This window comes from Notamacropus eugenii, chromosome X (genome assembly GCF_028372415.1).
Source record: "Notamacropus eugenii isolate mMacEug1 chromosome X, mMacEug1.pri_v2, whole genome shotgun sequence".
In the NCBI taxonomy this organism is placed as follows: domain Eukaryota; kingdom Metazoa; phylum Chordata; class Mammalia; order Diprotodontia; family Macropodidae; genus Notamacropus; species Notamacropus eugenii.
In genome coordinates, this window is record NC_092879.1 from 45975146 (window position 1) to 46047234 (window position 72089).

Here is a 72089-nt window from a genome sequence, read left to right on the forward strand (position 1 = left end):
CCTTGTGAGCAGAACAGCACACCTGCAAGGAAGCTAGCTAAGGAGACTGCTGAGTCTTATGATTAAGAGGTTTCTGAGGTAAGAGCATTGGGTAGTTTGTCATCCTGCCATCAAATGACAACTCTGATAGACAGAATCACAGATTATCTAGAGCCAGATATGATCTCTGGGACTATCTAGTCCAATCCTTTCATTTGACAGAGGAAGAAACTGAGGCTAAGGGAGGGGAAGGGACTTGGCCAAAGTCACACTTAGGCTCCTATATCTAGAGTTAGAAGGGACCACCTTGACAGAGAAGGAAGCTGTGACCTACCCAAGGTCACATGGATAATAAATAGCAGAGCTAGCCTTTTCTTCCAGCAATGGGGTCAGCTAGGGGGTGCTGCAATGGATAGGGCACTGGACCTGGAGTCAGCTAGACTCCTGTTCCTGTCACACTTACTAGCTGTGTGACTCTAGGCAAGTCACTTAACCCTGTTTGCCTCAGTTTCCCAGTTGTAAAATGAGTCAGAGAAGGAAATGGCAAACCACTCTAGTATCTTTACCAAGAAAACTTCAAATGGGGTCATGAAGAGTCAGAAACAACTCAAATGACTGAACGACAACCACTCCTGTCTCTAAATATAGAGCTCCATTTGTCTCGGTTCCTCTGTAGCTGGTTAGCATTTACTTGAAAGGAGCCCCAAAGAAAGAAACTACAGGTTTCATGCTAAACATTACATTTTCAATGAATTGTATTTCTTTTTTATTGAAAATAATAATAGCTAGAATAATAATATTTAAATTATTTATTTGAAGTAATAATAGCTAGAACTTTATGGTTACAGAGTGATTTTATAAATATTAACTCATTTTATTCTGAACACAAATCTTTTTTATTATTATTATTATCCCCATTTTTTACAGATGGAGAAACTGAGGTAGATAGAAGTTAAGTGACTTACCCCAGGATCATCTAGTTAGTGTTTAAGATAAGATATGACCTCAGATCTGCCTGACTCCAGGCCCAGTGCTCAAGCCACTGGGCCACCTAACTGTCTCTAAAGAGTTGATGAGTTAGTATTTAAATAACAATTCCTTAGTATCACATGATCCTAGATCTACAGCCGAAAGGGACCTCAGAGTTCATTTAGTCCAGCCCCCTCATTTTACATATGAGGAAACTAAGGCCCAGAGAGAAGTGATTCACCCATGGTCACACAGGTAGTGAGCATCAGAAGTGGGATGTGCATTCAAGTCCTCTGATCACAAAGCACCCTATTACATCCTGAGGGAAAGGAGGGCTTATAAGGGAACCCAAAGAGACAGTCTTTCCTCTGAGAAGATGACAGTCCTGAGAATGAAGTATCAGTCACTTCAGACCCAAGTTAACACATAACCAGTGGATGAGTAACCCAGGTAACCTGATCCAGCAAACATGGTCACCCAAGGTCAGTCCAACCAATGGTTACCTACACAAGATTGCCCAAGGAAATCTCAATTCATCCACCACTGAACTTGGACAAAGAGGAAGATTTAGGACAGAGAGGTGGGTGTCTGTGTAGAAATTCACCTGGAAATATTCCATTTTCTCTGGGCTTTGGGACACAAATAGCTTTGGGAGGCAGGGGAAGCAACTGTGCTTCTCCTCCTAAATCTGCTCTAATGGATGCTTGGATCATGCTAGCCAGATGAATTTTCTATAATGGTGGTAATTTCCACAAGACCAGCAAATCCTGATTTTCAGGAGCCACCATGTCTGTTTCCTAGAGTGTTCTGGTTATAACTTCTTCAAGTACAGGAACTGCACCATTGTTGTGTTTGTAGACCTAGGACCTCTTTCATTTTGGTCTTCTTTACCATGCCCCGCTGGACCTGGGTTCAAATCTTTGCCTGCCTTTTATGGCCTATGTGACCTAGGGCAAATAACTTAATCTCTATGAGCCTCTACTGTGAAATGGGGAAGGTAGGTGATCTCTATAATCCACCCCCATTCCCTTGGCCAGTTCCATCATCTGAAAAATGAGGGGTTGGACTTAATGGCCTCTTAGGTTCCTATCAGCTCCAGATCTAGGATCCCATGGGTGAACATGGCCAAATGACTTCACTTCCCTGGGCCTCAGTTTCCTTGTCTGAAAAACAAAGGGGATTGGATTCAGTTACCCTATCAGCTCTAGATTAATGATCCTTTCCCTTATCTATACACTGTAGGTGATTATAAATGCTTCTTGAAGAAAATAGAGAGTAATTTGATTCTATCCAAGCTAATTAGGACAAACAGGTAGATTATGACCAAATTCTTAAAGGAAAACGGAGGGAAGAGGAGACCTGTCCTGTACATACATATGTGTATATGCGCACACACACATGCACACATACATCCCAGATTGGGACTGAACACTGATATCCTAAATTAATGTAAAAGAAAATCTGTCATATGGGCAAAACCAGCACTTGCTTTCGGATGCATTGACCTGGAGTTTAAGGCAAAAGACATGGCTCACTCCTCACCCTTGAGCCAATCTGATGGAAGGGAATATTTGTGCCTCAGCAATACTTTGAAAGAAATTGCAGCGAATGCTTTCACCACATTAACAGTTCGCTAGTGTTTTGGAATACTTCCACTGCAGCGTGATATCCAGCTGCTGAGAAAGTTAATTAGCAATTACAGTGTCTGCCAGGTTGTTGTGTCAATACATTATTGCCATTCTTTCAATCCCCGAAGTTCAGCAGCCTCAGGGTGGGGAGGTGGTAGCAGAAGACCATTGAAAGAGCTAATGAAGAAAATGTCAGCCCTTGCTGGCCCCCTGGCATTAGAGTGGATTCTGCCAATGGCTTCATCACTCATGCTACAGGGAGTCCATTGATCGAAGCCATGAAGTCCATGCTGCCAAGATGAATGACCACTGACCCCGTCACTTACATCTGACAAAAGACATTTCTGAGGAAGCACATTTGTCTCTTTGAACATTGTTAATAGCTGAAAATAGATGGAGCAGAGCCAAAGTTGCACCGCCATTAGCATGTGACAGAAAGTTGTTGGGCAAACTCTGCCTTCCCTTTCCAGTGGTGTTAAACATATGGATGTGCTGGCAGGCTGAATGAGTAAGGATGTTTGGGGCCTATGCAGCCTTTGAGGTCTGAATCTCCTGTTTCTTACTGATGTGACCTCCCTGAGTCATGGGTAAAATGGAAATAGCCATCAGACAGTTCCTGATTAGATGAGCCACTGGGTAGAGCTAGGCACAGGGTCTCAGGGAACATTCCAGGCTCATCTAGGTCAATGGCATTTGGTGTGGTACTTTGCATACAGAAGGCACTTAATGATTTTTGGAAACTGATACACAGTTCCCATGGGACTAGAAAGAACAAAAATCAAATATTGCATGTTGTTTTGAGAGATCATGAGAATTCAAGTAGGGGACAGATGGATATGTACATGTGGAAGTTTTGTCTAAGGGTAGAAAGAGTACTGGACTCAGTCAACAGCTATCGACTCAAGTAGCAAATCTAGCACTTACTCAATCAACTTGTCTTATGAAGTAGTGAGTTTCCTGCCACTGTAAGTATCAAATCAGATGACCTGCCATGCATGCAATAGAAAGTAATCACACTTGGTAGAAGTTAGAGTAAATGACTTCTGAGGTTCATTCCAACTCTGAGATTTGATGATTTAACTATAAGATGACCATGGTTCATCTAGAAGTGGAAGGGAACTCTGAATCCATCTCACAATGACTTCCCCGTTTATAGAAGAGATGTTGTTGTTTGTTCTTCATTCTAGAAGAGGACCATAACATTAGCCAGGTGATACCATGCGCAAGTGAATTGGACTTAAGTGAGGAGGGCTGTGCAAAGTCATCAGCCTTACTCTCTCCTCCAGAGCCATATGGGCCCAGTGGTAAGATATAGATCAGCATGACTGGAGATGACCCTGGATGCAGTGAGAGACCTTGGCCTCTATGGAAGAGCAAAATGAGACTCATGGAGGGGAAGTGACCTGCCAAAGATCACCACAAGTATCATATCTCTAAAGCTGGAGGGGGCCTTAGGGGCCGGTTAGTCCATCACCTCTAATTTTACACAGAAGGAAACTGAGGGCTGGAGTAGGGAAATGATTTTGCAAAGCTAATACATAGGATCATACAGTGACAAATTTGGAACTAGGAGGAGCCTTAGGGGTCATCTGGTCTAACCCACTCACTTTATAGAAGAAACTGAGGTTCCTGGAGGTAAAGGTCACACAGGTACTATGAATCAGGTAGGTTTTAAGGCCAAATTCTCAGATTCTAGAGGCAGTGTTCTTTCCACTCCACCATTCCCTGGAAGTGTTTTGGCATTGCCCACTGTAATTAGGATCACTCATTTGAGTATGCTCATTTGAATGCCACCAAGAAGCTTATATTATCCTGGTGCCTGGGATACCAATGCAATTATCAGTTTCTCTCTATTTTCAAACTATCCATCTCTAAATAACAAGAATAGAAGGTCATGGAATCAGGAATGCAAGAGACCTTAAAGATCATGTAGTCCAACCCTCTCAGTTTACAGTTGAGAAACTGAGGCCCAAGGTGGGGTAGTAACCCATAGAAGTTGTAGGACTGAGATAGAAACGCATTTCTTCAGACTTTTTTCATAACATAGGGATTGGTTTGAAGGACAATTTTCTCTTTTATAAACCAAACCAACAAGCTGAATTATTTTCATTTCCTTCTCTCAAGGAGGATGAGCCATTGCTAGCACAAGGCTCCCTCTCTTGAAAGACAAATGGGCTGGCCCAGTGGACATATATTTCTTATTTCTTATCACACTAACTGACAGGCACCCAAACATGAATTTGTGTTTTTTCCTTTGTCCGTTTACACATTGAAACAAGAGAGGGGATCTTTACTGCTCTCTAGAAGAGGCAACTAAATATAGCACCAAATCACCAACATAAAAGAGAAGTAGGCTGAAACCAACTTGCCTTTTTCTTCTCTAAAAGAAAAAAAAACCCAAAGAATGAAACCCCATCTTTGCCAGGACAGAAATGATGTCATGATTTCATTCCAAAATCCAAGAAGAATTCTTTAATCCTGCACTGTATCTAAAGTCTCACTGGTGTGCTTACTCCTTCTAACCTTACTCATTACAACTGATCCCTATCTTCCCTGCCTGGGCAAAGCTTGTCTATGACTGTTCATAGACACTCCAGAGAAGATCCCTGAGGTGTTCCTGGAGGTCTATATTATTTCATTGTCATCACTACCAGTAGAACCTAATAGTAGGCTTCCCCTCTCTCTCAACATGTGGCTACCTCACCTCTTGGATGATCTCTGTTACTCCATTTCTCCAAGAAATCATATCCCTGGTGATATACCATAGTAAGCTTGTGTTTACCATAGATAGAGAAGTCATTGTTAAAAAAAAATAATCACTCAAGAATTGAGTGAAAATCTGTGTGGGTAGAAAGTCAACTAGAGCTCCCTATCTCATATCCTTCAGTTCCAAAGAAAATGGAGGATGTGATGGAAGTCAAGAAGTACCTGTGACCTCCCCAAATCTCTGGTTGGCTTTTGCAAATTCTTGGCTTCTCATTGTTCCCTATTCTTTCATTCGTGTCTCCCTTCTTCATTGTTATTCGTTGTTCTTTAACAAAAACATCTCTGAAATCATATGGTCTTAAATCTAGAGCTTGACATAACCATCAAGTCTAATGCCCACATTTTACAGATGAGAAAACTGAGGCTCAGAGGTATGAAGTGACCTCTTCAAGGTCATAAAATATCATAGATCCAGAGCTGAAAGGGACTTCAGTAGCCCTCTATGTCAACTTATTTTACAGAGAGGGTAGGTGACTTGCCCAATGTCCAATAAGGGCAGAAGCCAAGACTTCTGACTTCAGAGCCTATGTGCATGCCACTGTACAACATTCAAAGTGGGCTAGAGGTCATTTATGGGACAATTGGTGTTTCTCACTGAGATTCTCTCAGTCTTTCTCTGCCAAGGTACATGCTCCCCCAGAACTGTCTGCCACAATCCAGTTAGGAGGCACACGTCCTAGAACAGTAGGTTCCATATTCTCAGTGCTCGAGGTTCTTGGGCAATTTGCTGGGAATAGAGATGATTTGAATACAGGTCCCCAAGGACCCTCTGGAAAGAAATTCCAAGCCTTGATGACAAAGCAGCAGCCCACTCTATGTTAGCCAAGAATGGGGCACTGCCGACAACCCAAATGTGCTTTCAATATTCATCCACAGGGGAAAATAATCACTGTATGACTGAAACCTTTGCCTTTTTCTAGACATCCTCCAACCTGAGCAACATCACAGACCATAATTTGTAAAAACAGCATCTAGTCCAGCAAATTTCATTTGCTCAATTCTCCTGTAAAGCCTGGGGGTAATGGACAACTTCCATTTCCCATAAAGCTGCTTTGTAAACTAGGGGGAAAAGCCACAAAAATGTTATGAAAACAGCTGGTACATCCCCTCCCTCAACGCTGCCCTAGTCTTCACTCTTCTTCCTTCCCAGTGGTCTCCATATCCTATTTTTAATTATAATATTATATTAATGTCTTTTGTTTTTATTTCACCCCTTTCCCTTATTCTTTCCTGAGGGCCAACCTTTATAACCAAGAATACATTAGTGAGAACCAAAGCAGTTCTGTTAAATGGACCGACATATCAGCTGAATACTGTCTGTTCAATGTCACAGAGCCTCCCTCCTCAGCAAACCATGAATTTTTGCATCTTTTCTTCTGGGTCAGGTTTGTTCATTATAATTACACAGTGGTCAGGTTGTTGCTGTTGTTTTCCTGGTTCTGTTTACTTCACTCTGCATGAATTCACATGACTCTTCTCAGGCTTCTCTGAATTCTCCATATTCATTATTGCTTATGGTGTCATGATAGGCCATTACATTCATGTATCTCTATAAAATATTTTCAAAGAGCTACTGAGCTCCCAAAGAATTCCATTTTAAGGATGAGTGTCACATAATACAAAATATTGCTCCAATCCCTGAATGTCTGGATAGTTTCATTTTTAGAGAATGGTGCCAAATGGCATGGCCACCCTGGCCAACCATAATTCCCAAGACCACCTGCCTCTACATACAGTCTCTTATGAACACCCACTGGTTGGATTGACCTAGGGAGGAGGGTGAATCAACTCAACATTTTTAATACACATGATACTACAGAGAACCCAGCAGATGGTTCTCTCCCCCTACCTCTGCAGCCAAGGATTCTGATATACTTCAGGTTTAGTATTTGGCACTGTTCTCTTCACTGTCACCCTAACTTGACTAAAGGCTCCCTCCAATTCCTCTCCAGGATGTGAAAATGAAGCTGGGATCTCAAAGACTGTGCTGGCACACTACAAGCTCTAGCAGGTACAACCCAGGTATAAAGGCTCCTGGGATGGGCTCTACTATCTTCTGAAGATGGGCTAAGTCCAGAGAGGCTCATCTATCAGCTTGTCTTTTTCAAAATTTGTAATTCAGCTTATGTTTGTACATCACCTTCATTTCCCAGTATACTCCTTCCCCTTCTACTCCACAGTAAGTCATCCCTTGTAATGAGTGACAAAAAAAGAGGAAAAGAAGAATTCTGTAAAACTAGCCTGTATACCAACTGAATCTGAGCCTGACATTGTAAGCAATGTTCCACATTCATAGTTTCCCACCTGCCTGTCTTCAGGATGATTAAGATAACCAATACTGATATAGCAATTTTCAAAGCACTTTCCAAATATTTCATATCATTTGAATGACTACTCTAGGAAGTAGGTGCCATTATTACCCCCATTTTGCAGATGAAGAAACTGAGATTAAGAGGGCAAAGCAATTTGCCTAGGGCCATATAGCTAAGTAGCATCTGGGGAACAATTTAAACATGGGCCCTCTTGATACCATATTCATCCCTCTATACATTATACTACACTGCCCCTGAAATTGATGAGCCTCAATCCTTCCAGAAGACCTTGTAGGGGATCATACCTTAGAGTAGTTGACATGTGCATTGGTGACAGGAGTACTCACACCTCATGAAATGGCAAACGCTTGAAATATCTCCTCCCAACCTTACTGCTTTCAAGGCTAAGTCAGTAGGGTTCAAGACAAAGCCTGTTCTTTGATGAGCAAAGAACTATGTACCCACAAGCTACTGGATGGCATAGTGGATAGGACCTTGGACTTGCAATCAGGAACCTTGGTTCAGATAGTGCCTTAGACACTTGCTAGCCATATGACGCTGGGAAAGTCACTTAACCTCTGTTTCCTCATGTGTAAAGTAATAGCATCAACCATGCAGAATTGTTGCAGGGATGAAATGAAGTAACTTATGTATAGCACTTTACAAGCCTTGATATAAAAATTATTAGTATTACTATCAATGCATGAGGCATACAATTTCAGACATGGCCAACATGTTGATATTGTCACTAAACAGAATATGAGCTTCTTGAGGGCAGGAAGAGAATGCCTTGGGGTGTAGAAGAAAGAGCACTAATTCTGGAGTCAGAGGCCTCAGTTTTACATCCAACACCTGAGGCTTAATAGCTGTATGACCTGGAGGAAGTTGTTTCATTTCATGTCTCTGTAAAACAAAGATCTGGGACTAGATTGTCTTCTGAGATCCATTCTAGACCTTGAGCCTTGAAGATTCTTTGAAGAGCGGTGCTATATTTTCTTTGAATACCAATGGGCACAGGGTAGTCACTTAATGACTGTTTATGGATTAGTAGACTGGTATACAAAGGAGGCACTTAATGATTGTGTATGGCTTGGTGAACTGGTACACAAAGTAGGCACTTAATGATTGCTTATGGATTGGTGGACTGGTACACAAAGTAGGAAAGATCCCATTAACAGCTTTATTAAGTGAACATATACCGTGGCACTTTGTCTTACGGCTGTCATTTACTGCAACTATACTTGTGCATATTAGTAACTCCATTTCTGCTTTAAAGCTTCCATTTCCACCATAATATGAGGCAAGTAGAATGAGTGTCATTATCCCCAGTTTATTGATGAGAAAACTGAGGCTCAGAGATGTAACACAGCTTTCTCACAGCCAACAGTGTGATAGTCAGGACTTGAACCCAGAATCTAATACTCTTTCTACAATACCCTCCCTACTGGGGTAGAGAAGGGTTTGTTTATTTTCTCTCCTCTTGGCTTTATATCATAAACACAAACCTACTGTCTTCCCACCAGCACAATCCAAACCAACTGTCTTGTGGCAGAAATGCATTTGCTAATTTATTGCAAGGACTGCCCCAATCATAGAATCATAGCTTCTGAGGTAGAAGGGATCTTAGAAGTCATTGAGTCCAGTCCCTTCATTTTGCAGATGAGGAAACTGAAACACAGAGAGATTTAGCAGTTTGGCTAAGGACACACAACTAGTGTCTGAAGCTGGATTTAAATTAAGGTCTTCCTGACTCTAAATCCAGAGCTCTCTACTATACCACATTACCTCTTGGCAATCCAACCACTGGATTTTCTTCAGAGCTTCTAAACTGGTCTAGCATAGGCATTTGAGAGTGTTTAGTCTCTTGGAGGAATGACTGTCTTGGGACCTAGAGGAAGGAGTGGACAGGATGTAGGACTCCTAAAAACAGTATTCCTTACAGTTTGGCCTTTGACCTGATCTTACAGATCCTTTTGTATCAAGTCATTTGGGCGTTAAATGGGACTCTAGATCACTGATAGCCTACAGGAAGAGGGGACTATAGGTGGGTGGAAGAGGGCCTCACTAGTGGGGTATAAAGTACCTGAGCAAAAGCCAGGAAACAAGCTCACTGATGATGCTCCCTAATGACTAAAATCCTCTGCCAATATCCTCCTCCCATGCCTCATCCTGGTGTGGAGGTGACCTCTGCCAGCAGAGCCCAAGTACTGGCAGCTCCTATGAAGTTGGAAGGGCTCCCAGGACAAGGCCCAGTGATGGACAGATGGAGTCTGTCATCCAAAGACCAGCCTGGTGAAGCCTGCACAAGTTCCTCGCTGGGGCTGAGGGTGGTGGGGTTTTTCGGGTTTGGCTTGTTTTTCTAGCCACAGCAACTTAGGAAAAGCAGCTGCAAAGCATAGAGGAATTGTAATCTGTGTCAATGAAATTGCGGATCCTTGCAGTATTATGAAAATAAGAGGAAGCAAGAAAAAAAAATGAAAAGGACTTTATGCTCTTGGGGCTTGCACATTACATTTCATATGTAATCTCTTGTTGGGGAAGGTAAAATCTTCCTTTCCCTAATCAAGAGAAATAGCTTGTGTCCTATGCTTGGCAGTGGAGATGAACCCCACAGGAGATTGGTCCTGAGATGCTCAACTTCCTGTCCCTCTGAAGGTGGAGGCTCATCCCATTAAGGCACAATGCTTCTGAGGACATCTGAGGGCATTAGCTTGTTGCTTGAACACAATAATTCTTTGATGTGTGTACTATCCCCTGGCTATGGTTACATCTGCTACACTTATCACAAGGCTCAGCCTGACATGGGCTCAGGGAAACAAGGCAAGGTAGGAGGCAGAAGGAATTGAAATGCCATAACCTTAAATGAAGAATGAAGATTTGGTGGCTTCCAAGGGCAGAACCATATGGGGTGCAAACTTTGTACTGGAACAAACTTAAATGATCAGCACTGTCTCATTGAGAATTCCAAGTGGATGACTTTTCCTTCTTCTGTGGAGATGCGTGACAAGCTATATTACATTACAGGCTGATTGTGACTGCAGCAAATCCATTACAGCTCCTGATTCTCCAAATTTGTTGAGTGGTGTCATGTTTGAGGCCATAAAATATTCTGTTTCACAAAAAAATAATCATATACTAAACTACATTTGCAACAGAATAGCATTTGAAATTTCTTTAATGATTCACAAGTTTGGTAGCACTTTGTGGTCATTGTTATAATAATGAGAATTTTTACTGACCCCAAGGGGTGATTCCAAAGACCAGCCAGGAACAAGCCAGGTCATTAAGACAAACGTGTGAGGAGGGGAACTCTTGGGAGTTTTGGCTTGGCAACACAAAGGAAGGTGTTTTCCCCATTCCCACCCCAGAAACAAGTGCTTGGGCTGATCTCTACCACAGCCTAGCTACTGGAAGGCTATGATGATCAATCTAGAGGGATACTTCCTAGTTATGTGAGTGATGGAGATGTTTGGATTCTGGATAGAGAGGTTTCTATACACCATCCCCTCCAAATGGGCATCCAGCCTCTCCCTGAAGGCCACCAACAAAGAGTTCACCACCTCCAGAGGCAGCACATTCTGTTTTAGGCCAGTTAGGACTGTGAGTAGATTCTTCCTGATATGTCTAAATCTTTATCTCTGCTACTTGGTTCTGCCCTCTGGGACCAGGCAGAACCAGTCTAACCACCCTCCCATGTGACAGTCCTTAAGCACAACTATCACATTTCCCTTGAATCTTTTCTTCTCTAGATTCAACATCTCCAGTGCATTCAACTTATGCCCTTATCTTATGACATTTACTCAAGGTCCTTCGCCATCTTAGTTGCCCATGTCTGGATGTTTTTGACTATATCTATATCCTGTTGAAAATGTGGCGTCTAGAACTGAACACAATACTTCAGATATGTCTTGAGCAGGACCAAGGACAGCAGGACAAGTACCTCATTACTCCTCAATGCTATGCCTCATTTAGTGCAACTTGGCTTTTTTAAAAATTAATTTCTTCAATCAATGAAAATCCTGCTCCTCTCACTCCCACTTCCCAACCTCTCATGACTGGGAAAGAAAAAAAAACACTCTCTTACAAATTCATATAGTGAAACAAAACAAATGTCCACACTGGCCATGTCCAAAAAAAAAAAAGAAATAAATAAAATAAAAACCTCAGTTTCTACCCTGAGCCCTTCATTTTTCTATCAGGAGGTAGGTAGCATGTTTCATTGTGAATCCTCTGAAATCATGGTTTGACCATTTTGTTGATCAGAGTTTCTAAATCTTTCAAAGTTGTTTGTCTTTATTTGTGTGTGTGTGTGTACATGTGCACATATATAAATTGTTCTGATTCTGCTTACCTCTCTCTGCATCATTTCATGTAACTTTTCTCAGGCTTATGTAAAATCTTCTGTTTCATCATTTCTTGTAGCAAAATAGTATTCTATCACATTCATACACCCTAACTTGTTTAGCCATTCCCCAATTGATGAGCACTCCTCAGTTTCCAATTCTCTGCCACCACCAAAACATGTTATAAGTAACTATAAATATATATATATATATATATATCCACACATATATACGTATGTATATATGTATGTACATGCACACATATATCTCCTTTGCCTCTTTCTTTGATCCCTTTGTGAGTATAAAACTAGTTGTAACACTGGATCAAGTTGAATAACTTTTCAGGCATAGTTCCAAATTGCTTTCTAGAATGACTGGACCAATTCATAGTCAACCTCACGAGCCTATAGTTTTCAAACTCCATTATCTTCCCTTTTGTGAAAATCAGAGCAGTAATACTTCTCCAATCTCATGGTACCTTTCCCATCTCCTTGATCATTTGAAGATCGCTGAAAGTGGCTCAACAAATCACAACTGCTGTACTGGTAGGACACATAGATTGTAATTTGTGTGGTCCACATGATTTGAACTCCTCAAAGACCACTGAATGTTCTCTTGCAATCTCACTACTTATCCTGAGGACTCAACATTTTTGAGTAGTAGCATGTGGATGGAGCAGACTTGGAGTCAGAAAGATATGGGTTCTAATTTCACCTCTGACACTTTCCAGATGTGCAATCATGAATAAGGCACTTAATGTCTCTGAACCTCAGTTTCCTCATCCACAAAATAGAAAGATGCTAATGCCTGGAGATCTACATACTAGGGCTTGTGTGAGTCTAAAATGAGAAAATATTTATGGAGTACTTTGCAAATTTTGAAGAGCTGTACATATGTCAGTTACAATTTGTTTTGTTCTGTTTTCTCCATTCAAAGTATTCTCCTTGGCATAGAAAAACAAATGCAAAGTAAGAATCCAACAGCCCTTCCTTCTCTCTCAGTCTTCTTTTATCACATTCTTATTGCACCTGATTGGGGGTAGCTAGGTGGTGTAGTGGATAGAGTACCAGTGCAGGAGTCAGGAGGACCTGGGTTCAAATGTGACCTCAGACACTTGACACTCATTAGCTGTGTGACTTTGGGCAAGTCACTTAACCCCAATTGCCTCATCCTGGGTCATCTCCAGTCATCCTGATGAATATCTGGTCACTGGATTCAGATGGCTCTGGAGGAGAAGTGAGGCTGGTGACCTGCACAGCCCTCCCTCACTCCAAACAAAGTCAAGTGCAAGTCATGTCATCATTTCTCTGATGGCATGGTCTTCTTCAACAACAAAGGACAAACACACAAATGCCACCTGGTTAGAATTCCTTTATGGAACCTCCTTAGTTTTCCAAATATAGGTTCCAAAATCATTTTTTGTTTTCCTTAAGTTTTCTTATTAGCTTCAGTGCATTCATTTTTTAAAATTTAATTTAAATTTTATCTATAGATAGAATTTTATTTGGATTATTTATTAATTTTCATTTTCCACTCCAAATTCTATCTTTCTCTCAACTCTTCCCCCAACTACTGAGAAGGGAAGAAATATGAAACTTGTTATACATATGAAATCATGCAGAATATGTTTCCACATAGCTATGTTGCAGGGGGGGAAAGAAACAAGAAACATAAAAGAAAAGAAAAAAAATAAGCTTCAATCTGCACTCTGAGTCAATCAGTTCTCTATTTGAATTCTCTATTTTTATTCGTGAATCCTTTGGAACTGTCAAGGATCATGCTTATTCTATTATTTTTATTATTATATTGATTGAAAATAATTACTCCATTTTAAAATATTTTTATGTATCATTTATTTACTCTTAACATTCTTTTTAAATTTTGAGCTCCAAATTCTGTCCCTTCCTCCCCTCCTATGAGAAGGCAAGCAATTTATCAATTATACATGTGAAATAACACAAAACTTATTTCCATATTTGCCATATTTCAAAACAAGCGAGAAAAAAGTCAGAAAATTATACTTCAATTTGTACTCAGAGTTCATCAGTTCTCTCTCTAGAAGTAGACAGCATTTTTTCATCATGAGTCCTTTGAAATTGTCTTGGATTATCATATTGATCAGAGTAGCTAAGTCTTTCACAGTAGATCATCATTACAACATTGCTGTTACTGAGCACAATGATATCCTGGTTCTTCTCACTTCACTTTGCATCAGTTCATATAGGTCTTGGCATGTTTTTTTTTTCAAAACCTCCCCATAATTACTTTTCACAGCACAGTAGTACTCCATCATTCTATCACAATCATATGCATCCATTCCCCAATTGGTCAACATCTCCACAATTTCCAATTCTTTGCCACCAGAAAAAGAACTATCATAAATATTTTTGTATGCATAGGTCTTTTTCCTTTTTCTTTGATCTCTAAGAGATACATACCCACTAGTGGTATTGCTGGGTTAAAGAGTGTATACAGTTTTATAGCCCTTTAGGCCTAGTTCCAAATTTTTCTCTCAAATGACTGGAACAGTTCACTATTTCACCAAGAGTGCATTAGTACACCTATTTTCCCCTCTACTATATGTCATTTCTGATATTTTTTAATGATACCTTGGAGTCATTTTCATTGTCTTTCTCTAATCTTTAGAGACTTCAAACATTTTTTTGTATGACTATGGATAGCTTTGATTTCTTCTGAAAACTGCCTGTTAATATCCTTTGACCATTTATCTATTGAGGAATGTCTCTTATTCTTAAAAATTTGACCTAATTCTATACTCAGTGTATATTTGATAAATGAGGCTTTTGATTGTCAATATTTGCTGGAAAAGTTTTGATATTGTTCCATTTCTATAGTACCTTTTAGCAAAATGTAGTTTCCCTGATTTGTTGTTTCCTTTTCAGTTGTGTCTCACTCTTCCTAACCCCATTTGGAGTTTACTTGGCAAAGATACTGGAGGGGTTTACAATTTTCTTCTCCAGCTCATTTTACAGATCAGGAAACTGAGGCAAACAGGGTGAAGTGACTTGCCCAGTGTCACACAACTAGTAAATGTTTTAAGCCAGATTTGAACTTACAAAGATGAGTCTTTCTGACTTCAGACCCAGCATTCTATCCACTCTGTCACCTACCTGTCCTAATTATCCCTTTTAATTAGGTCTATTTTGGCATTGTCTGAGATCATGATTGCTAGCTCTGCCTTTTTTTTAGTTCAGCTACAGCATATTAGATTTTATTCATTTATTTTAACTCTATGTGTATCTGTTTCAAGTGTGTCTCTTGTAAACAACATATTGTTGGATTCTGGTTTCTAATCCATTATGCTAGCTGCTTCTCCTTTATGGCCAAGCTAATGCCATTCACATTCACAGTTATGATTACTGTGCATTTCCCTTCATCCCATTTTTTTCTGTTTCTTCCCCTCCTTTTCTTTTTCTTTTCTCTCCTCAAAAGTCTATTTTGCTTCTAACTGCTGCCTCTCTTAATCTGTCCTCCATTTTATCAGACACATGCACACACACACACACACACACACACATACACACACACACACTTTCTCTTATCCTTTCCTCTTCTATTTCCTTATTGGGTAAGTTACATTTCTATACACAGCTGAGTGTGTCTATAACTTCTTCCCTCTTTGAACCAATTCCAATGAGAGTTCAAACATTGCCTACCACCACCAACACCAACATCATTTACCTCTCTACAGTAAAAGCTCTTCCTTGCATGCCTCTTTTATGTAAGGAAAGTTTTCTTGTTGTCCTTTACCTCTTCCATTGCATCCCTATTTCTCAACCCTTAATTTTTTTGAGATCATTCCAACATAATTGACTCACATCTATGCCCTCTGTCTATGTAAACTCCCTATGTAAACTGCTCTGAAAATGATAAAATTTTTAGAAGTTACATGTATCATCTCCCCATATAAGAATGTAAACAGTTTACTGAGTCCCTAATGATTACTCTTTAATATTTACTTTTTTATGCTTCTCTTGAGTCTTGTGTTTGAATGTCAAATTTTCTATTCAGTTCTGGCTTTTTCATCAGGAATGCTTGAAAGTCCTCAATTTCATTAAATATTCATATTTTCTCTTGAAGGATTATACTCAGTTTTGCTAGTAGGTGATTTGTAGTTGTAATCCTAGCTCCTTTGCCTCCAGAATGTCACATTCTAAGCCCTCTGTTCCTTTAACATTTAAGCTCCTAAATTTTGTGTGATCTTGATTGTGGCTCCATGACAGGTGAATATTTTTTTTTTGGCCTACCAGCAATGTTTTCTCCTTAACCTAAGAGTTCTGGGATTTGACTATAATATTTCTGGGATTTTTCATTTTGAGATCTATCTCAGGAGGTGATTACTGAATTCTTTCCATTTCTTTTTTAATATCTGATTCTAGGATGTCAGGGCAATTTTCCTTTATAATTTCTTGAAATATGATATCGAGGCTCTTTTGTTGATTATGATTTTCTGGTAGTCCAATAATTCTTAAATTATCTCTCCTTGATCTATTTTTTAAGATCAGTTATTTTTTCTAGAGACATTTCACATTTTATTCAATTTTTAATTTAATTGAGTTTGGTTTATTGTTTCTCGATGTTTCATGGAGTCATTAGCTTCCACTTGCCCAATTCTAATTTTTAATGATTTTCTTCAGTTATATTTTGTACCTCTTTTTCTGTTTGTTCTATTCTTCTCTTTAAGATATTCTTTTCTTCAATTAATTTTTGTGCTTCTTTTTTATAATTTTTTTCAATTAACAAAAATTAAAAGCAAATTATAGCATTGGTCATGTCTAATAAATGCTTATTTTACCATTAAGTCAATTCTGTTTTTAAGGTGTTATTTTCTTCAATATTTTTGTGCCTCTTTTATCAAACCATTAATTCTCTTTTTATAATTTTCTTGCTTCACTCTCATTCTTTTTCCCAGTTTTTCCTCTACCACCCTTCTTCTTTCTTTAAGTCTTCTAGGAATTCTTGTTGGGCTTGGATCCAATTAGCACTTTTTTTGTTTTGTTTTTCAAACCATATGGTATACTTTATTTTTTTTTCAGTTTTCTGTGTTTTATTTTTTCAAATAGCAGTTTTATTTTTTAGTTTAGTAGTATTTTATTTTTTCCCCAGTTACATGTCAAGAAAATTTTTAGCATTCATTTTTGCACGTTGATGAGCTCCAAATTTTTTCCCTCTCTCCCTTCCCTCTACATTCTGAAAATGGTAGGCAGTTTGATATAGTTTATACATGTGCTATCATGTAAAAAAATCACATTAGTCACAGTTGTGAAAGAAGTAACAGACCAAAAGAAAAAAAACATGAAAAAGTGAAAAAATATGCTTCAATCTGCATTCATAGTCCATCAGTTCTTTATCTGGATATGAATAGCATTTTCCTTCATGAATCCTTTGTACTTGTCTTGGATCATTGTGTTGCTGAGAAGAGCTGAGTCATTCATAGTTTATCATCAAACAATGCTGCTGATTCTATGAAGGATGTTTACCTGGTTCTGCAAATCTCACTTTGCATCAGTTCATGTAAGTTTTTCTAGGATTCTCTGACATTTTCCTGTTAGTAACTTACCATTTCACAATAGCGTTCTATTACATTCTTATACCACAGTTTGTTCAACCATTCCTCAACTGATAGGCATTCCCTCAATTTCCAATATTTTGCTACCATGAAAAGGGCTGCTATAAATATTTTTGCACACATAGGTCTTTTCGCCTTTTTATGATCTTTTTGGGATACAGACATAGCAGTGATGTTGCTGGATCACAGAGTATGGTAGCCCTTTGGACATAGTTCCAAACTGCTCTCCAGAATGGCTGGATCAGTTCACCAACAATGCATCAGTGTCCCAAATTTCCCACATACTCTCCAACATTTATCATTTTCCTTTTTTGTCGTATTAACCAACCTGATAGGTATGAGGTGGTAGCTCAGAGTTGTTTTAATTTGTATTTCTCTAATTAAGAGTGATTTATAGCATTTCTTCATATGCCTAAAGATAGTTTTGATTTCTTTATCTGAAAATTTCTTTATCTGCCTGTTCATATCCTTTGACCATTTATCAATTGGGGAATCCAATGAGCATTTTTGAAGCTTTGTTTGTAGCTGTTTTCACATTGTTGTCTTCTTCTGAGTGTATATCTTCTTCTTTCCTACTACCGTAGTAGCTTTTTATGGTAAAATCGTTTTGTCATTGTTTGTTCATTTTTCTGACCTATTTCTTTCCTTTAACTTTATATTAAAATTGGGTTCTGCTGGGAATGGGGAGGCAATATGTCAAGTTTCATGCTTTTTTGTGCTGCTGTTTTTGGAGCTAGTCCTAGAGGTCAGAAAGTTTTTGGTCCTTCCAAGGTGGTATGATCCATTGAGAAGCATGGTCACTGCTCTCCTGGTCTGTGCTCTGGTCTTTACCCAGGAAGAGCCCCTGGTTCTCTAAAGCCACAAGGATCAGCACTCTTTTTGCCTTGGAACTGTGATCAGGGTCCCTGCTCCCTTGTAACCAACCCCCAGTGTCCTTCTCTGCTCTGAAACAGTGACCCAAAACTGCATATGAGCAGTAGAATTGCCAGAACTCTCAAAGGTGCTGCTGCTTCTGTGACCACTGTTGCTGCCACCATATGTGTGTGCTCCAGACAGGCTTTCACACTGATGTCACAAACTTCTCCTGCTGACCTCCTAAGTCTTCTTAGGCCAGAAAAATGTCTCACACTGACTTTATGTTGGTTTTGCCACTCCAAAATTTAATTTGAGGTGTTATTTTAAAGTTGTTTGGTGGGGAATATTGAGAGAATTCACCTAGGTTGCCTCTAATCCATTATCTTGTCTTAAGAATTGAAAGAATGATTTTTAAAAGGGGAAAATAGGAGTCAAAATGAGCATACATCCAAGGACTAAACCTTGGAGTCAGTTCTGCTCATGCATTGATTTTTAAAAGTTTTCTTTTTTATCATGAATTTAATGATTATCACTAACCACCAACATTTCCATATATTTGCCATATCCTCTATGAGGTTCATACTGACCTCAATCTCCACCTTCCCACTTCTAGTTCCTGATTCCCTTTCTCTGCCATGAAATTACCTTACATTTACTTTGTATATATTTTGTTTCATAACCTGTTGCTTTGTTCTTTCTCTACAATATAATATAAGTTTCTTGAAAGCAGAAACTGTATCATTTTTATCTTTTCATGCCTAGGTCCTAGCACAATTCTAACAGGCATTTAATAGATTTGGGGTGAATGAATATTATTCATCCCTCATTTTTGAAGAAGACCAATGAAATCATAGAGTGATGTTTTGGCTCTTGCATGAATTGGATTTAAGTGAGGCAGAGCTGCACAGAGTCATCTACAAAATAAAATGTCAGGATAACTGGCGATGGCCCAGGAAGCAGAGGATGATCTGCCAATATCTGACCAAGCTCTAAGTATTCCATAGCATCTGCCTCAGTCACCTTCATGGCCATTGGAACAGTTTTCATCAGTCCATTCCACCAGAAGTCTTCACAAACTTGGGGCTGACGTTCCCCTAACTCCAAATTCTATTACCCTGGTCTTTTAATTCTAAGCCTGGTTCTTATTCCATTATTACATTACATTCATTAGTGAAAGAAAGAAAAAAAAGAGGGAGAATGAGAAATAGAAAAAGCAGAAAGGAGATAGAGGGGAAGAAGGGGGAGGAAGAAAGAGGCAAAGAGGGAGAGAGAGACAGAGAGATTGTTGGTATAATCTATACATTAAAATAAAAAGTGTGGACATAGAGAGATATTATTGGTATAAATTTATGTAGCATTTAATGTTTATATTAAATAGAATATACACTATAGCTAACTAAATAAGAGTTATTATTGGCATAACATCTGCATAAAAGAAAATATATAATGTAGACAGCATATATATCAAGGGCCGTATCAAAGAGAAATTTTCCCATTGTGTGTTTTCAGATTTGTTACTGCTACTTCTCCTCCTCTGAGAAGAAAGGTTGTTTTTCATCTGTTGACCCAAACTCCTGAAGTTTCATTCAAAGGATTTAGAACTACTCTGAGAAAGTTTCCAGACACAGTTTTCTCAGTATGATATAAAGCTCTTATATCTGCAACCCTTTAAAGTTTGTAAAGGGCTTTACATACATGATCTCATTTGATCCTCACAAAATCCTGTTCTTATCCCCATTCCACAGTTAAGGAAACTGAGGATCAAAGAGACTCCATGACTTGATCTGGGTCACACAATTGACCCTGAGTCTGAGGCAGATTCTCCAGTAGAAAAGTGGCCAAAGGATATGAATAAACAGTTCTCAATATAAAATTATGAAGCATCTGGAAAATGCTCCAAATAACTAATAATTGGTGAAATATAAATTCACACACCTCTGAGATTTCACCTCACTTCCTTTATCCAATCACTCATCAAGTCTTGTCAATTCTACTTTCTTGTCATCATATATACATCCCCTTCCTTTCCTCTATTACCCTGGTGCAGGCCCTCATCATCTTGCATCTAGATTATTGCAATAGCTTCCTTTTTATTCTCCCTGTCTCAGGTCTCTCCACAGTCCAGCCCATCCTCCTTTCAGTCATCAAAGTGATTTTCCTTATGTGTAGATCTAATCAGGTCACCTTCCTACTCAATAAACTCCAATGACTCCCTATTGCTTCCGGATCATATACATGATGCTTTGTTTGGAATTCAAAGTCCTTTAGAACATAGTCCTTTCTTATCTTTTTAGTCTTGTTATACCTTACTCCCCCCTGCATACTCTGTGATCCAGTGACACTGACCTCCTTGCTGTTCCTTGAGCAATGAGACCCTCCATCTCCTGACTTCCAAGCATTTGCTGATGCCTGGAACCTCTCCACTTCCTCATCTTTCCCTCCTGGCTGCCTTCAAGTCCCATCTTCTACAATAAGCCTTTTGTAGTCCTCTTTAATATTAGAGTCTTTCCTTTGAGATTACCTCCAATTTATCCTACAGTATATAACTTGTTCACAGTCGGCTGTTTGCATAAGGTCACAAACTCTTTGAGAGCAGAAACTGGGATTTTATGCCTTCCTTTGTATCTTCGGAACTTAGCACAGTGCCTGGCACACAGTAGGCACTTTTAAAAAATGCATGATGGCTAGATCTCATATCCAGTGAATTGGCAAAGATGACAAAAGATGGGTATGTTTGAAATGCCTTGGGAAGACAGGCCCACTAGTGCATTGCTGGTGGAGCTGTGATTCAGTAAAACCACTGTGACTAAAATGAACATAACACTTGATCTAAAGATTCCAGTACTAGATTTATACCCCAAAGAGGTCAGCAGTCAGAAGAAAGTCCTCAGGTACACCAAAATATCTATAATAGCATTTTGTGTGGTAGAAAAGAATGAGAAAAAATAAAATAGATGCCCATCAATTAAGGAGTTGATAAATGAAGTATGGTACCTGGATGTAATAGAATATTACTCTGCTGTAAGAAATGATAAATATGATGAATGCAGGGAAGCATGGGAAGACTTTTATGAACTGATGAAGTCAAAAGTGAGCAGAGCCAAGAAAACAGTAGATGCAATGAATATAACAATGTAAACATGAGGAATACCACCACAAAACAATCAAATGTGAATGTTATAAAATCAGAAAGAACAAATTTGGCTACAAAGAAGAGATATAAGATGATATCTCCACTAACTCCTTTGTAAAAGTGGGAGGTCCACAAGTGTGGACTATCATATATATTTTTTCAGATATTTTTAAATATATAAATTGCTTTTGCTTCTTTTTATTTAACTTTCAAAATTCTTTTTATTTAACTTTCAATTTTTTTTAAAATATAAGTTGGCTTACTGGAAGAGAAGAGGAGAAAAGATGCAGTGGATCATGTGAGCAATGTGAAAACAAAATATGTTTGTAAACATTTTTTTATAGATTCTAAAATAGAAATCAAGTACAAGTCTTCCTAATTTCAAGTCCAGATCTCTATCTGCTATGCCTCACTGCCACTAGTGTTTGATGTGTAAAAACAATTAATACACATGTTGTACTGTGGGCTTGGGGGGCACCAAAGTATGAAGGAGGGCTCCAATTGGATGGTTAAAATCAAAAGACTTGCAGAGTATTTCACTTCAGGCATATGATCTAATAAGGAAATTGTGAAAAGATAACAGCATTTCCTTTAAATGCACTTCCTGAGATGCTTGTAGGCAAATAGATCTGCAGCTTAGAAAGAACTCAGAGGTCATCTGGTCCAACACCCTTATTTTACAGAAGACACTGCAGGAAGCTGACTTGCCCAAGATCACACATAGAATTAGAGATTTAGAGCAGGAAGGGACCTTACAGCTCATTCATGGAGTTGAAGTGTCCTTGTCCAGGCTATCCAGGGAAAAGAGGGGAGAGTCAGTATTTGAATGCAGATCCTCTAGCTCCAAATCTCATGATTTAGAGTGCTCAGGATTTGAGATCTGGCCTCACATGTAGGGAACACAAATGAACACTTGGTCAGGTCCTTTCCCCTCTCTGAGTCTCAGTTTTGTCCTCTGTAAAGTGAGGGGCCTGAGCTACCTGATGTCCAAAGTCTCTTCCCTCTCTAAGTCCATGATCTTAGGAACCTAGGACTGTTTCCAAGCAACATACTTATGGAAAAGGAATTGAGAAGGTTGTTTCTTCAAAAACTCCTTAAGATTGTGTATATACTGATCCCTTAATATTATTCAATCAGCAACTCCTACAGAAAATCCTTAAAATTCTTGGTGGGATTGAAATAGCTCCCTTTGGAAATCCCAGTATAGGCTCTGATCTATCTTCAAGGGCCGACTTTCCCCGAGGACTTCTTGGTAAATGCCAGTGGTTGCCCCATCTTATGTGTGCTTTCCGCTTCTCTTCCCTGCTCTCTCTTCTTTTTTCTCCTTCCTGTCTCTTTCCAGGTCTTTCCCCATTCCCTATGTCCAGTGTGGCAGGCTGATGCCAGGAAAGAGGTTTTTCAGGTTTGCTGCATCTAGAAAGGACCCTTCTGGCTTCTCTTTCTCTACTTCACATCCCACGTGACCTTCAAATTTGTCCTCAGCAGGAAATGTAATTAAAAACACTGCACTAGAGTGAGAAAGCCCGTTGTGACTCTGTGTGGTCCTGAACCACAAATACAGGAAAGCCCTCAGTGAAGCTTCACATCATTCCCTACTCTCTGTTCATCTTCTCTACAGTTTCATCAAGCACCTTGTCCCAGGCTTTGTTTGCATGTGGACTCAAGTGCCTGCATGTACAGATGCACACATGTTTGTATACACACACCTCCAGTTCTCCTACTGTGAACCATAATCAAATTGATCCTGCCATTTCTCCTCCCTGCCAAGTGTCATTGTATTTCTCTACAACCCTACACACTATCCCTCTTTCTCTATGAAAGTTCCCCTCTGTGATCACCATTCCCCTTTTTGTGTCATCTCTCTAACTAGAATAGAAACTCCTGAGGTCAAGAACTCTGCTTTTGGATTTGTAGCCCAACAGTGTTGGGCAGGGAACAAGCTCCTAATAATCACTTTTTCATTCATTCATGCATTCATCCATCCATCCAACAATCAATCCATCCAGGGATCAGAGAAGAGAGGATACAGGCAGGTAGGCATGGCAAGGCTCAGGTTCAAGAGTCCAGGTCAAGAAAGAATTCCCTGTGGATGATGATGGTGATGATGATGATGATTCAGGCACACACTGAGTCTTTCACAAATTTTATCTCATTTGATCCTTGCAACTAACCTGAGACATGAGGAAGATCAAAGCATATAACCAGAGGAAGACAGCAGTGTGGTCAATGCTCCTACCTCCAAAGCCTCCAAAAAAAATATGAAATGTTCTCAGGCCATGGAAGACCTCAAAAAGGATTTTGAAAATAAAGTAAGAGAGGTGGAGGAAAAATTGGGAAGAGAAATGAGTACGATGCAAGAAATTCATGGAAATCAAATCAACCACTTGCTAAAGGAGACACAAAAAATGCTGAAGGAAATAACGCCTTTAAAAGTAGATTAACCCAAATGGCAAAAGAGATCCAAAAAACCAATGAGGAGAATAATGCCTTAAAAAGCAGAATTTGCCAAATGGAAAAGAAGGTCCAAAAGCTCACTGAAGAAAATGGTTCTTTGAAAATTAGAATGGAGCAGATGAAAGTTAATGAATATATGGGAAGTCAAGAAAATATAAAACAAAACCAAAAGAATGAAAAAATATAAGATGTGAAATATCTCATCAGAAAAACAACTGATCCAGGAGAGATAATTTAAAAATTATTGGTCTGCCTGAAAACCATGATCAAAAAAAGAGCTTAGACATCTTCTTTCAAGAAATTATCAAGAAAAACTTCAATGATATTCTAGAACCAAAGTGTAAAATAGAAACATAAAGAAGTCACTGCTCACCTCCTGAAAGAGATCCCAAAAGGAAAACTCCTAGGAATATTGTAGCCAAATTCCAGAGTTCCCAGGTCAAGGAGAAAATATTACAAACAGCTAGCAAGAAACAATTCAAGTATTGTGGAAATACAATCAAAATAACACAGGTTTTAGCAGCTTCTACACTAAGGAATCAAAGGACTTGTAAAATGATATTCCAGAGGTCAAAGGATGTAGGAATAAAACCAGGAATTGCCCACCCAGCGGAACTGAGTATAAAACTTCAGGGGAAAAATGGAACTTCAATGAAATAGAGGACTTCCAACCATTCTTGTTGAAAAGACCAGAACAGAATAGAAAATTTGCCTTTCAAATATAAGAATCCAGAGAAACATGGAAAGGTAAACAGGAAAGAGAAGTCATAAGAAATTCATTAAAGTTGAACTGTTTACATTCCTACATGGAAATATGATACTTGTAACTCATGAGACATTTTCCAGTATAAAATTGACCTAATTACCTAAAAAAATAAAATTTACTGTTGAGTGGAATGTACTAGGAGAAAGAGAAAGAGAGAGGTAGCATGTAGCAAATCATCTCACATAAAAGAGGCAAGAAAGAACTTTTACAATGAAGGGGAAGAGGGGGAAGATGAAAGGGAATAAGTGACCTTTACTCTCATGAGATTTGACTTAGGAAGGGAATAACACACACTCAATTAGGTATGGAAATCTATTTTACCCTGTAGGAAGGCAGGGGGTAAGGGGATAGGAAAGGGAAAATAATAGAAGGGACAGCAAATTGGGGAGAGGGATAATCAGAAGCAAACACTATTTGAGAGGACAGGTCAAGGGAGAAAATGGAATAAACTGAGGGGAGAATAGGACAGAGGGAAATGTGGTTAGTCTTTTACAACATAACTATTATAGAAGTGCTTTGCATTGTTACACATGTATGATCTATATTGAATAGTTTGTTTTCTCAATGAGGGTGGGTGGGGAGGAATGAAGAGAATATGGAACACAAAGTTTTAAAAATGAATGTCAAAAAATGTTTTTGTATGCAACTGGGAAATAAGATGTACAGGCCCTTGGGTATAAAAATATATATTGGCCTACAGAAAAACAGGGGGAGGAGCATGGAAGAAGGGGAGGTGATAAAAGGGAAGACTGACTGGGGGAAGGTGTGGATGGGGTGCATGCTTTCCTGGGGTGGGGGTGAGGAGAGATGGAGAGAAAATCTGGAATTCAAATTCTTGTGGAAATGAATGTTGAAAATGGAAAAATAGATAAATTGTATATTAAAATTTAAAATAAGAAAACTATTTAAGCCTGCCTCATACAGGTGGGAGTTAATATTCTTCCTGACAAGTCAATAAAACATGAATTAAAAATATGATATTTTATGATATAAAAAAATCCATCCATCTATCCATTCATCCATCCATCCATCCATCCATCCATCCATGTGTGTGCAGGTGAGTTTGTGCAAGTGTGTGTATACGCATTTAGTAGGGCTGAAAGGGGAAGTCAGAGGAAGCTCCCACCAATCTGCTATGTCACTAGCTCTGCCCTGCTCCTCATTGGAAGGGTTCAATTCCCAAGGCAGCAGGATGCTGCTGCTGTCTCTCTCTCAAAAAAATCAAGTGAAATGTACCTGGTCACTGAATTTTTCAAGCCTAGGGAAACTTGAACTCCTTGAAGAAATGAGCTAAAAATTAACCTGAATACATTTCAGCCAGACTCATAAAATTATAATCTGACCATCACTGGCTGAAACCATGGGATAGACTCTGGGAGGTGGGGGAGGAGAAGATCCAGTGCAGGGTATCTTCATCCCTGAAGATAGTTAAGAAGTCAGTGCAAGATGATTCCTTCGGGGTAGTTTTAACAGGTCCCTGGGTAAGGGGTTTGGGGGCATGATGATTTTTGGGAAATTCCTTCTAGTCCCTAAGATTCTCAGGTCATAGCGTTTACTATATCTGAGAAGCCAAGATTCAAATTCTGAAAAGTTCTGATTTCCCTGATCACAGGAGGGAGCCAGCTTCCAGCACACTCTTCCAGAAGGGGATTTCAAGTCATAACAATAAGACCAAATAAGTAGCTGTCACTTAAGCCTGTCAAATGTCAATGAAGCAATGTTTCTGACTTGTCCCAGCCTTTGTGCTTGACGTGACTGAAGGATTTCAGAGTGGAGTTTTTGAGAGCCCTTTTTCTCAGTCCACAGTCTGACTTCCCTCTCCCTTCCTCAACTCAGTCTGTAAAGGAAAGTCCACCTTGTGCTCCCAAGATTGTTATGAGACCTCTCCTTCTGGGTGGGGAAATTCTCACGTCACAAAGAAAACAATTAGAAGGAAGGCCCCAGATGTTGCTTCTCATCAAAGAAATAGTGCCCCCTAAACAGGGAGAATCCACAGGTCCCATTGAGTCTTGGGGGGAGGGGAAGTCTGACCCTCCATCCCTATCTTGGCCTCACCAGCAGACACTGGAAAAGTAATTCAGGTGAAACTGGGAGACCCAGAAAGTTAATTTTCTAATTCAAGCAAAGGCACAATTCTAGCAGAACAAGAATACCAGTAGTTATTTCTATAATGCCTTGTGTTGCTAAGTGTTCTATATCCACCATTTGGTTGGAATCAGGAAGTTCCAATCCTACCTCAGAAATATGTGACTTTGGACAAATCACTTCATCTCTCTTTGACTCAGTTTCTTCCTCTGTAAAATGAAGGGATGGGACTCCATGTTCCAGCTCTAAGCCCCTAAGCTGATTCTCATTTCAGACCTGTGAAATAGGTTCTATTGGACATTTTATAGAAAAGGAAATTGAGCCTCAGAGAGGGTAAAGGATTTGCTCACGGAAGCACAGTTGTAATGGTAAGAGGCAAGGCTTCCAGGGTCACCTGACTCCTGATCCAGTATATCACCACCTGGTATTGCGTTACTTTCCTAATCTATGCAAGGCCTTGAACTAGGATTACAGGAAACCTCAAACCAATGGTTTTATACCCCAAACACATGGGTAACAAACTCCTACTTTTTCCTCTCCTAATCCTTGTGATTCAGAATTCAAAGGATCATAGAAAGGTTAGAACCGAAAGGAATTTCAGAGCTCATTTGACCCAACTCTATTTTACAGATGAGGAAACTGAGACCCAAGGAGGAGAAGAGACTTACCCAAAATCACACATGGGGGCTCTGGATATATAGTTGATAAGGGCTTTGGAGCCCATATAGTCTAACATCCTCATTTTACAGAGAAGGAAACTGAGGCCCAGGAAGGGGAAGTAATCTGCCTAATATCACAGAGATACTGAGTGCCAGAACCAAGATGTAAAATCAGGTCCTCAGATTCAGATCTATAAGGGAACTTGGAGGCTTTTTTGTCTAACCCCTTCATTTTACACATGAAAAAAAAATGATGTCCAGCATGATCTGTCCAATTAGTTAATGGAGGAGCTGTGATTTACAATCAGGTACATTGTTTTGTCTACTATACACCTTAGTGGCACTTGGTGGCACTGGACCTAGAGTCAAGAAAATATAAATTCAAATCCATTCTCAGACACTTACGAGGTGTGTAAACTTGTGCAAGTCACTTCACCTCTATTTGCCTCAGTTTCCTCAACTGTAAATAATAATGATAATTTAAAAACCTATGCCCTAGGGTTGTTATAAGATTAAAGTGAGATAATATTTGTAAAGCACTTTCTCAACCTTAAAGCTCTACAGAAATGCTACTTGTTACTTTTATTATCATGTGTGTTAGCTTCTTTATTTGAAACTTTCCTCCTTGAGGGTAGAATACTACATATATTCCTCTTGCATCCCCTAAAACGTAGAACATGGTGTTGGGAATGTAGCCAGGATCGAGTATGGCTGGTTGGCATGATCTGAGTAACATCTCCCTTCTTCATCTTTGCCCTGGCAACTCCCTGGCTCCCTCCCTCTCCCATCTAGGCTCCAGGTGCAGTCATCCCATGGGCTCCCTCTGCTCTCCCAGGAGGGTGCCCAGCCAGAAGGATGACTTGGATCAGTTTAAAGGGGGTAGGCAGGTGCTGTGGCATCCCTGGAGTGATAGGGAGCTGCCTTCCTGGCCCCTCTCTGTCTGCCTTCTCCCAAGCTGTTCTTGGGCCAAGATACATCTGGGGCCCTGGAAGTCGAACAATGAGAGTTGCTAGGTCCTCAGGAAAGCAGCGATTTCCTTGCAGTCGATTTCGATAATGGGCCATGCTTCTGCTCTTCCTTGCTGCCTCCAATTAGAGCCAAGTCCAATCAGCTCTCATTTGTTGTAGTCAATGGACTAGTTAGCGTGCATTGGAGAGCAGGAAGGCTGCTACCTCCTGAGGTGGCACTCCTGCACAATAGCTCCAGAGTGGTGCTGGATTTAACCTGAGGCCTTGCACTCAACTGAGGTTTGGACCCCTTCATTCTGAATAACGTTCCTTGAAGAGGTCAAATTGGCCTGCCCATGTTCTCCAGACCAAGGATAGGCCATAATACACATAAATACATAAGTAGATACTTAAGTCTGTAGATGGGCTGGTGGGGGCTGTTCTTAGCTCTATCCTTCTACTTGCTAGGCATACCAGTGAAATCTAATGCAAAAGGGGCTTTCTGCTTTCCCTTGGCTACAACCAATTAGAGCATCTCTATTCTGTCCTAATCAAGGTCTGCCTATCTGGGTGCTGGATCAATGTGAAGGATCTTGTTAAAACATGATTCTCCCTTCCAAACCAAAGGATCTCCCCCTCCAGGCCAGTCACCAGGAGGTAGGGGAAGGTAGACCTGTGATTTCACTGGATAGGAGACCACCAAGGCAGGTGAGTACCTGCTCTCCACCTTGTAGTCTTATAGTATTACCTATGATACTGAGAAGTTAACATAGCTGAGACACTGAGAGTCACACAGCTTCTAGATATCACTGACAGGACTTGAACCCAGACCTTCTATACTCTGAGGCCAGCTCTCTCTTCACTTATGCCAGACAATCTGTCTTGGTCCTCCTCCTGAGAAAGTTGGACTAGGGGGCATCGGAGGGTCTCTCCATCTCTATATCTGAGATCCTCTGATCCTAAGTCACTTCACTTCCTTGGACCTCAGTTTCTTTCACTGTTAGATCAGGGAGTTGAACAGAATCTCCTCTGAGGTTCCTTCTTCTCTACAGCTTGGATCCAATGTGTGACCTTGAAAAATCTCTTTCCCTCCCTGGGCCTCAGTTTCCTCCTCTGTAAAATGAGGGGGCTGGACCTATGATCTCCCATTATATCTTAGCTACTAGTTCTTGGACTCAACCAACTAGTTAGGCAGGTTGCACTTGAGGGAAACAAAGACAAATCTGACCTACTTCACCCTTTGTTGAACAAATCTTACCCTACCCCCCCCGTCCTCATTCTGAACTATAGTAATGGTGGAATTTCAGGCATTATGTCATGATGATGGTCTGAGAGAATGGAAAGTGCTCCAACTACTTGTGACAACTGGCTGACATTCCCTACATTCAGGACTAGCCCCGTGTCTTTTTCCTCTCTTCCTACCTTTTTGAGCAGAATACGGATCATAGGATTCCAGATTTATAGCTGGAAGGGCCATCAGAGGTCATCTAGTGCCCCCCACCCTTTCCCCACATAAACTTTTTAACAGATAAGGAAATTGAGGTTCAGGGAAGGGAAGTCACCTGCCCAAGGTCACATAAAGGATTCTAGGTCTAGAGCTAGAAGGAACCTCAGAGGCCATGTGGTCCAACCCTCTCTTTTCATAGAAAAGGAAACTGAGGCCCAAGGAAGGGAAGAGCCTTGTCTGGGGTCACAAAAGCACAGAGGCAAGATTTGAACTCAGGTCCTCTGAATCCAAATCAAGTGCTTTTTCCACTGTTCCCAGCCTCCTCCCATTCTTTAAAGGAATGAAGTGCAGGAGAGAGTTAGTTTTAAAAAATGGAGATGGATGAGGAGAATGAGAAGCATGGGATCCTGCTGGCCCAAGCAGGTGATGCTTTGTGGTGGGAGTCTGAGCAGCTAAAGGAGATACATCCTGTCTTTTGGTCATCTCATATCTTTGGGAAGAGAGGTGGGGGGAAGCTGCCTCACCATATTCCAAATGATCCTCCTGAATTCTTACAATACCCTGGAGGGCCTTCTGAGTCATCAAAGAGAGATGAAATTACCACCTGTCTAATGAAATTATATTAATGCTAAGTCTATTTAATGATATGAAAATAATTCAAAAGTTGGTACTCATAAAGTCAGAGAATCTGATGATGGGAAGCATCCATGGGACACGGGCCAGGATACCCTCACTCCTAGCACTGTTATTGCATGAGCAGCCTCTACTTTCCTGAATACTTCCAATAACAGGAGAGCCACCATTCTTTGGGGAATCACTTAGATTGTAAGAAAGTTCTTGATATTGGAATGAAATTGATCTCTTTGCCTCTGCCCACCAGGTCTACTTAGCAACAGACAGGTAAGCCCAAGAGCTCAGGGAATACCATATCATCAGCCCTGCTTCTAGCAGGGCCTCCACAGCCATGACAGAGGGGAGCAACCTTATAGCGAAGGAATCCATCCACAACACCACCACATCTGCCATCAATGGAGTAAGGAAGGCTCCTTGAGGTAGAGGCAGGAAGTTGGATGTACCAAACAGGTCAAGCCTTTGTCATCACCTCAAGCATAACTTTTCCCCACAAAACCCAGAATCCTCAACCCAAGAGGCCCAGGAGGAGCAGCACACCTCCTGCTCCCTGGACCACTGACTGGCCCTCCTTCCATCTTGGCTCACACAGCCACTGTCCAGGGAAGCAATTCCATTGAAGATGCAACCTGGTTACTGCCTGTGCAGGCCCTATGGGTTCTACCACCTCAGCAGCCACAGTAACAGAAGACACAGAAAAGAAAGGTCCCACTGTCAAAGTCCCTGGCTTTCTTTAATGATTCAATACTGGAAACAGAAATGATTGTATCAGGGGAATTGATATTAAAGAAGATGCATGATCACCAGCCTTTCTCCCTAAGGACCAATGAACCTTTTCATCTGCCCTGAAGCAGCACCCTCCTGGATGTACTGTCTCTCCATATTAGAATGTAAATTCCTTGAAGACAGGGACTATTGTGCTTTTCTATTTTTATCTAAAGCAGTTAACAGAGTGTCTGGTATATAGTAGTATTTAATGAAAGATTATTCGTTCATTAATTCATTTGTTCATTCATTCATTCAGTCAGTCAGTCATTCTACCTAGTGGTCCCAATTTTGCCCCTAGGGGCTTCACAGAATGAGTCTGTTCCTTCTTCTAAATGATAACCCCTTTGAATACTTAAACTATATCAAGCTATCATATAATCCCCATCTCTCCCACAGACTGAATAGCCTTAACTGCTTCAGCTAATCCACACATGGCCTGGTATCCCTGGCACTCATCATCTCTGTGAAATTATCTGGACTTGTCTAGACATATTCTAGCTTATCAATGTCCTGCCCAAACAGAGATGCTCAGAACTGAACATAATACTTCAGATGTATGAGAATTGGCAATCTACTTCAACCCCCTCATTTGATACACAAGGAAACTGGACCCAGAGAGGTTGAGTGTTGAACCAAAGTCACCCAAGAAGTACAGGATCTGAATGCTCCCAGTCCTCTGATTCCAGATCAAAGCTGTTCTTACCAATATACCATTCTGATTTCCAGAATATCCCAAGATAACTTCCATTCCCATCCATTAGAGTTTGAATAATTAAATCCTCTTTCTTTGCTAGTGTTTTTCTTTGTAATTTTTCCTTATAATATGTATGTGTGTGTGTGTCAATATTATATATCCACATGTATTTCATTCAAGAGATGATATCTGGTTTTCCTTTATTTTGACTTTCTAATTCAGCAATGAATAAATTGGCAAATTTGCAAAATTTGCAAATTGGCAAAATGGCAAATTTGCAAATTGGCAAAATGGCAAAACACTTAATAATATATCAATGAAAATCCAGACCCCCATGCCAAGCATTCAGAGCCCTTCAGAAGCAGCTTCATTTCTCCCTACTCTTCCTTGTCATGTACAACATGCTTAATCCAAACTGTCTTACTGTACACTACTGACCTGCTTCCATGTCTTTGTTTATGCTATGTCCCTCACCACCATCTCTGTCCATTGAAATCTAACCATCCTTTGAGATCCAATGCCAAAGTTGCCTCATTCAGGAACCCTTCCCTTACCCCCTTGATCATTAAGGTGCATCTTCCCCTCGGCCCTCATACAGCATTAGATTTTTACCTTTCTTTCTCCATGAATCCTGTATCCTTTCAGGTTCAAATCACCTGCCTGTAAACACTGCAGTCCTGTGTTAGCTCAGGGGTTCACCCATACCAGGACAGTTTTATTGAATGCTAAGATCTTCTTAGGGCTTGCACATCTTGTCACTTAAGAAGTGTTCAGGGAGCCAAGATGGCGGAGTAGGGGAGCCAAGATGGTGGAGTAGAAAGACGCACATACACATAGCTCCAAACCCACAACCCATAGAATGGGTACAGGGAAGTAACTCACGGCGAATTCTGCATGCAGAGGCCACAGAACATTGGAGCAAGGGAGATTTCTGTTCCGGAGAGACCTGCAAACCTCTCGCAGGGGGTCCTTCGTGCCGCAGACTGGGCGCCGGGACTGGGAGCTGAGTGCAGCCCTGCCGTGGCTGCGGCACTGAGCGGATTTCAAGGATGGGATCTCCAGCGGCCACACGGGTCCCTCCACCCACAGAGGGACCTGCAAACCTCTCGCAAAAGGTCCGTCATGCTGCAGACGCGGAGCCCAGCCCAGACCTGCCGCGGGCGCGGCCGCAGCACTGAGAGGTACAGATCCGAGCAGGCTTCAGGGATGGGATCTCCAACAGCCGCACAAGTCCCTCCACCCACAGGTGACGGGGGTCGGTGAGAGAGTCTCTTTGGCGGGTCGAGAGGGGAGTGGGGTGCCCCCATAACTCAGGGCCCCCCGGGAGGTAGAAGCTGAGAGGCAGCTGCAAACTGGGGCTCCCCAAGGGGGCAGGAGCCTGGATCCACTGTGGAAGGTCTGTGCATAAACTCCCTGAGGGAACTGAGCCTGAGAGGCGGCCCTGCCCTGACCTGAGCATCTGAACTTAATCTCACACTGAATAGCAGCCCTGCCCCCACCAAAAGCCCTGAGGCTGGGAAGCAGCATTTGAATCTCAAACCCCAAACGCTGGCTGGGAGGATCAGGAGGTGAGGTGGGTGTGAGGAGAATATTCAGAGGTCAAGTCACTGGCTGGGAAAATGCCCAGAAAAGGGAAAAGAAATAAGACTATAGAAGGTTACTTTCTTGGTGAACAGGCATTTCCTCCCTTCCTTTCTGATGAGGAAGAACAATGCTTACCATCAGGCAAAGACACAGAAATCAAGGCTTCTGTGTCCCAGCCCACCCAATGGGCTCAGGCCATGGAAGAGCTCAAAAAGAATTTTGAAAATCAAGTTAGAGAGGTGGAGGAAAAGCTGGGAAGAGAAATGAGAGACATGAAGTCAAAGCATGAACAGCAGATCAGCTCCCTGCTAAAGGAGACCCAAAAAAATGTTGAAGAAAATAACATCTTGAAAACTAGCCTAACTCAATTGGCAAAAGAGGTTCAAAAAGCCAATGAGGAGAAGAATGCTTTCAAAAGCAGAATTAGCCAAATGGAAAAGGAGATTCAAAAGCTCACTGAAGAAAATACTTCTTTCAAAATTAGAATGGCACAGATGGAGGCTAAGGACTTTGCGAGAAAGCAAGAAATCACAGAACAAAGCCAGAAGAATGGAAAAATGGAAGATAATGTGAAATATCTCATTGGAAAAACAACTGACCTGGAAAATAGATTCAGGAGAGACAATTTAAAAATTATGGGCCTACCTGAAAGCCATGATCAAAAAAAGAGCCTAGACATCATCTTTCATGAAATTATCAAGGAAAATTGCCCTGATATTCTAGAACCAGAAGGCAAAATAAATATTGAAAGAATCCACCGATCACCACCAGAAAGAGATCCAAAAAGAGAAACTCCTAGGAACATTGTGGCCAAATTCCAGAGTTCCCAGGTCAAGGAGAAAATATTGCAAGCAGCTAGAAAGAAACAATTCAAGTATTGTGGAAATACAATCAGGATAACACAAGATCTAGCAGCTTCTACATTAAGGGATCGAAGGGCATGGAATAGGATATTCCAGAAGTCAAATTAACTAGGACTAAAACCAAGAATCATCTACCCAGCAAAACCGAGTATAATACTTCAGGGGAAAAATGGTCTTTCAATGAAATAGAGGATTTTCAAGCATTCTTGATGAAAAGACCAGAGCTGAAAAGAAAATTTGACTTTCAAACACAAGAATGAAGAGAACCATGAAAAGGTGAACAGCAAAGAGAAGTCATAAGGGACTTACTAAAGTTGAACTGTTTACATTCCTACTTGGAAAGACAATATTTGTAACTCTTGAAACTATTCAGTATCTGGGTACTGTGTGGGATTACACACACACACATGCACACACGCACACATACATAGAGACAGAGTGCACAGCGTGAACTGAAGAGGATGGGATCATATCTTAAAAAAAAATGAAATCAAGCAGTGAGAGAGAAATATATTGGGAGGAGAAAGGGAGAAATGGAATGGGGCAAATTATCTCTCATAAAAGAGGCAAGCAAAAGATTCATTAGTGGAGGGATAAAGAGGGGAGGTGAGAGAAAAACATGAAGTCTACTCTCATCACATTCCACTAAAGGAAAGAATAAAATGCACACTCATTTTGGTAGGAAAACCTATCTCACAATACAGAAAAGTGGGGGATAAGGGGACAAGCAGGGTGAGGGAGATGATAGAAGGGAGGGCATGGGGAGGAGGGTGCAATTCGAGGTCGACACTCATGGGGAGGGATAGGATCAAAAGAGAATAGAAGTAATGGGGGACAGGATAGGATGGAGGGAAATATAGTTAGTCCTATACAACACAAATATTATGGAAGTCATTTGCAAAACTACACAGATTTGGCCTATATTGAATTGCTTGCCTTCCAAAGGGAAGGGGTGGAGAGGGAGGGAGGTAAAGAAGTTGGAACTCAAAGTGTTAGGATCAACTGTCGAGTAATGTTCTTGCCACTAGGAAATAAGAAATACAGGTAAAGGGGTATAGAAAGCTATCTGGCCCTACAGGACAAAAGACAAGACGGAGACAAGGGCAGAGAGGGATGATAGAAGAGAGAGCAGATTGGTCATAGGGGCAATTAGAATGCTTGGTGTTTGGGGGGGGAGGGGATAAAAGGGGAGAAAATTTGTAACCCAAAATTTTGTGAAAATGAATGTTAAAAGTTAAATAAATAAATTTAATTAAGAAAAAAGAAGTGTTCATTGATGTTGAGCCATTCGCTTCTCTGTAAAGGGAAGGGAAAGAAACCGAAATGATCTGTCTAATGTCCAGGGTGTCCACACTCCTTTCTGGGTATCCATCCTGTGTAATCCTGAGTCAGTGAGGATTGGGAAGAGCCCAAGTGACTTTTCCCTGCTCTGAGGTTTCCTCTGGACAATGTTAATAGCTTTCATTTCTATAGCACTTTCAAGTATACAAAGAATTTTACATATGTTATGTCATTTGGTCCTCACAACAACCTTATGAAGTAGATGGTTTTATTATCCCCATTTTATAGATGCAAAAACTGAGACTGAAAGCCCTTAAGTGATTTGACCTGGGTCACACAGCTAGTGTCTAAAATGGGATTCAGACTCAGGACTTGTTGAGTTCAGGTCCTGCACTCTATCCACTATGCCATGAAGCTGCTCAGAAGAAGAGAAAAAGGAAACAAGCAGTGGCCCTGAATGAAAGAAGACTGGACACTCATAGATAAATATATACTGTGGTGACTTACAGTCAGGAGATTTGGGTTCAAATCCTGGCTCTGAGTTTTCTTTATTGTATGACCTCTGGCAAATGCCTTCACTTGGCTGAGACTCATTTTTCTTCTCTGTAAAATGGAGGCAATGACATTTGGATTATAAGAGACAGTATGAGGTGATGCTGGATTTGGACTCAAGAAGATTTCTTCAGTGACACTACTTAGCTACATGGCCTTAGGAAAGTCATGGGACAACTCCCAAGGACTCTCCTCTTCCAATGGAAAACACACTGGATTTGAAGTCAAAGGATCCGAGTTCACACTCTACCTCTCTGGGCAAGTCACATCACATCACTTCCCACTCTAGGTCTCAATCTCATCTGTAAAATCAGAGTATTGACCTCCAGGATATCTTGCAACACTAAGTCCAAGATGAGATAACCTAAGAAAGATAGTGGAGGGAATTTCCACACTGGAAGCTCCCCAAGCTAGCAGACTATTGGGGGACCACTTAATCTATCTACCTCCCATCACTTTTTTCAAAAATGAAAGGGTGATGTTTATCTAAAGTAGAGTTATTAAAAGTCTCCAAATGCCCAAGTCAACTCTCCAGAAGGCCCTTCTCAAAGACCCTCTTTCACTCCAGCATTGACTGTCCCTAGGGATTGTGGGAATATTCTGCAGCATAGAACAGTACAAGTAATGCTATATTTGGCCTCAGTGGACTTAGGTTCAAATTTCAGGTATGCAACTTACTACTTGTGGAACCCAGTGCAAGTCATTTGATGTCACTAGATTCCAGTCTGCTCATCTTAACCATGAGAAGGTTGGGCTGAATGGCCCCTAAGATTCCTTCTAGCTTTACATATGTGACCCCTTGGTTTGACCTTTGAATGAGTCTAAGATTGTTGGAAATAGGGACTCTTTTTTTTCCTTTTCCTCTCCAATTCACCCCAAAGCCACTTTTAAATCTATTTTAGGAGGAGGCCTTTAATAGCGTGGCAGCATGCATTCAATTATTTGGTTGTAAAGTGCCTAATTATTAATGTTCAGTCTGGAGCAGGCTTGATTGCACGAATCAATGATCACTTGGTGTCTGGGACTCTTGGCTGCGGAAGCCAGTCTGGTAGAGGATCCTGTGATACTTCTCCCCACCCCCAAGTGCAGCTTGACTGTCCTTCTCTGGGAACAATATCCCAGGGAACCCTACTTGCACTGGTTTTGGAATATGTCATTGGCATTAATGCCACCCCAAAATGAAGTGCTTTATATATTTTGCAGAACCGATTGAAATATTTTCCAAATTCACCTTTTTTTTCCTCTCTCTTTATTTTAGATAACAATTGGCCTTAAGTAACACCACCCCTTAAGACCATGCTATGGACCCAGAATTTCAAACTACAAGGTAATGCATTAGTTCCCCCTTCAGTGATAACCCATTTCCTACTTCCTTTGTTAGAATTTTAAAAATTATCTTCATTTAGCTTCCAGGTGAAACCAAGGAGGGGAAGGGAGAGAAGAAGAGCTTAAAGGAATTTAGATTTTATTAACAAGGAAGAGTTGTTGGGGAAAAAGAAAGAAAGATGATTTAAATCGCAAGATGGATTGGAAGCTCTCTGAAAAAATGAGGCAAAGTATTTCATTTCTTCTTCAGGTCTATAGAAAATTGACTGAAATGTAAAATGATGGTATTTGAGTTGAATCAAGGCAGGAAAGAACAGGCTCTCAAAAAGAGTGCATGCAGGTGTCCATTGATTAAGAAGAAATTGACCTGTTCTATTCTGACAAAAGCATGCAGATTCTCTACATATGTCTTCTGATACATGGTAATCATCTGTCTGAGCCTTTGAAAGAATTCTCACAGAGGTCTTCACTTTCAGGTTTTCCTTGGTCATAATGTGACCATCACCTCTCCTGCTGAAATGAGCACCCCATTTCTTTGGTTTCTAATGGGATGCAGCCAACTGCTTAATTTTAGTGTCTTTGGCAATGGATCAACGTCTCTTTCAGAGCACTTATGATGAAGAACTTCTACCTCCATTGGGCTATTCCCACAGTCTGCCAATCCTTTGGTTTATCTTTAGCACCCTCCCAGCAATGGCCCCTCCCTGTTAGCAGATGGCCTGGCCTCTGACTACCCTGTTCTGCAGTAAGTCATATATCTTGAATTCTCTCATCCACATATCTCTCCTATCCCCACCCAAAAGCCCCTCCACATCTTCACTCAGCTTCTTTCCTTTGTTCCAGTTTTCTGAGGTAGGAGGTGGCCTATTTCTTTGTCAAGACTCACCTGAAATCTCAGAATTGGAAGGAGACTCAGAGTTGGCTTTAATACTGCAATTGTGCTGTTGAATTCATTCCTGCACATGTGATGTGGATGATCTCTGTGACCCTGCCTAATTTACACCCTCACTGGGTGGGTGTCAGTTTCCTCATCTGTGAAATGAAGGAATTAGATTAGGCAACCTTAAGATACCTTCTGGCTGTAGTTCTGTGATTCTATGATCTCTTGTTGCAGGCCACAAACCCTTCTTTCTCATCTTAGCCCACTGCCTGGCATACATGGTGGTGTTTAATCATTTTCAATCATAATCAACTCTTCATGACCTCATTTGTGGTTTTCTTGGCAAACTAGTTTGTCATTTCCTTCTCCCATTCATTTGATAGATGAGGAAACTGATGCAAACAGACTTTAGTGACTTAGCCAGGGACATACAGTTAGTAAGTGTCTGAGGCTGGATTTGAATTCAGGTTCTCTGGACTCCAGGACCACCATTCTATCTACTGCAATGCCACCTAACTGCCCTGCTTGGCTTTATAGTAAGTGCTTAATAAGTGATTTATCTCTCTAGCTTTAATCTTCCCCTATCTACTATACCATTGCCTCCAAACATGTTTGGGTCTCCCTTGATCTTTAAAAAAAAACAATCAAAAATCTTAATTTGACCTTGACGTGTCTTCTGTGCATACCCAGATGTGTATATGCACACACCTGCATACATATATGTATGTGTATGTATAAAACAATTTGCCTAAGTGTACTTGGGCTAATTTTTGTTGGCTACCCTTAGACAGGTGGAGATGGCTCAAAGTCCAAAATACAGACTGAAAGAGCTCTCAGCCTGCCGTGGCTAGGGAGAAGATTTTGATTCCGTGTACCTTAGCAGATGGAAACTTCAATACTAGCAGATGGGCTGAAAGAACTGAAGACCTTAAGATTACAGCACTGAGAAGCTCAGTGACCAACGAGATCAAAAGCAACACCCAACAGAACCAATGAGCCCAGCAGAGATAACATACATGGCACACACATTGAAGATTGCAAACAGAGAACATCAGAAAGTAGTAGGATGATCACACCAGAGGACGTCTCAGTCCCATAGTGTCAAAGATGTGGACCTTGGCAACATATGGAACTGATGTTTGTGCCCTGGCTGCATGAGTTCCCGGCATGCACCCCTTCATATATATTCCCTAACTACATGGATTCCCAACATGAATGAATTCATGGTGATGTGTATTATTTGCATGTTTGTCCTCCCCCACTGGTGCTGTGGTAAACCATGGGAGAATAAATTTCATGCATGGTGGGGAGGAGGAACTTTTTTTTGTTATTTCATTTGTTTTGTTGATTTAACTAAATGTCTTCTGTTTTGAGCTATATGTCATCCGGCTGACTGGAGAAATTTTACACATTGGTGTTAGCTCATGAGCTGTGATTTTGAGTGGATACTGACCCATAGACTTGAATGTAGGAAATATTTTGTTTACTGAAGACCATAAGTTAGGGAATCTGTAATCCTGGGTCTAGGTGCACCATCTTAGAGGTTTGTCTTAGATTTCAAAGAGGCACTTTTCTAACAACCCCAACTTCCTTTTTTCCCCATCAAGCAGAGTTCAAACAACAGGTTGATGCTAGAGGAGCATTTATGGTCAGAGAGAAAAGTTGAGACTTACTATAAAGGAGGGGAAAAAGACTTGTATTGATTGTTGATGGACTAATGTGCGCCCTTGAAGTGTTTTCAGCATTTTCAGGGGGATAAAATAGACTGTCCTATACTCAACATACTTTATTACCTTGAATACTTATATATGAGTAAGGAACCCTTTTACCAGTATTTGTGAACTCCTATACACATATTGAGTTTTCCCAGAAGGAACTGAGTAAGGACAAAAGAAATTAATGAGATATAATATGGGGGTCTAGTCCCAATATTTAAGTCAGCCCAGCTAAGTCCACAGGTCCTATGCTAAACTGAGTAGTCAACATTCACTGCCCTCTATTTCCTCAGCAGGACTGACCTCTCCACAAAATGGAGCAGGAGAAAAAGCCTAATCCTGTTATCAGATGCTAAAGCTGGAGAAAGCCATAAATCAAAGAAAACACCAACTCGAGTAAAAATTTTGGAAATCTAGAGATCTTTAAAATAGAGTAACTCCATAATAATGACAGGCAGAAACTCAAAGGGGGAAATGGTCTTTCCAAAAGGACTCTACGAATATCTACAAGAAATGAAGCAACAGATAAAAAAGTTAAATGAAATCTATACAAGAAAGAATTAGAAGGATAAAAGCTTAGAAGAGTAAGCAAACAAACTTGTTGAGTGCTCAAATAGACCAAACAGCAATCAGTAACTCCATGAGATAGCAAGAATTATTAGAACAAAATCAAGTTTGAATGAATTGGGGAAATGCAATGTTTCTTAAGTCAAAAATAACTGGCCTGGAAAATAGGTAAAGGAGAAATTATTTAAGAAACATTAGATTCCCTGAAACCATGATCAAGCAAGAGTCTGGACATCATATTTCAAGAAATCACAGAAAAAACTGTCCACATTAATTAGAACTAGAGAGCAAAATAAAGATAGAAAGAATCCACCCCTGAATAAATTCCCCCAAGGAATAGTCCCAGGAAATCATAGTTAAAATCCAGAGCTCCATATCAAAGAGAAAAATACTTCAATCATCCAGAAAAAAGCAGTTCAAGTCCATAGGACCACAGCAAGGATCACATAAGACCTGGCAGTTTCTACCTTAAATGAGGCATCTTGCAATGCAATATTCCAAAATGGAAGATAGGCTAATAACCAAGAATAACTAACATCTTCCAAAGCCAAGTATAATCCTTTAAGGGAAAAATGAACCTTTAATGGAAACAAAGACTTTTAAGCATTTCTTTTAAGCTATCAAAATGTCCAGGGTTTTTTCCCCATGAACTGATGTCTGAGACAAATCTCCCTCATCTTTATATTGTACAGTTGACTTTTTAACCTATGCATAGAAATTTGTATTCATTCCCTTTGTGTTGCATCTTCTCAAATTTACTCCACCATCACAGCCTGACAAGATACTTTTTTTAAACTTTTGCTATCACAATATATGTCCAGGGAATCATCATGAAAATAAATGACAAAGACCAGTGTTAGTCTGATTAAAACAATTGAATACAAGTTGTTTAATTGCATACTGTGTGCCCTGGACCCTGTGAGGAGTACAAAAGTTGGAGAAGACATGGGCCCTGTCCTGCTACAGAAACTTGTAGTGTAGCTTGGAGGTAAAGACACATACACACAGGAATAATGTGGAGAACATCAGCAGATACATGGCAAGGCAATAAAAGCTGTGAGGGGGCCAAAGGGACCAGAGGAAGAGTGTGTGTAGTCTGGATTGGGAGAAATCAGGGAAGGGTAAGTCTGAGCTAGCTCTGCTTAGGAAATTGATTCACCATCTTTAATGATCTCATTGGAGCATTATAGCTATGGTCATCCCTTAATACAAACTAGCCTAAATCTTCATGCTTCCTGGAAAAGTAGAGATGGGCACTGGCAGGGCAGGGCAGAGGGACAGATGAAAGGAAATGGGGACAATTGTTGCTTTGTAATCAGTTCCACAAGACTGAAAAGAACTGATGATTTTCAGGCAGCTCCACATCTGTGAACCTTCTTTTTTTATACAATATTTCACTGCTTCTTGTCATGTTTTCTCTGAGTGGCAAAAACCCAAAATAGAGAGGCAGAAAGAGCCAAGCTTGCTTAAACAAGCCAGCCAACCCACCCTATTACCTACCCTAAAACAACTCAGTATTTAAGTCAGAAAAAAAAACAACTTTTGTTTGTTTTTCAAAAACAAATCTTAATAGATGTTTTTTTCATGGAAACAGAAAACCAACTCAAGATGATTTTGAGAGGAAAAGTTAAAATCTCCATGTGACATTCAGAACCTCTGCCCTACAAAAGCAGAGTCAACTAGAAATTTGGAGACATGCATTGTTGTGTAAGAGATCCAACTAGTTTTCTCTATGGCCTTGGATAAATCACTTCCTAATTGCAGATAACTCCTCATCTTTAAAATGAGGGGGCTGAACTAGAGGCCATAGTGATGTGATCCTCTAAGCTATCATTCTAGTCCTTCCTCTTTTCATTCAATAAATCTTGCCAAGATTCTTGCTTAATCTTAAGGCTGATCCTTCACCTGGAAGATGGTCATATCTGAGAGCTAGTGTGGCTTCAGAAAGGGCTGAGGAATAGTTGATATGGCATTTGCTATCAGACAAACCCAGGAGAAATGCCAGAAGCAGAACAGAGGTCTGTACACAGCATTTGTAGACCTGACAAAGGTCTTTGACACTGGAAGTCATGAGGGCTTATGAAAAATAATGTCAATATTTGGTTGCCCAGAGAAGGTTATCAGCATTGTATGTCAATTTCATGATGGCATGTTTGCTCAGGTTATGGATAGTGGACAATGCTCTCATGCCTTCCCAGTCACCAATGGAGTGAAACAGGACTGTGTTCTTCCTCCCATGCTTTTTAGCATGACGTTTTCAGCTATGCCATCAAAAGTTTTCAACAAGGATAAATACAGCATCAAAGTCAACTACTATACTGATGGTAAATTCTTTAATTTGAAAAGGCTGCAAGCCAAGACCAAAGTGGAGGGAGTGTTGGTGCATGATTTTCTATTTGCAGATGACTGTGTACTCAAAGCAGCCTCTGAAGCTGAAATGCAACAAAGTGTGGATCAATTTTCTGTTGCCTGTGCTAATTTTGGCCTAATAATCAACACCAAGAAAACACGGGTGCTCCATAAGCCACCACCACACCATCCATATGTGGAACCATCGGTTACAACAAATGGAAAAGTTCTGAATGCTGTGGATAAGTTCTCTTACTTTGGTAGTATACTTTCCAGGGATGTACACATTGAAAAAGGAGAGAAGAGGTATTAGACTGACTACCAAACTGAAGGTCTACAGAGTCATTGTGCTGGCCTCATTGTTGTATGCCTACAAAACATGGACAGTCTAGCAGCACCATGCCAGGAAACTGAAGCACTTCCATTTGAACTGTCTTAGGAAGATTCTGAAGATCACCTGGCAGGACAAGGTGCCAGACACTGAAGTCTTTGTTCAAACTAAACTGCCAAGCATTCAAACTATGCTTCAGAGAGCACAACTCCAACGGGCTGGCCATGTTGTTGGAATGCAAAATGTATGCTTGCCGAAAACACTATTTTATGGAGAACTCACATGGGGCAGGTGATCACATGGTGGTCAGAAGAAGCAATACAAAGACATTCTCAAGGTCTCTTTCAAGAACTTTGGACTTGGCTGGGGCAGAGACAAAATGGCAGACTAGAAAGACACACTTACATAGGGTCCTCCCCACAGCCCATGAAATACCTGTAGAGAGGGACTCTCAACAAATTCTGGAGCAGCAGAAATGGAGAACAACAGAGTGGAGGAGATTTCCAGCCCATGGTGACCTGAAAGGCCCACGGAAACATCGGTTGCACTGGATGCAGAGCCGAGCACAGAGCCCAGCCCAGCCTTGGCTGCAGCACAGTGCAACGAGACTCTGGGAGGAGGACACCTCAGGGGCGGAATCTCCAGTCGCAGCAGCAGGCCCTCAGATCCCTTGGCCCACAGGCACCAAAGGTCAGAGATGGGGTTTAATCAGCTGGCCAGGAAGGGAGAAGGGCTTTCCCATAGCTCCAGCAGCAGGCAGCAGCCACAGAGGGTGCACAGCAGCCCATACAGAAGCTCCATTGTTGGAGCATAAAAACCCCTGGGGACATTGAAAAGCTGAGTCTTACCTCAGCCCTGGGTGGAGACCCTGAGAGAGCTGGTCTTTGTCTCACACTGAATGGCAGCCCTGCCCATTCAGCTTATCTGAAAATCAGCCCCCAGTGCTGACTTGGGAACTGGAGGCCAAGTGGCTGTGGAGAGGTATCTGCTAAGATTCTGGGCACAAAAATCCCTCTCTGCATCCAGACTAGTACACACTTGATTGTGGCACCTTGGAGGAACTGAGATCTCACAGATTCCCAGAGTATACTCTACTCTTGACAAAGGACCCAAAAGTCAAGTAACGGGTTGGGAAAATGCCCCAAAAAGGAAAAAAAGTAAGATCATAGAAGGCTACTTTCCGGGTGAACAGATATCTCCTCCCATCCTTTCAGGTGAGGGAGAACAATGTTTGCCATCAGGGAAAGACATAAAAGTCAAGGCTTCTGTATTCCAAACACCAAAAACAAATATTCAGTGGGCTCAGGCCATGGAAGAGCTCAAAAAGGATTTTGAAAATCAAGTTAGAGAGGTGAAGGAAAAACTGGGAAGAGAATTGAGTGACATGCAAGCAAAGCATGAAAAGCAGGTCAACACCTTGCTAAAGGAAACCCAAAAAATTGCTGAAGAAAATAACACCTTGAAAAATAGGCTAACTCAATTGGCAAAAGAGGTTCAAAAAGCCAATGAGGAGAAGAATGCTTTCAAAAGCAGAATTAGCCAAATGGAAAAGGAAGTCCAAAAGCTCACTGAAGAAAATAGTTCTTTAAAAATTAGAATAGAATAGATGGAGGCTAATGACTTTATGAGAAACCAAGAAATCACAAAACAAAACGAAAAGAATGAAAAAAATGGAAGATAATGTGAAATATCTCATTGGAAAAACAACTGACCTGGAAAATAGATCCAGGAGAGACAATTTAAAAATTATGGGCCTACCTGAAAGCCATGATCAAAAAAAGAGCCTAGACCTCATCTTTCATGAAATTATCAAGGAAAATTGCCCTGATATTCTAGAACCAGAAGGCAAAATAAATATTGAAAGAATCCACCAATCACCACCAGAAAGAGATCCAAAAAGAGAAACTCCTAGGAACATTGTGGCCAAATTCCAGAGTTCCCAGGTCACGGAGAAAATATTGCAAGCAGCTAGAAAGAAACAATTCAAGTATTGTGGAAATACAATCAGGATAACACGAGATCTAGCAGCTTCTACATTAAGGGATCGAAGGGCATGGAATATTACACTCCAGAATATCAAAGGAACTAGGACTAAAACCAAGAATCACCTACCCAGCAAAACTGAGTATAATACTTCAGGGGAAAAATGGTCTTTCAATGAAAAAGAGGACTTTCAAGCATTCTTGACGAAAAGACCAGAGCTGAAAAGAAAATTTGACCTTCAAACACAAGAATGAAGAGAAGCATGAAAAGGTAAACAGCAAAGAGAAGCCATAAGGGACTTACTCAAGTTGAACTGTTTACATTCCTACATGGAAAGACAGTATTTGTCACTCTTGAAACTTTTCAGTATCTGGATAGTTGGTGGGATTACACACATACACACACACACACACACACACACACACGCACACACAGAGCACAGAGTGAGCTGAATTGGATGGGGTCATATCTTTAAAAAAGGAAATTAAGCAGTGAGAGAGAAATATATTGGGAGGAGAAAGGGAGAAATGGAATGGGGCAAATTGTCTCTCATAAAAGAGGCAAGCAAAACACTTTTCAGTGGAGGGAAAAAGAGGGGAAGTGAGATAAAAACATGAAGCTTACTCTCATCACATTCGACTAAAGGAAGGAATAAAATCCACACTCATTTTGGTATGAAAACCTATCTCACAATACAGGAAAGTGGAGGATAAGGGGATAAGCAGGGTGGGAGGGATGATGGAAGGGAGGGCAGTGCTAAGAGGGAGTAATTTGAGGTCAACACCCTTGGGGAGGGACAGGATCCAAAGAGAGAACAGAAGCAATGGGGGGCAAGATAGGATGGAGGGAAATATAGTTAGTCTTACACAACACAACTATTATGGATGTCATTTGCAAAACTACACAGATATGGCCTATATTGAATTTCTTGCTTCCCAAAAGGAATGGGTGGGGAGGGAGGGATGAAGAGAAGTTGGAAGTCAAAGTTTTAGGAACAATTGTGGAATACTGTTCTTGCTACTAGGAAATAAGAGATATGGGTAATGGGGTATAGAAAGTTATCTGGCCCTACAGGACAAAAGAGAAGATGGGATAAGGGAAGAGAAGGATGTTAGAAGAGAGAGCAGATTGGTGATAGGGGCAATTAGAATGCTTGGCATTTTGGGGTAGGGGTAGGGGACAAATGGGGAGAAAATTTGGAATCTAAAATTTTGTGAAAATGAATGTTATAAGTTAATAAATAAATTTTAAAAAAAATAAAAATAAGAGTCGAGTTCAAGGAAGCTAATGACTATACAACAATCCAAGAAGTTACAAAACAAAACTAAAAGATTGAAAAAATAGAAGATAATGTGAAACATCTCACTGGAAAAGCAACTGACCTGGAAAATAGATCCAGGAGAGACATTTTAAAAATTATGGGACTACCTGAAAGCCATGATTAAAAAAAAGAGCCTAGACATTATCTTTCATGAAATGATCAAGGAAAACTGCCTTGATATTCTAGAATCAGAGGGCAAAATAAATATTGAAAGAATCCACTGATCATCTCCTGAAAGAGTCCCAAAAAGAGAAACTCCTAGGAATATTGTGGCCAAATTTCAGAGTTCCCAGGTAAAGGAGAAAATATTGCAAGCAGCTGGAAAGAAGCAATTTGAGTGTTGTGGAAATACAATCAGGATAACACAACATATGGCAGCTGCTACATTAAGGGATCAAAGGGCTTGGAACAGGGTATTCCAGAAGTCAAAGAAACTTGGATTAAAACCAAGAATCACCTACTCAGCATAACTGAACATAATATTTCAAGGGAAAAAATGGTCATTCAATGATATAGAGGACTTTCAAGTATTCATGATGAAAAGACCAGAACTGAAAAGAAAATTTGACTTTCAAACACAAGAATCAAGGGAAGCATGAAAAGGTAAACAGGAAAGAGAAATCATAAAGGACTTTCCAAAGCTGAACTGTTTACATTCCTACATGGAAAGATAATATTTGTAATTTTTGAGATTTTTCTCAGTATTTAGGTAGGTGGAGGGATTACACACATACACACACACACACACACACACACACACACACACACACACACACACATAGACAAAGAGTATAGGTTGAGTTGAATCAGAAGAGATGATATCCATAAAAAAATTAAATAAAATTAAGGGGTGAGAGAGGAAAATAGTGGGAGAAGAAAGGGAGAAATGAAATGGGGCAGATTATCACTCATAAAAGAGAAAAGAAAAATCTTTTCCACGGAGAAGAAAAGGGAGAAGGGGAGAGGGGAAAAGTGAAGCTTACTCTCTTCACATATGGCTTAAGGTCAGAATAACATGTTCACTAAATTTGGTATGAAAATCTATCTTACGCTACAAGAAAATAAGGGAGAAGGGGACAAGTGGGGTGAAGAGGATGATAGAAGAGAAGGCAAATGGGAGAAGGGAGTAACTGGAAGTTAACACTTTGGGGAAGGAACAAGGTCAAATGAGAGAATAAAAAAAAAGTGGGGATACAGAGTAGGATGGAGGGCAATATAGTTAGTCATACACAACACGACTATTATGGAAGTCTTTTGCAAAAGGACACATATATAGCCTGTATTGAATTGCTTGCTTTCTCAGTGGGGAAGGGTGGGGAGGGAAGGAGAGAAGTTGAAATTCAAAGTATTAGAAACTAATGTTGAGAATTGTTATTGCATATAACTGGGAAATAAGAAAAACAGGTAATGGGGTATAGAAACTTATCTTGCCCTACAAGAAAAGAGAGAAGATGGGCATAAGGGAAGGGTGGGGTGTGATAGAAGGGAGGGCACATTGAGGGAAGGGGTTATCAGAATGTAAGGTTTTATAGGGTTGGGGGAGGGGAGAGATGAGGAGAAAAATTAGAACTCAAAATTTTGTGGAAATGAATGGTAAAATCTAAAAAATAAATAAATAAAACTGTTAAAAAACAAATATTACACCTTCTGGTCTTCATCCTATCAGGCAGATACTATCATTATCCTCACTTTATAATTTAGTAAAGTGGGGCAGACAAAGGCTAAATGACTTGCCCAAGGTTGACTATGGGAACCCTTGCTCAATTTGAGGACAGTTCCCGGTCTGAAGAGGTTAGAGGGCATAGACGCTTGCCTGAAGATTCCCTCCATGGAGGTAGATATGTACCCCAGCATTTTTCTGTGTGGTTATGTGGCCCTGGAAAAGATGTTTAACCTCTCAGTGCTTCAAGCAATTCTATAAGACTATTTATTTCAGAGCAGGTGCTGATGTGTATTGGCAGAGGGAGTTCCTCACCACTGATACTAATAAAATCATAAGGCCTACAAAAATTAAAATTAAATTGACAGAATTTTAATACATACCCACATATTTATATCTGGCAAAGACATCTCCACCAACTCTTGTGATCGCTTCTTAATGACTGGGGTTGCCTCTCAGACAATTGTCAGTTGTGAATCAGAGAAGAATGGATTCTTATTGGAAAAACCATGTCACCACTATGGTCTATAAAAGCAAACTGTGAAATTAGCTTTGTTACCTTTTCCATGTGTGCTTTCTCTCTCATAGAATAGAGCAAGGAGGGTAGGTAGAAGAGGGAAGTTCTCCCTCCTCTCCCTTCCCTGACACAGGAGCAGTATTGGTAATTTTCAGGAAAAACAAATAATGAGCTGAGAAAAGACTTCCTGTACCCCCAGTTCCAAGATGCCTTCATCTGTCTTTCTGCTTAGTTTTCTGAGCACAAACCAGAGACTAGACATCTTAAGAATGGATTTTTCATGTCCAAGCTATGACATTAGCCAAAGCACCGATAAGAGTCCCTAAAGAAGCACATGCAAAGGTAAACATATGAGTGTACGCAGCCTGAGAGGAGAGATTCTGAAAATGGACTTTCTCAGGATTGGGTCTGGAGATGTCTTTGCCAGATATGTGTGGATATGTAATAAATTTGTGGGTATGTATTAAAATTCTGTCAATTTAATTTTAATTTTTAGGACCTATGGTTTAATTAGTATCAGTGCTGAGTAATTCCCTCTGCCATACAGATCAGCACCAGTTCTAAAGTAAATAGTTTCATAGAATTACTTGAAACACCAAGAGGTTAAGTGACTTTTCCAGGGTCATACAACCAATATATGTCAGTAATGGAACTTTAACCCAAGCCCCTCTTTATTTTGAGGTCACCTCTCAACCTCTTATGCCACACTGACTTTGATGATAATAAAAGTCTATCATTTTACAATTCATTGAGTCCCATGGAAACCAAGTTTGGGAGGCTTAGAAAGGCAATACATACTCTAATCTGGCTGGTTACCTAATCTGGAAGGATTGTTTTCCAGCATGGGAGCATTTCATCACCAAAGTACAAAGCTAGAGCTACACAGTAAATAAAGACGGAGATTATAGAATGTTAGGAATGTAACAGACATCAAAACCAGAGGTGATTCAACATTAGAAAAACAGCTAACATAATTAATCATACAAAAAAACAACCAAACCACATGATTATATCAATAGCTGGGGAAAAAAGCTTTTGACAAAGCACATCATTTATTTATGTTGTAAAATCTAAAGAGTATAGGCATAAAAGACCCATTTTTAACATAATTAAAAGTGTATATCTAAAAACAAAGCCAAGTATTGTATACAATGGGGAAACACTAAACTTTCCCTGTAAATGTGAGTAAAACAAGGATATCTCTTCTCCCTAATGTTATTTGACAGTTTTAGAAGTGCTACTGGTAGTAATAAGGTAGCAGAATGTAATTAAAAACACAAAAGTTGGTAAAAGGTAACTAAAAGGCCCCCTTTTTGCAAATTATATAACGGTTTATTTAGAAAACCCTAGAGAATCAGCAAAGAAATTATTCAAAAACACTTAATCACTTTAGTAAAGTAGCATGATACAAAATCAATTCACAAAAATCAATAGCATTTCTGGATATCATTATCAAGATCTGGGGCAAAATAATAGAAAAGGAAATCACATATGAATGTCTATAAAAAGTAGAAAACATCTGGGAGCAAAAATATCCTGATACATTTAAGGCTAATGTAAATAAAATTACATAAAGAGTCTTTAAGGAAATTTTTAAAATGATAAATATCTGAAGGCAAATGCATTGTTCATAGATGTTCCAGTATAATGAAAACATGGCACTATTTAAACTATTTTACATACTTAGTAATATGCAAACCAAACTAACAAGAGACTACACAAAATAATACTGAAATTTATTTGGAAGAACAAAACTCAAAAGTTTCTGCATGGAAATAATGAAAACAAACAAAAATGACAGGGAAAAGATATTTCCAGATATAAAATTATATTGTAAAGAAGTGTAGCTATTAATTGCTTATTATTTGATAGGTTTCACTTGTAATTCCATCTAGACTAGACTTTTTATTTTGTTTTTATTTGTTTCTATTTTTTCCCTTTTGGCAATTCACTTAGAGTTTGCTAGGTTTTTTCTTTCTGCCATACCAAGCCTTTGGATTTGATTCTTTGTACCATAAATTTCTTGGAGATGCATTCCCAGATAGACAGCACTGTTTTCTTCTTTCCCTCGAAAAACAGAGATGCTCTCATGGGAATTTATACACAGGGTAAAGAGGAGATTATGGAATGAGCACACTACAAGAAAGCAAGAAGATATAGAATTCTGAGCAAGAGACTAGAGATGTTTGATTTGGCTAACACTGGCCAACACCAGAAACTGCAATAGCTTGCTTCAACTGTCTTAGACAACGCGGAAGCTTGATATTCTAAACAGAAGCATATGTGATCATTACTAAAATTTCTTCTTCAAGAGAACTGAGGCAGACAGTATCAATGCCTTGATCACCCTCCATTTTCTCCCATAGAAAGAATATATTTCAAAATATACTTTTTAAAGTACTTTATTTGCTGATTTAAATAGTATAGTACATTAAATAGGGTTTTCCTTTGATATAAACATATCAATATTTCCAGAAACCTCTGGATCACATGAGCAAAAATGATGGTAGACGAGACATTTTCTCTGGTCTCTACAACCTATCAAACCTCTCCAAAACAGAAATTATGCACCAAAGACAAAGCAACTAAACCTGTCCCCATGGTCTAAGATGGTCCAATATCTAAGAGAATTTTAAAAAGAAACATAAACACAGAAACTGACACTCATTAACCCTGAGCTCACTCAACACCTCTCTCCTACCTTCCATGTTACTGACAGAAAGGTCACACTAGCAGACCCCAAAACATTACATAGGTTTATATCAAAACCCATCTTACCCCCTCCCTCTTTCCAGTGTCATGGAGACCCCAGGAAACCCAGAAGCATAAGTACTGCAAAGCTCTGAACTGCTGATACTAGGCCAGAAAACTGAGGAACACAGGGAGTGGGACAGGTCACCAGGACAAGATACCATGCTTGTGGAGGACTGTATTGCACTCCACCAAATCTGAAGAAAAGAGCATAGCATCCAGCTGGGACCAGTACTGACCACCCAAAAGTCACTTGGGGCAAAGATCAGGGCTGGTGAATTATAAATTGCCCAGCATGGAAGGAGGCTGAGATGCTTTGAGATCCAGCTCTTGGGAAAACCACAATCAGAGAGAAAGGAGTCAAGAAGTGGGTGACAAGGAAAATAGGGGGCGATGAAAAGTATCAAAGTTTTCAGGGAAAAGAATACTCAAAGACCTTGAACATAAACAGATAAATCAAAGGAAAAACAGTAACAGAAAGAAACATGGCCTCTAGATCTAGTAAATTAGTTCAGACATCAATGAATAAATACTGTAAAATGAAGGGAAATTATCCAATACTCAATGAGCAGAGAATACTACATAATTTGAGGAGAACATGAAACTGTAACACATTATTCCTGAATGTTTTAAAAGAGAATCTGGCATCATGAGAACAGAGTTTATGTTCTGCACAGCAAAAAAAAAAATGGACATAACAGAAAAACTTGAATCTACAATGGCAAGCCTCACCAAAGAAACAAAAGAGAGAAAATCAGATTGGGAATGCTAACACATAGAAATGAATGGTAACTTTTTAAAAAGAGAGGCAAAAAACTCATTACAATAAAATTTTTACTACATAAGCAAAATATACCGATCTTGAAAATAGAATGGGCAGAGACAGCCTAAGGATCATCAGTTCTCCAGAAGAACAGGACAGAACAAAAAAAAAAAAAAACTGACACCATAATGAAGGAAAAAATAGAACTGCCCAGAACTCATAAACATAGAGAATTAAATTACAATGGAAAAAATTCACGGATAATCTCCAGAAAAAAAAAACAAGACTGCAAACATTAAAATATGTAGTGGTTATATTTAACAATTCAGTTCAGAAACAAGTTCTGAAGACAATCAGGAAAAAATCTTCAAAAACAAAGGAAAGGACATTGGAATAAGACAAGACTACATACCCACTATATAAAGACAGAGAATGGAATGCTGTGTTCCAAAGAGCAATGAAGCATACAGCCCAGGGTGAACTATTCAGCAAACTGAGCTTAACCACACAGGACAAAAGAGGGTGTGTGTGTGTGTTTGTGTATGTATTCGTCCTTCATGGCCAAAGAAGATCTTGTCCTCAGAGCAATGATGATATGACTTGCACGTGACTTTGTTTTGAGTGAGAGAGGGCTGTGCAGGTCTCCAGCCTCACTTCTCCTCCAGAGCCATCTGAATCCAGTGACTAGATCTTCATCAGGATGACTGGAAATGACCCAGGATGAGTCAGTTGTGGTTAAGTGACTTGTCCAAGGTCACACTGCTAGTGAGTGTCAAATGTCTGAGGTGAAATTTGAACTCAGGTCCTCCTGACTCCTCCACTGGTTCTCTAACCACTGCACCACCTAGCTGCCTGGGACAAAAGAGGGATGCTAAATAATAAAGAAGAATTTGAATCATAAAAAGAAAACCAGAATTAAAGAGATTATTTCTCTCTCAAACATCCCAAACAGAAAAGCAGAAAGAGTGAATAAATGCAGCAGGCAAAGATAGTATTAACAACAGAGTGATAAGAAAGATACCATAAGAGATTTCTTTTTTTCTAACTGTACACAAGGAGACAGAGTTGAAGGTGGAAATGTGGTAGAGGTAATAGTGAACAGGAATGGGGGAGTATCATGGACAGACCTGACAATACCCTGCCTACAGGTGAATCAATGTTGTTATGTGAGATTATATTCCAATATGGGACTGCACCTAAAGGGTGGGGTGAATGGAGCAGGGGTATAGAGAGGAATTTGCTGACACATTAGAGTCAAATGAAGGGCTAGTATAAAGGGGAATGTGACCTCTGCGATCACAGAAAGAGAATAGTCTATAGGGGAGTAGGTGAATGCTCCTATGGTAAAAAGAGATGGTGGGTGAAAGGAAATTCTCATTATTTGAACAGTTAGAAGGAGTACATATAGACAGAAGGCATGGGTGTGAGTTGACTATGATGGAATGATATCTAAAAAAATAAAATGAAAGAGTGAGAAAGAGGTATGTACCGAGTTGAGGGGGAAGAAAGAGATAGAATAGGGTAAATTATTTCACATAAAAGAGGCACAAAAGAGCTTCTGTGGTTGAGGGGAAGAGGGGGATGTAGGCAGGAGCACTTAAACCTTACTCGCATTGGAATTGGCTCAAAGGAGGGGGGAAGGGGAATCAGAGCCAAGATGGTAGAGTAAAAGGATGGACCTGCTCTAGCTCTCTCCCATAGCCCATAAAATACCTGTAAAAAATGACTACACAAATTCTAGACCAGCAGAAGCCACAAAACGAGAGTGAAACAGATTTCCAGCCCAAGACAAACTGAAAGACCAACAGGAAGGATCTATTGCACTGGACTTGGAGAACAGCACAGCCAGGGTCAAGTGACATGGACAGAACTGGAGCAGGCTTCAGGGTGTGGAATCGTGGATAGCAGTTGTGGTTCTCAGATTTCTCAACCCATAAATGCCAAAGACAGCTTCAAAGGTTAGTAAGAAAACTTTCACCTGGGTTATAGAGGAGCGCAGTCTGGCCCAAACCTAGGCCTGAGGGTGGCAGCAGTTTCCACTTTTGGAGTCCTCAGTCTAAAGACCCTGAGGGAATCAAGCAGTTGATCTGGGACTCAGTCCTGAGTGGCAGCCATGGGGTTAGGAGGAGTGCTGGCTTGGTGGAGCTGGAAGTGGCTGTGGAGAGGGAATCCTACTTGCAGACCCAGGGCAGAAGAATGCTTGTGGTTGCTAACAGAGCAGAGCACAGGCCAGGAGGGGAGTCAATTCCTCTACCTTGATTTTGTCACCTTGGAGGAACTGAGAAATTACAGGTCGCTAGAGTATATCCTTCATTTGACAAAGGACTCAAAAGTCAAGCAACTGGCTGAGAAAATGCCAAAAAAGGGAAAAAATAAGACTATAGAAGTTTACTTACTTGGTGAAAAGATATTTTTTTCCATCCTTTTGGATGAGGAATAATAAAGCATACCATCAGAGGAAGACGTAAAAGTCAAGGCTTCTACATCCAAAACCTCCAAAAATATATGCAATTGTCTCAAGCCATGGAAGAGCTTAAAAAGAATTTTGAAAATCAAGTAAGAGAGAGGGAGGAAAAATTGGGAAGAGAAATGAGAGCAATGCAAGAAAGTCATGAAAAATGAATCAACAGCTTTCTAAAAGAGACCCAAAATATTTTGAAGAAAATAACATCTTTAAAAATAAACTAACCTGAATGGCAAAAGAGGTCCAAAAATCCAATGAGGAGAAGAATGCTTTAAAAAGAAGAACTGACCAAATGGAAAAGGAGGTTCAAAAGCTCACTGAAGAAAAGAGTTCTTTAAAAATTAGAATGGAGCAGATAGAAAACTAATGGCTTTATGAGAAACCAAGAAATTGTAAAAGAAAACCAAAAGAATGAAAAAATAGAAGACTGTGAAATATCTCATTGGAAAAACAACTGACCTGGAAAATAGATTGAGGAGAGACTATTTAAAAATTATTGGTCTACCTGAAAGCCATTATCAAAAAAAAGAGCCTAGATATAATATTCCAAAAAATTATCAAGGAAGACTGCCCTGACATTCTAGACCCAGAGGGTAAAATAGAAATGGAAAGAATTCATCAATCACCTCCTGAAAGAGAACCAAAAGGAAAACTCCTAAAAATATTGTAGCTAAATTCCAGAGTTCCCAGATCAAGGAGAAAACATTATAAGCAGCCAGAAAGAAACAATTCAAGTACTGTGGAAATACAATCAGGATAACATAAGATTTAGCAGCTTCTACACCAAGAGATCAAAGGGCTTGGAATATGATATTCCAGAGGTCAAAGGAGATAGGATTAAAACCAAGAATCACCTACCCAGCAAAACTGAGTATAATACTTCAGGGGAAAAAAATGAAATTTCAATGAAATTGAGGACTTCCAACCACTCTTGTTGAAAAGACCAGAACAGAATAGAAAATCTGTCTTCCAAATACAAGAATCAAGAGAAACATGAAAAGGTAAACAGGAAAGAAAAGCTTTAAGGAACTCATTAAAGTTGAACTGTTTACATTCCTACATGGAAAGATGTTATTTGTAACTCATGAGACCTTTCTTACAGTATTAGGGTAGTTAGAGGGAATGTATATGTATGTATATATGTATATATATATGCATATATATATGTATACATATGTAGGTGTATATAGGTGTAAATTATATATGTGTAGGTATGTATGTATACATGGGTGTATGTGTGTATACACATACACATAGAGGGCACAGGGTGAGCTGAATAATGAAGGGAGAATATCTAAAAAATTAAATTTACTGTTGAATAGAATATACTAGGAGTAAGAGAAAGGGAGAGGTAGAATGTAGCAAATTGTCTCACATAAAAGAGTGTAAAAAGAGTTTCTACAATGGAGAGGAAGATGAAAGGAAATAATTGAGCTTTATTCTCATGGGATTTGGGAATAATGCACACTCAATGGGATATGGAAATCTATTTTACCCTGAAGGAAGGCAAGGGGGAAGGAGATAGAAGAGGGAAGATAATAGAAAGGACAGCAAATTGTGGAAAGGGATAGTCAGAAGCAAACATATTGGGGGAGGACAGGTCAAAGGAGAGAGTGGAATAAATAAAGAGCAGGGTAGGACAGACGGAAATGTGGTTAGTCTTTTACAATATCACTATTATGGAAGTGCTTTGCATTGTTATATATGTATGACCTATATTGAATTGTTTGTTTTCTCAATGAGGGTGGGTGGGGAGGGAGGGACAGAATATGGAACTCAAAGCTTTAAAAATGAATGTTGAAAATTATTTTAGCACACAACTGGAAATTAAGCCATACTGGCAATGGAGTATAGATATCTATTTTGCCCTACAGGAAAATAGTTGGGAAAGGGGATGGAAGAAGGGTGGGTAATAGAAGGGAGGACAGACTTGAGGAAGGGGTGAATGGGGTGCATGCTGTTCTGGGGTGGGGGTGGAGAAAGATGGGGGGAAAATTTTGAATTCAAATTCTTTTGGAAGTGAATGTTAAGAACTGGAAAATAAATAAATTATATATTTTTGAAAAAGGAATTGGCTCAAAGAGGGAACAACATAAACACTCAGCTGAATATAGAAATCTATCTTACCTTACCAGGAAAGTAAGAGGGAAAGGAGAGAAAAAGAAGAGGAGGGAATGATAGAATGGAGGGCAGATTGGAGAAGGTAGTAATCAGAAGCAAAACACTTTTGAAGATGGAAAGGGTAAAAGGGGAGAGAGAGTAGGATAAACAGGGAGAATTAGGATAGGGTAAATACACAGTAATCATAACTTTGAAAAATATTTCACAGAAAGTATCACTGATAAAAAAAAAACTCATTCCTCAAATAGACAAAGAACTGAGTCAAGTTTATAAAAATAAAAGCCTTTTTATAGTTGATAGATGGTAAAAAGATATGAACAGGCAGTTTTCAGACAAAGTAATCTAAGTTATCTAAAGTCATGTGAAAAAATGCTCTAAATCACTATTGATTAGAGAAATTCAAATTAAAACAACTCTGAGGTACCACCCTACCCCTATCAGATTGGCTAACATGACAGAAAAGGAAAATGACAAGTGTTGGAGGGGTTTGAGATAATTGAGACACTAATGCACTGCTGGTTGAGTTGTGAACTGATCAAACCATTCTGGAGAGCAATTTATAACTATGACCCAAAGGGCTATAAAACTGTCCCTACCCTTTGACCCAGCAATACCACTAATACCACTACTCACTCTGTATCCCAAAGAGATAAAAACAAGAAGGAAAAGGATATAGTGTGTGTGTGTGTGTGTGTGTGTGTGTGTGTGTGTGTGTGTGTGTATATATATATATATATATATATATATATATATATATATATATATATATATATATATATATATATATATATATATATATATATATATATATATATATGGAGAGAGAGAGAGAGAGCAGCTCTTTCTGTGGCGGCAAAGAATTGGAAATTGAGGAGATGCCCATCAGTTGAGGAATGGTTGAACAAGTTGTGCCATGTGATTGTGATGGAATGTTATTGTGCTATAAGAAATGATAAGCAGGATGCTCTCAAAAAAATATCTGGACTTACATGAACTATGAACTGATGCAAAGTGAAGTGAGCAGAAGCAGGAGAACAGTGTATACAGTGATGTCAATAATTGTATGATGGTCAGATATGAATGACAGTTATTTTTCAGCAATGCAATGATTCAAGACAATTCCTAAGGACTTATGAAAAATGTTATCAACATACAGAAAAAGAACTAACAGAGTCTGAATGGAAATCAAGGAACGATTTTTTTTATTTTATTTCCCTTGGAGATTTTTTGGTCTGTGTTTTATTTCACAACATGACTAATATAGAAATATGCTTGCACTACTGCACATGTGTAACCTATATCAAATTGCTTGCCTTCTCAATGAGGAGGGAGAGGAGGAAGGGAGAGAATTTTGAACTCAAAGTTTTAAAAAATGAATGTTAAAATTATTTTATATGTAATTGGGGGAAAATAAAATATGAAATAAATAATTTGTAAAAGATCCCTCTATGCCTATACTTTGTGGGAATTTTGTTATACCATAAATGAGTGATGTATTTTTTCAAAGACTTTTTTTCTTCATCTATTGAGAAAAAACAAGAATCTTAACTTCTTTTGATTCTTATATGTCCTTAATTGTGTGCAGGGGGTGCAAAAGGGAAGAATAGTATTGCTATTGGTATACACAGAGAGAAAGAAAACAAGTACTGTCCGTATTGTTGGAGCTTTAGGTAAGGGCTCCTCTCCACACTCCACTCAACTGAGAGCTTGGGTCATATGAGAAAGAATCTTGTGGGTTTTATTTATCAATAGTTCTCATAAGTTTCTCAATTTAAGAGAAAGATTAAACCATGTGACTTGGGAGACAGCCATTAGGCTTTCCTATAACCCTTTCCTATGAGTTATGATCAAGCATATTTCGGTGCTTGAAGTTTTGGCATATAATGGCATATAGTAGTTTTTAGGATGTCTTTATTTTCTATCTGTTTATTTCTTTTTATTTTGGAAAATGTCTCTCTGTCTCTCAGTTTCTCTGTCTCTGTCACTCAAATGTACCTTACTCTTCTGTGATTCCAGGAATCCATTTACTTCTCCCTTGACTAACATGTGTTCTGTAGCTATACCTCCTCAACATCTGCTACCAGTAAAAGACTGAAGAGTCTTCTAAACCTTACCTCCCAGGTGATAATCTACTCAACATTACAGTAAGTTCTGGGACAGAGTTGACTTGGCTATGGATTGGAGACTTGTTACTGAATCATTTTTCAGTCAGGTCTGATTCTTCATGACCACCTTTGGGGTTTTCTTGGTAGAGAAACTGGAGTAGTTTGCCATTTTGTTCTCCAGTGCATTTCATGATGAGAATATTGGAGCAAACAGAGCTAAGTGACTTGCCCAAAGTAACAGTAAGTGTCTAAGACCAGATTTGAACTTAGGAAGATAAGTCTTCTGATTCCATGCACTCTGTCCACTGCAGCACCACCTAGCTGCTCTAAATTGGAAACTGAGTACCTCAAACATATATATCTTTGTATAACCAAACATGCCCCAGGTCTCTAACTAATCTTACCTTTACTATCAGACAGGGTCAGGGACTCATCATCTGCACTGCCACAGCTCACATACTTCCTTCCCCTTCTATCTCTTGCTAAGAGATTTATGATCATATCAACATGAATTACTATTGCTACTATAAAAGGTATGACAATCAATGATCCAGTGACTCCACTCATGATACTTTTGATTGTGAGCTTTGGTTGTTTAGACCACAGGTTTCCCTGGCTACTATTCTCTGTTTTCACATACACAACTATTTCTGCTCTATCTCTCTCATATCTCTATTTCAGTCTATCTAACACTTCCATTTTATACACTGAAATCCCTATTTTATGACAAACTTCATATTAAACCTATATCCTCTCTAGAAATTATTTTTATATAATTTCTATTTAATATTATGTGTGTGTGCTATTTCTCACCAATAAAATATAAGGTCCTTGAGGGTAGGGACTATTTTTTATCTTTACATCCCCAATTCTTAACACAGCACCTGGCACATAAGAAGTACTTAATAAAAGCTAATGGAATTGTTGAATAGAACTTAAATCAAATAAGCTAGCAGTTAGTCTTTTTTAAAACAGCTTTCAGTTTTTTTTTTATAATTTTCCTCATCTTTTTGTTTCCAACATAATCCATATCTCTCATCTGCAAGATTTTTTCCTTTGTGTTTGTTTACATTGCATTAATTTGTTGTTTCCTAGGTTTTCTGCATTTCATTAATTTTCTCTTCATGTTTTGACAATATTTTTATTCCTGGATATCATTTTTCTTTTGAGAATAGCTTTACCTGCATCCCAAAGGTTTTGGTGTGCTGCCATTCTCTTTACCATAGCTATTTTTGGTTTATATGAACTACTTGTTGTTCAGGATATTATTAGTCTGCATTTAGGTCTTCATCATTTGCTAATGTCCCTGATATTCATTTCTATTTTTATTTTGTTATGGTTTGTAAAGGCTGTGTTTAATATTTATGCTTTTTTATATATTTATAACTTCTTTGTGTCCTAGAACGATTAACTTCTGTAAAGATAACATATGACGTTGAGAAACATGTATTCTTTAATGTTCTCATTTAGGAGATAAAATGATTCTTTCAAATCTATTTTTCCCACAATCCAATCAATTCTGTTTTCCTTTTGTTTATGTTTTCTTAGATTTATCTACCTTTGAAATAGGAACATTAAATTTCCATGATTATTGTTTTATTGTCTGTTTGTTGTCATTAGATTTTTCTTTAAGAATTTTTACCCAATACTATTTAATTAATATATTATCTTGTGTCATAGTCTATAGAGCTTTTAAGCACCTGTTTGTCTCTCCTGACCGTGTAAGTTTTTATTGCTGCCTTACATGAAATTTGAGGAAGTGGAGCTAATTTTACTATGTAGCCATAGGCAGAAACAAAATTTCATGGAATGTCTATCTGGTCATCTTATATTTCACTATTCATGATAATTATTTCTAGAAAGATAATCATGAAAATAATTGTAGCTCATGCTACAATATATGTTGAAGAAGATGAAGAGGTAGAGAAATTATATGAAGAACTCAGTAAGACCTTCCAAATTAAATCAATATGTACTCAGTAGCTTCAATGCAAAGACAGGCACAGGTGAAAAGTGCAAATAAATATAGTTCAAGAATATGAAATGAGGGAGGCCAAACACTTATAGACCATACAGAAAGCACACAACTATTCATCACACATACATTCTTCAAGAAAAAAGATGACACTGGACATGACAAGTGTGGAATCACATCACAAAAATTGAAATTGATTATATTTTAACAGACAGGAAATGAATCATTGCTCATGTGGGAGTCATTCCTGAATCAGCTGTCTGTGTACAGTCAGACCACTAACTTTTTAAAGAAAAGCTAAAAATTAATCCAAAGCGGGAAGAAAAAATCAAAAATGAGAAAAATTACATGTAATATAATTAAAATAACTTCAATCTAACATTTAAGCAAGCTAATGACACTAAAAAATTGGAAATAGATGGAGGAAAAGTCATTGCCACCAATTATAAAAATTTCACATGAAAGTTTAAGTGATTTAAATGAGTTTTAATAACAAGAAACCAAAAAAATCCCCAAAATCCCCTCAAAACAAAACACCTTAGTCAGCAAACAGTTGAGTTCATTGCCAAGTAAAGAGACATGGAAGCCAAGGCCAAGACCAGTTAAGAATATGAACTCATCTGTAAAACTTGAAACAGAAAGATGGTGGAAGATTATAAGCAGTATTTCCTCATGAAACATAAAGCATGAATGGATAGAAATATCAGTTTAAAGAAAGCTTGTGAAGGATCTAAAACAATTTCAAGACTCAGAGTGGAAAATGTCATCCACTTCCAGGGAAGGAACTACGGCATCTGAATACAGAGTGTAGCAGACTATTTTCTTTTTGCGGTTGTTTTGTTTTCTTTTGTTTCTTTCTCATTGTTCCTCCCATTCATTCTAATTCTTCCATACGAGATGACTAATGTGAAAATATGTTTAATAGAAATATATATGTAGAGGCTATTATCAGATTGCATGCTGTCTTGGAGAGGAGAGGGGAGGGAGAGAAAATTTAAAACTTATGTAAGTGAATGTTGAAAACTAAAAATAAATAAATTAGCTTATAAAAAAAAACAAAAAAAATTGTGAGAAATCCAAAGTCATCATGAAATATTCAGTATAAACCAAAAAAGGGTAATTCACAGTTGAAGGATAGAATGATCTTCAAATATTTTTCTAACAAACTATTTTTACCGTCAAGGATAAAGAAGACCGGTAAAATTATATTTTATATTTTTGTATCCATTCATTACTGGTGGCAACATATGGTCTTCCTCTGATTTATATCTCCCAGGTTTGGGTATCAGGACCATACTTTTCTCATAGAAAGAGTTTGGTAAGATACCTTGCTCCCTATTCTTGTGAACACTTTCATGTAGGAGTTATTTTTTTCTTCAAATGTTTGATAGAATTCACTTATAAATCCATCTGGACCAAGACTGTTTTTCTTAGGGAATTCATTTATAGTTTGCTTAATTTCTCCTCCTGAGGCAAGCATTTAGATTCTCAATTTCTCACTTTTTTAATATGGGAGCTTTATGTGTTTGTAAATATTCATCCATTCCATTTAGGTTTGCATTTGTTGGCATAAAATTAAGTAAGATATTTTAAAATAATTTTTGTTATTTCTTCTCCATTTCTTGTGAACTCTCTCTTTCCATTTTCAATTTTGGTAATCTGGTTCTTCCTCCAGTTTAGTACATTAATATTGATTTTATTCATTTTTTTAAAAATCATTCTATCATCTCAATTTTCTTTTTGTTTTCAATTTGTTCAGCTCTTCTTTGATTTTCAAATGTCCTAACCATGCTTATTAATTTCTTAAATTTCTAGCTTTTTATTGTTATATTTCCTTTGTCTTTTCTCTTTAAAAAAATGTGTCCCAAAATGTAATTTCCCTCAATGTACTGCTTTACCCCATAAATTTACATATGTTGCCTCACTGTTATTTTCTTTAGGCTCAACAGATTCAAGATTTTTGGCTAGAAGGGACCCTAGTAGCCAGCTAATATAAACCCATCATTTTATAAATGAGGAAGCGGAGTCCTGGTCAGATTAAATGACAAGACAAAGGTCAAGCAGATAATAAGTTATGGAGATTAAATTTGAATTCCAACTCCAAATTTGGGGCTCTTTATGCTGTCCCAGGCATCTCTGTAATATAACTATCTATGATTTATTCTTAGTTTCATTCCTTATTAAGGGGGAAAAAGTTTAATTTCCATTTATTTTTATGTGTTTTGTTTATATTTATATAATGTGAAAAACAAAAATATTAGGCATTCTTTAAAGAAAATTGTTTTTATCTGTATTATAAAGGATTTGTTTAATATGCTCTATAGTTTTTAAAGGATGTTTAATATTTTTGCCTTGCTTCATCTGCTTATGAATGCTTTATGCCTTAGAAACAAATCAACTTTTGTAAAAGTGCTTTGTGATACTGAAAAATTGGTGCACTTAAGTTTTCCATTCGATATACAAGAAGACCTATTAGATCTAGCATTCCTAACATTTTGTTCAATCTTATTTCTTTTCTTCTTTATCTTTCTGATAGATTTTTTTAAGCCTGGAAGATGCGCACTGAAGTCAACTACAATTATTAACTTACTACGTAGTATTCTTGTAACTCAGTTCACTTTTTCTTTAAGTACTTAGATGCTAAGCCATACACTGCACACATATTTAATATTACTTTTGGTTCTCTATCCCTTTAAAAATAATGCAGTGTAGATGTTTGTCTCTTTTGATAGTATCTATTTTTAATTCTGTGCTGTATGAAATCATGATTTCCACTTCTGCCTTTCTTGGATTCTGTTGAATTTTAACCAATTCTCCTACAACAACTTATTTTAACTTTATATCTCTATATCTTTAAAAGAATCAAATTAGCACTAGGTATATGCCATTTGTGTTGCTTGGAACAATCTGATCCTATTTTCCTCCCTTTCCCTTCCCTTCCCTATCCAAGCAAAAATACCTGAGTCTTATTTTATAATCAGACCTCATTTGTTTTACTTGAGACAATCTCCCCCTCAACCCTCATCACCACCTCAGAGACTCTCTCTACCCCCACCTAATACCATGCTCATTTTGCTCTACCAATACTACTATAATAATTTTAAAAAAAAAACATATACATTACTTTTTTGTCCAAATAAAACACTGATCATGAGATTCGTTCGCTTTCTTTATTCTGCATCTACACATCTAGGTTCAAATGTTCTTGACCAGAGAAACTCTAATTTCAATAAATACAAAGTCCTATCTTTCCATTTTCTTTAGCCTTCACTAAGATCTAAGATATCTCTTTTTTCCATCAACAGTCCTTAGATTAAAAAAAAAGTCCAATGGTATAATTATCCCTTCCCCACTCCACTACCCTATAGCCACTTTGAATATGTAAGCCATGAACCATCATTTATTCTTTTTAAGCTATTTGTATTTATCTTTATTAAAGTGGTGCACTTGTCAAGTTTCTTTTGTCCACTGCAATTGCATTTTAAAGATTCTTCTGTGATTTCTCAAAAGGAATGGTCATAAATTATATTAAAAGGCTGTTTTGGTTTTTTCCCTTTCCAAGATTATATACAACTGTTGCACACCATTTTTATTTGCTTTCTGGTATAATATATTTCAACCATTTATTTTACTTCTCATTGATGGTGCACAGACATGAATAATCTCTTCCTGTCCCCCTCCCCCATATTTTTACTTTGATTTTGGAGCTCTGAAACTTGGCTACTGTGTTTCTGGGTGAATTTACTCTGGAGATCCTCACTGGTAGCTTCTTTTGACATCTGTTGATTTGTTCTTGACTTTTTTAATACAGTATTTCTGGACAAATAAAATTATTGACTAAAATTTGAACTTTTTGTTTTTGTCAAGTTTTTATCGGAAGCTAGTAATTTTCATATTAGACATACAAGGCATTTTTCCATTTTTATGTCTTTGACTTAAACAATGCATGTTACATCATCCAATTTTTAAGTTCAGCATCCTACATTTCTGTTTTTTCCCCAGTACATCCACTACTTTTACAAGGTTTTCCAACTTCTGGTCTAAGCCACAGATTCTCCATTTGAGTTTTTTTTTCATTAAGAAATATAATTTTCATCCTTATCTCTTCCTCAAGTTCTTTCATTAGGCCTTTCAACTACATTCAGGATTCTTGTGTCTATTTAATTCTCTTTTATAAGGTTCTGATCGTAGTTATTATAGAATTATTCCCTTCACCTGGTGTTTTCTCCTTTCAGTCTCCTCACAAAATTTCTTTAGTCTCTGCTGGTTGCTCTCTGGGTGTTTTCTTTTTAAGATTTCTTTCATTTTCCCTTCTTTAAGTTGCTATTGTTGTTTGGTGCATTTATAGTTATTTTTGATGTGATAAGTAAGAGCAGAGCTCATAGACAACTCCTCACTCAGCTGTATTGCTGTAAGTTCCCACCTCTTCACCAGAGATAAGAGCAAAGGATGAATCAATGGGTGATAATGTAGAAGAAATTAGATATACAGAGTAGGGAAGAAAAAGGAGCTTAAGGTAGATAGCTTAAATGTTCTCAGTACAGTAGGAGGTGAGGTACTCTACTAAGAGGGAGAGGGAGAGAGAGAGGTATAGGCTTTTATAGTGCTTGAACAATTTGGAGCAGTTTCTATGGGGAATGTGATTGTGCACTAGTTAAAAGGATTATCACGCCATAATGATGGTACAACTGTTAGCTAAAATGAATTTGTAGTGGACCCAGTTAGAAAGTTTGTGTAGACACCCAAAGGCCCTCAGAACTATTTAGGTATGAAATAAAAAGGCAAGTGGAGGGCAGGGTAAGCCTGGGTTAAAGTTTGGTAAGGTTTGAATGAACTAAATGGTAATAGGTTCAAGGTAGGGTCAAGATTGTGGAACAAGGAAAGTAAGAACAGAGCAGGAATGATGAATTAATAAAACAAGGAGAGACAGGACTAGATGTCATGATAAGGATGAAGAATAAGAGGAGTGAGACAGGGGGAAAGATGAGAGAAGAAGAGGAGGCTTTGATAAAAGACAGGAATTTCAACCTTCTGGATCATAGTGGTATCACAGTTATGGGTAACAGTGAGAACTCGGATATGACTATCCCTTTGTGACTGACTAACAGTTACAATGCAGCTTTGAGGAGTCAGGAAGTTTATTGAACTTGAAAACCAGAGTGTTTGAATTAATGTATATTGAAGTTCCACATGATGGGATAAGGGTTTGGATATAGAGAGCAAAGCTACAAGGCATGTCCTGAAATTCTTCAAAAAGAATGGATAAAAGACCTAAAGCAGTGGTCAGCAAACTATGACCCAACAGAAAAAATCTGGCTTCCTGCCTGTTGTTGTACAGCACAAAAGCTAAGAATGTTTCTTATAGTTTTAAATACAAAACAATCTACCTTTTCAAATGCCATATTATTTTGATAATGCTACATAACTGCCATCATGGAATATCAGAAGCTCCAAAGAATCAAAAGAACAACCTAAAAGTACAATGGAGAGACATATGCTGAGTATGTTGTAGCATATGGCCATTGATGATGGCCTGAATAGAAGAAGTGGTGTAATATATAACTTAGAAAATGTAGAATTGATAGAGAAGGGTGGGTCATGTAACAAGAGGGAGGAATAGCCACTGAGGAGCCCTACTACTGCACTAGTACCCATGAAATGTTAAAGGCATAGAGTAGGGATTCTTGACCTTTATTTGCAATGGACTCCTTTGGCAGTCTGGGAAAACCTATGGATATTCCTTCTCAAAATTACAGTTTTAAATGCATTAAAAATATACATAGAGTTATAAAGGAAATCAATTCTATTGAAATAGGGTTAGCAAAAGATTTTTGAAAATAAGTTCATGGACCCTAGGTTATGGACCGCCATGATATTGGGATATATTCTTGGGGACACATGGACAAGGATCATATAGAATGAAAAATTGCAGGGAGACAGCAACAATCAATACAATCATCAATGCACTGGATACAATGAAGTATCCAGTAATTAGAAGGAACCAAGACTGAGGAAGGAGGAAGCAAGATACTGAGAATTTCTTCCAAACATCTTGTCTGAGCAATAGTAGAAGTAACTAGGAATGCTTACCTTGGAGAAGAGAAAACTAAGAAATGAGGAGAAATTTTATAACATTGAGAGCTGTCTAATATAATAGACACTTTTTAAGATTGTGACTTTCCTGTAAATCAAAGTATTCAAGAAGAAGCTATTGGTCATTTGTTGGGTAAGCTGTCATTTTAATCAACGGTGAGTATTTGGTCTAGATGAGTTTTTAGGTGTGCTCCATAATATTCTATGAATACACAGACAATTGTACATAAGAATACATATTTTTCTCTACCATTAGGTCATGATTTCTGCATTCCTATGAATGCTGTGTTCCTTAGCCCAAGAAACCTGACACTCACAGTGGCATGCTTGCATGTTTTGATAGAGTGCTAAAAAACAAAAGTTTGAGTTACAAACTGTTTTTTAAATGTTCATAATAATAGACTCTAGAAAGCCATTGAGATAATAGCATTTCAATTACTCTAAGAGATATTTGTTATAATACTGATCACATGATCCTCATAATGCACTACACATGACAGAAAACATGAATTATTGCCAAAATTCATAGTACAATAGCATCACCATGGTATCAAAGGCCATCATCATACTCATAATTCATTAGGAGAAAATATCATTAGGATTTAAGAATTAAATGTCACTCAAACCTTTTTTTTTTATTATGATCGAGGATGTGTAATTAGACTTCTTGAAAGACATTCATTCTAATGCCATTCAGGAATATAAAGAAAGACAAAAGCATTACCAGTGGGGATTTGAGTTATTTATCAAGTTGGCCTAAAATTTCAGGGCTCAGATTGAAGTTGCAGGAAACATTGCTTTTCCTTTTCCCATTATAGTACCTACATGGCCACTTTTCTGCAAGGCCTGACCCCCATAGCACATCTGTCATGAGATGGTTCCGCTGAGCTATCTCTGAACCATGATGCTGCCAGGAGTTAGCCTTGACAGGTAACTAGGGATCATGAGGCCACAATCTGGGTGTAGACAAAGAGAGATGATACCAGAATATCCAAGGCATGTGGTATAATAGGACAAGCATGGACTTGGAGTCAGAGGACTGATTAAAATACCAGCATTGTCATTTAGTAGTTGTGTGGCCTTGCAAAAGTCACATCACCTCTCTGAACCTCTGTCTCTTCCTCTGTGAAATGAGGTGGTTGGACTAGATGACCTCAGAGGTTCCTTCAAGTGCTGAATTGTATGATCCTATGAACCCAGGTCCCCAAAATACAACAAGCCATACTTCTGTCCACTAAATTTAAGACTTAGCTTTAGTATATACCCTGGGATCAAGTAGTGAGGAGTGGGGAAAGATACTACATTTTGTTAAACCCTAGAGTCCTTCCTAGCCTGCATCAATGTCCATACAAGCCCCAGGCTACTAAAATTGGCCATTATGAGAGCTGAATCACTGTTGATAATCTTTGAAAGAATATGAAAAAAATGGAGAGGTCCACCACAGGATTAGAAAATGGTAAATGTCCTAATTTAAAAAAAGAAGAAGAAGAATAGGGATAGAGTATAGAAATGATAGGTCAATGACCTTGACTGCCAATAGTATGGGCTTGGATTCTGGGGAGATAGGGGGCAGGGATCTAAAGTGTAATAAAAAGATGGTATTTGAACATCTGGAAGAGGAAGTAGTGATCACAAAGAGTCATCACATCTTCATTAAGAAGAGGTCATTCATGCCAGACTAACCCCAATTTCTTTGTGTGATAGTTACTAGATTGGCAGAAAAATGTGGTGGGTATAGTTTATCTCACATTTAACAAAGTCTTGCATGTTCTTCTTGTGGAAAAGATGGGGAGATGTGGTCTATTTGATAATGCCCTTCAGTAAATTCAGAACAGGATGAAGGAGCAGACCCAAAAAGCAGCCAATGATAGTTTGATGTTAGCTTGGAAAAAGGTCACCGGTATCTTTGTTTGGCTCTCTATTAATTAGTATTTTGTCAATTATTTGAATAAAAGAATAGGTAGCATCCTTATTAAATTGCCATAGATGACACAAAGCTGGAAAAGAAATCTAATACACTGGATGACAGAATCAAGACGTAAGAACATATGAATCTGTTAAAGAACATAGAGCCAGGTGAATAAAATCAATTCAATAAGATTGAATATGAAGTCTTAAACTATCATATTCCCCAAACTAAGCATTCTATCTCCTGCTGCCACGCCTTTGTCCAGTCTATTTCCTATGCCTGAAATGCAATCCCTCTTCATTTCCACCTCTTAGAAGCTTTAGAGTTTTTCAAAGCTCAGTGTAATTGTCCCCTATACAATGAAGCCTTCCCTAAGCCTCTTCATTATTAATGTCGTCTCATTGAATTTCTTAATATTATTAATGTCTCTCATTTAAATGTACTTTGCAACACATGTGCGTAAAGTATTTGCTTATCTGTCCACAAGCTGTGTCTCTCTAGTAGAAATCTAGTAGACACCAGGGAATGCTTAGTTTTTGTCTCTGTATCTTCAGCACCTGAGACAGTACCTGGCAACGGTAGTATGGGCTTAAAAATATTTGGTGAACTGAATTGAATCAAAAGCTTCTCAAGAAAGTAAATCTTCACACACACACACACACACACACACACACACACACACACACACACCTCATGACATATGCAACCAGAAACCCTAAACTTTTCTTTGTCTGAGTTTCAAACTGAGCTCCAAACTGCAAAAGACTTGTGGTTTCCAGTACAGGCATGCCTGAAAAAGTTGTGAAGAACTCAAAAGATGTTGTCAATGATGCAATAGTAACTAACCTAGTTATTCAAACAGGAAGTTGACAACCCTTTACTAAATACCTACTATGTGCCAGACACTTCATTACATTGTTCTGTGTATACAAAGAAAGGTAAAATCAGTCCCATCCCTCAAGGAGCATATATTCAAATAAAATAGACAACATGTATATAAGTATGTATATAGAAAACATATGTTGTATAAATGGAAGGTGATCTGAGAAGAGAAGGCACTGTCAGCTCAGAGGGACCAGGAATGGTCTCTTGTAGAAGATAAGACTTGAGTTGATTCTTTAATGTGGTAGAGATGAGGTAACAGGACATTCCAGGAGTCAGGGGCATGGAGATAAGAATGTAATGCAGTGTTTGAGGATCTGCAAGAAAACCGATGTTACTGGATTATAGAGTTTATGGAAGGCAGTAAAGTATAAGAGGACTAGAAAGGTAGAAAGGAGTCAGGTTGTGAAGAACTTTTAATGTCAAATAAAAGAATTTATATGTGATCCTAGGGGTAATAGGGAGTTACTAGAGCTCACTGGGGAGTGGGGGGTGACCACATGGTCAGACGTATGCTTTAAAAAATCACTTTGGCAGGTGAGTGGAGGATGGACTGGATTATGGAGAGTCAACCAGAAAGCTACTGTAATAATCTAGGTGAGCCACGACAAAAACCTGGTCCTGTACTTCATTGCAATGCAAGGACTTAAAAAATTCCCAATGGACCTAGAGGCAAAACACCTTCCACATCCGGAGAAAGAACTACGGAACTGGATCACAGAATGAAGCAGACCATTTTCTTTTGTATTATGTTTTGTTTTGTTTTATGGTTTCTCCCATTCATTTTAATTCTATGCAACATGACTAAGGTGGAAATGTATTTAATAGGAAGGTACATGTAGAACTTATATAAGATTGTATGCTGTGTCAGGGATGGAGTGGGGAGGAAGAGGGGAAGGAGGAGAAGGAAAAAGAAAAAAATCTAAGATATATGGAAGTGATTGTAGAATACTGAAAAGAAATAAAATAATTTAATAAAAAATTAATAAAAAAATATAGAAAAAAAGTCTTGTCCAGGGTGGTGACTATGTGACTATAGAGGAGGGGACGTATAAGAGAGATGTTGTGAAGGTAGAAAAGAGAAGACTTGACAACACACTGGACAACTAAGGGAAATGTGAGTGAGGAATTGAGGATGACATCAAGGTTGTGAGTCTGGGAAACTAGAAGGCTGGTGGTGCCCTTGACAGTAATAGAAAAGTTGAGAAGAAGGTGGGGGAGGAGGAAGATAATGAGCTCTGTTTTAGACATACTGAGTTTGAGATGTCCATAGCATCCAAAAGTTGGTGATGTGTGACTGTTGCTCAGGAGAGAGACTAGGGCTAGATGATATAGCTCTTGGAATCATCTATTTATACATAATTGACCTCATGGGAGCTGGTGAGATCACCAAGTAAGATATAGAGAAAAAAGAAAAGACTACCAATGCTACACTTTTGTGGTACACCCATCATTAATAAGTGTGATCTGGATGGTGAACAAGAAAAGGAAACTAAGAAGGATCACTTGGACAGATAGGAGGAGAGAGCCAAAAGACAGCAATATCATGAAAAGCTGAAAAAGAAAGAGTATGGAGGAGGAGAAAATGATCTGTGGACACTATTGTGTCAGCTGCTACAAAGAGCTGATGAAGGATGAGGATTGAGAAAAAGGCCATTTATTTGGCAATTAGGAGATCAGTGGTAACATTAGAGAGAGCATTTTCATTTGAGTAATGAGAAGTGAAGGAAAAATGCAGACGGTTTAGAAAAGAGAAGTTTAGGCGCTGAGTGCTAATGTCATTCTTGTGGAGGTTTGTCACAAAGGGAAAGAGGTATACAGTGATAGCTTGCAGGAATGGTTGGATCAAGTGAGGGCTTTGTAAGGATGGAGGAGACATTTGTTCATCAGCAGGAAAGGAACAAGGAAGTAAGGAGAGATTGAAAATGAGGGAAAGAGACTGAAAATAATGGAGTCAATCTGCAGAAAATGTCAAGAAGGAATGGGACTGAGGATACATGTTAGCTTCAGCAAGGAGAAGAGCTGCCTCTTCAGTAAGATCATCACTGTCTAATTGTTTGGTGCACACTGTC